This window comes from Eleutherodactylus coqui, chromosome 9 (genome assembly GCF_035609145.1).
Source record: "Eleutherodactylus coqui strain aEleCoq1 chromosome 9, aEleCoq1.hap1, whole genome shotgun sequence".
NCBI classification, from domain to species: Eukaryota; Metazoa; Chordata; class Amphibia; order Anura; family Eleutherodactylidae; genus Eleutherodactylus; species Eleutherodactylus coqui.
In genome coordinates, this window is record NC_089845.1 from 45,763,753 (window position 1) to 45,835,560 (window position 71,808).

Genomic DNA, 71,808 nt, shown 5'->3' on the forward strand with positions numbered 1-71,808 from the left:
GGCAAAAATCGATTGAGAGATCATGAGATGAGAAAACAGGCCTAAGACTCACCCCCCGCAACCCCCTCCCCCAAAGTGGGGGTAAAAGGTTAGTGCATCCCATAAAGTGAACGTGTCGCAGTTCGGACCGGCCGTCAGCTGTGTGAGAAGGATCACACGTCCTTATTACACAGCTGCCAGCCGGGACCTCATACACAGCAGGGGAGTCCGTACTAACAGCTGATTGGTGAGGCAGGGCAGCAGCAGTTCCCTCTGGCACTTAGTAATCAGCTGTTTGTACAGGCGGCTCTCCTCCCCTGTTGTGTGAGGAGGATCGTGAGTCCATGCCATGGCAGCCACCCGTACAAACTGCTGATCTGGGGGAGTTTAAAGTATTTTTTCCTATTTTCCTCCTCTAAGCCATAGGTGCGTCTTATAGAGCGAAAAATACGGTAAATCTTGTAGTGTGCGAAGAATGTAAAATTAAAACTTCCCAGTTGCAGAAATCATGCTAACAGAGACCACGTAAGGAATGACGTCAGTATTATTTACCCCGGATTATTCAGATGGCCACTTTATTGTAGAGGTAAAATTCTCTTCTCTATTGAAGTCTTGCAAAAGCTGGATCTTCTTTGAATTTTTATTTTTATCAATTACTCAATATGGTAAATAAGGGGACTCAAAAATGACTTCTATAATATGTCAAAAAGCTGATTGTGAAAGTCTGGGACCTAAGACCTTTAATGTCCCACTACTGCAAAGTAATGCTGCTCCGAAACAGCAATGGAGGTTGTAATATGGCCACTTCACTGCAGTGAACCTTAGTTGTAAAAACCTTCAAACACTTTCACATTGTTCCAATCTCACACCACCAGTACAGAACAAATGCCATTTTGCGGAACAGAGCAATAAAAAAAAAAAATTAAATAAAAGGAGACCGTGCCCACCCAAACGCCACTGCCTCTTTAACATAGTTGACCGGCAGATGTGCCGGGAGTCGGACCTCCACCGATGGCCTATTCTAAATGGATAAACCCTTTTAAAGTGCACAGAAAATGGCCCCTTCTCCATCCATTATTGCCTTATACGGACCATCGCGGAGGTAACAAAGTCGGAAAAGAAGTGCTGTAAAGGAAATTAAAGTCTATAGGAGAAAAAAAAGGTGCAGCTGTAACTATAGATCACATCAACCTTTATGTAGACCTGCAGTAGAAGAATATCTCTTGTAAAGGATGCTTCATAAATAAGACTCCAAAATTTACCAATAGTAGCCAAAGATATTTTTTAATGACCTCTAATTTCTGTTTGCTTGCTGTACCTCGTTAATTTATTGCTGATTTCAAAAGGTAGAGTAGGAGCTGGATATTGCTCAAGTGCACAGTGCTGCTTCTACAGGACAACATACTTTGCATAGAACAGATCCAATACAAGAAGTGATTGAATGTAACCCCAATCCAGGCAGAAGACGAACGGAGCAAAGCTCCACGATGTCCGCCAAGCATCCGATGTATCTAGGACCTTCCTGCGCTGCCCCTCTTGTTCTAGGCTTTATCCCGGATCTTGATCCTCCGCAGGCACTTGATTATGAGGTAATGAAAGCTTCCCATCCCTTTCTACACCCTAACAGAATGGCAAGCAGGCATCTACGGGTCACGGGGAGATTTTACGATAGGGTCGTTTTTAAAAGGGAGCCATTTTGGAGAGCTCTTTGTCCATCTGGGCGTATTGTTCCTTCAGACGTAACACAGCTTTGTTCTGCTCCTCATCTATGGCCAGACGTTGCTGCTCGTCTTCCTTCATGAACGCCTCCCACTGTGAGCGAAGTTTCTCGAGTCTAACCTTTGGAGATGGGTTACTCTAAAAAAGAAGCAAAAACAAAATATTAGAATGAAAAGCAGCTACATCGACCACAGCGAGACTATAAGGTCTACCGGAAAAGGTTTGCCTTCCTTTTGGATTAATTTACAGCTGAAACCAGAAACGGGAGACAACATTTCATAATGTAGCCTCTGTACATCACAAAGGATCTTAGACAAAGACCTGAAGATGTTACTGAAGTGCTAACTTTCAGCTTTAATTTTACTAAATCTATCAGATAGATAGCAGAAACTTTAGGAGGCGCCAAATCAATAATCTGGTACATTCGTAAAAGGAAGTTATGACCTGGTGAGCTAAGCAAGACCAAAAGGGCCTGGAAGAGAGCAGAAGACAACTAACGAGGACGATACAACCTCTTCACTACATCTAGCCAAGTCACACTTTCATCCAAGTAGGTGAGGAAGGGGATCATTCTCCTTAGGGAGAGCACCTAGAAGGTCTGAGGAGACTTATAAGGTCATCCATGCTCCTCTGAGAAATATGCAAATGGAAGATGGAACAATACTTCTACAGCGCCACCTATTGGAAGGCAGCATTCCTGTAGGTCAATGTGAGAAATAGAAAAAAGGATCAAGCAGGGCAAGACAGATGTAAAAAGGTCTGGAATGAGGAACCTGGAGCGTGATCACATGGATAGGATGGAGAAGTCTTTTTTTTGTATTTTAGGCAGCTGCAGCCCATCCTACGAAATGTTATACCCACATAGTAAACGTAATTGCAGACAAGAAAAAAAAAATTTAACTTTTTTTGGAGAAGTGAATGCGGCACAACCGTCAAAAGATAACCGTAATGTAGGTTTGACAAAAAGATCTTGGTTTAATAATGAGAACCAGCTTGTAAATGCGTTTTGAGGTATGTGAACCTCTTCCTTAGTACTCGCTGCAGATACATGTCCCTGACAGTGTATCTTAGGAAATGTTATTTTGGAGCTGAAAGAAGATACACTGTCAGGAACTGGACTTTGAAAGAGAATATCTCAAAAAGTAGCTCAGTTCTGGAACAAGATTCACTTGCCAGGCGAAACAAACTTTAAATGCTTGTACTGGTATAATGTGGAGAAACCAGTATGAAGGAGGGAAGGCTGGACTCATGGTGGAGGCAGTGTTATAGCATGTATGGCTACATAGTATGCACCCGCCGCGTGAATGGTAGGTGTGGTTATTCATCAGTATTTTGCACTTGGTAGATAAAGTCCCCTGGTGCCACCACCGAGTAATGACTGACTCCTACTAGGGTGACGTCACATCGTGACATTTCCTAGACAGACTGTTTTTGTGGGGTGGTTTGACATTGCCTTCCCCAGTCATCTTTTTACTCCCCAGCAAGCTACTCATTTTGCCGACCTCGGAAGGATGGGAAGCTGAGTCAACCTCGAGTCGGCTACTTGAACCATGTGAAGATCGAACCTGCAACCTTCAGGTCGTGAGGAAGAGCTTAGGACCGCATTTCTGCGCCACATGAGGCTTAGTTTCTTTTTTTACTTGAGGGACCACCATGTAATACTGTGGGCTCGTCTGAATCCTGCCAGGACTGCTGTTTGAATCTAATGAGAGATCAGCAGACTAGCACTCCAATCTATAGGATTCCTTCAAGGAGTTGGCTAAAAGATAATACGCAGTTGGGTAGAAATGTAAAAGGTGGGATTTACCTGGTGTGGAACACCCGTCCAATGACAAGCATCCCCACCATCAGTCCAGAGAGGCTTAATCAAGTATTTAGAAGAGCAGGATCCCTAATCCGTAGAGACAGTGTCTGGGGGAGAGCCTGCAGGTAGAAGGACCTTGGTCAAGAAGACTGTAGACAAAGTAGAAAAGAACCCCGCGCTCCTATGCACCTAGGACAATGTGAACGATACAGGTTTAGTGATGGGTATGAGGAGCCCTACACACATACATGACTCCTCTCAATCCAGGAACGTCCTTAGTAAGCCAGAGGGAGTCCTGGGAGACTTCAAATTTCAACGGGTTTATTTGTAGGAAAACAAACATTTGCAGACACAGGCAACAAAAGAGGAAAAAAACAATGGAGTGCAACGCTTTTCAGAGCAAGGCATGCTCCTTTTAAGCACTAATCTGGTGGTCCAGGTTGCTTGTAATGTGGGCTTAATACAGACGTTCCTGGATTGATTGTAGTCCTGCTTGAGCATAGGGCTCCTCAAATACTAGACCTGTATCGTTCACATTATCATAGGTGCATAGGAGCGCAGCGCTCTTTTCGACTTTGTCTACTGTGTGGTTTGAACCTGTCCTTGTAGTAGTGAGTTTGGCCTTTTTGAGCTTTTAAAGGGAACCCGTCACCAGGTATTAGCACCATAACTTAGTTCCTGGTGCTCATATCTAGTGACAGGTTCCCTTCAAGTAATTTTGATCAAATATTCCTTGGTTTGCAATGTTAGTGTAACGACTAACAAAACAACAAGGACCCTTAAAACACAGCTTCTGGTGTGTGTATTTTGGCCAAGCCATCAGTTAAGAGTTGCAGCCTGGTCTTGAGATGTTCGGGGGTCCAAGGTGTCAGTGTTTGGTTTGGCCAGCCCGTCTGATCTAATAGTATGTGTGTGACCAATTGGCTGTGAACCTGCATAGTGCACTACACACAGCCATGTGACTGGTAGGCTTTGGAACAGATTACAAAAATATGGAAACCCCATACGAAATGTGTGGGATTTAATCATTAGCGCTGAGTTGCCCCTTTGACCCCTGCTTTTCTGAGAGCTTTTCCAACTAATTTATGTTTACGTCACCTCTTGTTCTGACTCCTCTTTAAACCGGTTCCTCTTAAGTGCCACAGCCCATCTAACCCCCACCCTTCCGCCTTGTCCCCGTCCCAGTAAGATGTTCTCCCTATAATGGTTCTCACTGATGCGTTACCGGTCTGTAAATATCAGCCTGCCCGGACCTTTGTGACGTGTAAAGTACTTTCACACATTGCTGAGATTGTCTGTAGAGGGACGTGAAGCGTAACCGTATAATGTCACCTTACATCTCAGGTGCGGCCACTGCCAGCGTCTTCAGGCCACCTGGAATGAACTGGGAGATAAGTACAACGCAATGGAAAATACTCCGGCTTACATCGCCACTGTACCGTGGATACCAAAATCTGTACCTTTTTGACTACTGGTAGACGACAATCTCACAGCTCTTGACTGTCCACCATCTTCTTTAACCCCTTGAGTGGCGGGTTTCCTACCACCCTGTCGTGCCCACCAGGGCAGGTTTTTTAAAATGGTCTAATCATTGAATTTCAACTAATTTTGCAGTTGCGTCTCAAGAGCCATAACGTTTTCATTTTTCCATTGACATGGCCATATGAGGGCTTGTTTTTTGCGGGACAAGTTGTGATTTTTTAAACAGGAGGGAGGAAAAAAAGAAAAGGGGAAAAAAGAAAAAAAGGGGCCATGTCATTAAGGGGTTAAATAATGTATTAACTTCCTTCTCTGGGTCATTACGACGCATGGATACCACATGTGTGATTGTATTTTTGATTTTTTTACAAAGTAAAGGGAGACAAGTGTTTTTATAATTTTTTTTATAATTTTTTAAACTTTTTTTTTTTTTTTAATTTTTTTGTCCCTTTAGGGGACTTCCACAGGGACCCATCAGGACCCCTGATCACATTCCGGGGGTCCGATGGTGACAGCCCTTTACATGCTGCAGTGACAGCCCTTTACATGCTGCAGTCACATAGACTGCAGCATGTAAGGGGTTAACACAGCAGAGATCAGAGGTTTTCTCTGATCTCTGCTGTAAGAACTAGTACCTAGCTGTCCTCTGACAGCCAAACACTAGCTCTCCCTGCCACAGAGACCATCGGCTTGCTTCTGACAAGCCGATGGTCTCTATGGCAACCTGTAAACAAACCAGTGCAGGAGATTGCCGGTGGCAATATCTTCTGCTGGTTTTTCAAAGCCCTTGCACTGCTCTGTGTGGGTCTGTGCAGGCAGAGCACAATGTCACAGCTTGTGGCATTGTGCTCTGCAGCCCCCATAGTGATACATAGCCTGGAAATCTTCCAGGCTATGTTGCCATGAGCAGTGGAGCTCGTCCCGGAAAATTTCCGGGCGTGCCACTCAAAGGGTTAAGGGGCGGCTGTATTAAGTCCCTGCTGGCATCTAAGAGGGCTTCCTGGCTCTGAGACAGCAGTGGTCAGAACTAAAATTGTGGAGGACAGCACTGCTTTCTCAAGTCCCTAGGTGCTTTAGTCAATCCAGGCGGTTAGACTCATCACCCTATTGATGCCCAGTCACGAGGTTGTGGGATGCCGATGGGTTGTTTTTGCACCTGGGACCTAACATACACGGGGTGGACAAAAATATGGAAACACTGTACAAAATGCATGCGATTTTAATCTTTAGCACTGAGCTGCCCTTTTGATCCCTGCTTGGCTGAGAGCTTTCCCCCCAAATTTGTGTTTACTTCACCTCTTGCCCTGCTCTGGGTGGTTTTGGGAGCAGCTGGTAACAGCAGCTGAGTGGCTCAAACCCCTGACCAATGGGACCTTGTTGCCCAGCAGCATCTGTGTCATATAACTTCCATGTAAAATTGGTCTCTACGTGTCTTATTGAAATATGATTTATAATCCCATGTAACTTAAGCCATGCATTTTGTATGGTGTTTCCATATTTTTGTCCACCCCACCTCCCCCGTATGTATGTGTATATTACATATTATAGTAAAAACGGGTTAGCATTTCATCTTTTATTAGATAGATACCAATTAGCATTTAGGAGTAGCAGTATGGGGACAGGTAAATAGTCAGGAGTGGAGGAAAGCTTAGTGACAATCACTAGTAGAGGTCATTTCCTGTTATGATCAGTATACAGGAGAGGAACCTTAAACAGAACAAGGAATTTCTATTATACCTTATTTGAGAAAAAAAAAAGTGTCTTTGCATGGAGGGATACAGGATATAACACTCCCCAAAATATGACCCCATGATAGCTGGCAGCATGCCTATGAACCTGGCAGATACTGAGTATGTAAGGATGTTTGGTGTTTGATTTGGGACATCAGCGCAGGTATTTTTGCTCCCTCTGTCCACATAGTATTTTGAAAGGCGAGTTAGTAAAAGAAGAGCGATGATATTTGGAGCTTATTTATGCGACCTGGAAAGTGCTTAAAAAAGTGGTTGTCTCGTGTTTGTCCACAAACCCCATCCAGGTAATAGATGCATGCAAGTACAAGCTGGGGCACAAATAGGGGAATGTCCTACCAAAAACAGATGTTCTAGAATTACCAAATGCATTAATTATTGGTGTGATAGTAAGAATATAATAAATACTGTGTATAGGGAACATGAGTGAGGATGATGTGACTGAGGAAAAACATCCAGTGGAAGGTTATGCTGTGGACAGAAGGGGTCAGAGGTGGAGACAAGAATCACGCTGACGAACAGGCGTTAGACCACACCCGAGTACAACATGTCCAAATACACAACTCCTTCCACAGCAAAGACAGTCTTGATTAGAGATGAGCGAGCACCCAAATGCTCAGGTCCGCGTTATTCGAGTCCAGCTTTTCGTAAAATTTGGGAGCTGTACTCGAGTAACGAACCCCATTGACTACAATGGGAGACTCGAGCATTTTTGTATGTGGGCCGCCGGGTGCCGAGCCTTTTTTTTTTTTCCCCTAGGTTCGTCTCCCTCTCTCTCTCCCCCTCACCAAACAAAAAATTTGCCAATGACGCGCACTGCGTCACAGCAGGGAGGGGCCAAAACAGGCACGTCACAGCAGGGAGGAGCCAAAAACTGGGGCGGGGTCGAACGCGGATTGATGCTCGTTCGAGTAACGAGCACCATTGAGTATGCTAATACTCGAACGAGCATCAAGCTCGGCAGAGTATGTTCGCTCAACTCTAGTCTTGATCAATTTAGGTGTCATTACACTCTACGGTGAACAGAAAGACGTGAATTGAGTGAGGAAACAATAGCGCAAAAATTGTATCACTGAGCAGCGGAAAAACCTTGTCTGTCAGATGAATCCAGATTTCTGTTGCACAATGCCAATAGGCGGCCAGAATTTGGCGTAAGCAGCATGAATCAATGAACTCTTCCAGTTTGCTGTTCAGCGCATGTCATTACTTCCATCTAGTGTGCAAGAAGCTTCCTGTCCGCAGGGGCCAATAGTCTTGCAGAACGATGCCAGCACCTAGTGGAATCTATGCTGTGACAAACTGCTGTGGTTCTGAAGGCCAAAGAAGGTCCAACGCCCCACTGGATTGGCGTCTCTAATATTCAGTTTATTTGGCACTTATGTCCTTGCTAGATGGAAATGATGACATTCTCCATGTACTGAACAAGCAGGGCAAATACAAACCTTGGGGGATTTGTGCATTTCACCTAAATGAATATTTACAAGAAAAAGTAGGTGAACGCATGGAATTGCCTGGATTTCTACAATCATTACTAGTAAAATGTGATCGGACTGTGACTTGGGAACATCTAATTAAATAAGTAACACAAATCGGTTGTACTGTTCATGTTTTATTGAGCACATTGAGTAAATATCTACAGTGTTGGGAGAAAAAGTGACTTTTTGTGCTTATAACTTCTCCTAGAGCTAATTGGCAAAAGGTGTTTCAATTAAGGAGATGAAATTTGAAATGTGGATTTTACAAATGCTTTGACCACTAAATAAAGGCACACAAAATTTGGTTACTGATAAATCTGTTCTTTAAAAAAAAAAAAAAAAAAAAAAAGATTGGTTGTGTGAAGCATGCCATGATGCAAACAACTTTCAGAAGATGTGTTAAACTGTATTAACACGGCTGAGAATAACACACGGTCTGTGCGATTTCAAAATGCACTGAACTCGTGTGTTGTAATAACCCATTATTATCAATGGGTTAATGAGCACGAGCAATTTTTTGCTTGCTCCGAATGACGCAACAAAAGGAAATGGCTGATGTCCAAAAAAAAAAAGTTGGCCAAGACCTCCTGGATGTTCTACGATGCACAATGTTCTATGGACAATGAGATGAAAATTAAACTTTTTAGTATAAATGCACGGTGCTACATTTTGGGGCGAGGGGGAACCTGCACACCAACATGAAAACGTCATCCCAAATATGAAGCATAGTGGAGGGGGCATCACGGTTTGGGTCTGCTTTGCAATTCATCGAGGAAACAATGAATTCGAAGGTGTATGAAAACATTTTACAGGAGACTTTAAGGACAGTAGACCATAGCTTCTAGCCGAATTGACTGTGAACGATACAACAAGACCCAAAGCACACAATAAATCAACTAAAGAATGGTTGAAAAAGACGAACATATGTCGAGATGCTGTGGCATGAACTGAAGAGGGCTGTGCATGCAAGGCATCCCAGAAATATTGATGAACTGAAACAAAAAATTACCAGGGAGGAATGTTCCAAAATTTCTCCTCCATGTTGTGAAAATCTTATTTGTAACTACAGAAAGTGATTGGTGGAGAGGATTACCGCTAAAGGGTTATTAAAATTCAGGGTTCACAATTTCCCTGCACTGTGGATGTTCACTCAATGTGCTGAATGGAAGAATGATACAACCGCTTGTGTATTAGGACTTTGTTATTTGCGTCAAAAACACAATCTAACTGATCAGACGACCCTTTAGTAATCAGTGCCGTAATCCAGGTAGGGATTCACTTACTTTTCCCTGCAACAGTAAAATACACAAAGCTATTAGCTGCATTTTCCTGCTGACATTTGTGGATCACAGGACAATTTTTCAGCCTTGACGTAGTTGAATCTTCGAAATAACTATCTCAGACGCTTATAAAAGCGGCGCAGGCTTATGGGTTACACAGTCGGCGGCTATTTTTTCCTGTGACCTTTCTAAGCATTTTCTCCTATTTTCCAGTAAACAGAGGGGGCACTGTGCGAACAGGTCCTGTGGGCTTTCACCACTCCAGTCTTGGCCACAGGCTGGAGACCACTGTTGACTCTTAGTGGGAGTGTATAGGTCATAGTGGTTTCCCGCTCTTGATGTTAATACAAACAAGTACGGTTTAATCGTCTTAGTTTAAAGAATTAAAATATCCCCGTCATTTAAGGAAAGCAGTTCTGGCCGCTCTGCAACGACCCTAAAAGGTTACCAAAAACACTTTTTCTGAGCTGAAAAAAAAAAAAAAAAAAACAGCTTTAAAGTAAATGTTGTCTGTCAAGACTTTTCCAAGGAGTCCAGTATCTGTAGTATATGAAGCAGGAGTTGCGTATTCCACGGGCGTATGATCAAATGCACTGAATTATGCAGTTCGGATCACATTAGCGGCTCGGAATCGCGTAATACGCTTGCAGAAAATAAAAGGCAGCATGTTCTATGTTACTGCGGATATCCACAACATAGAGCCCATTGATCTCTATGGTCCCGGATAGACCCCCAGCCCATACGCTATTACATCGGAAGCGCCAGCTAACAGTTTGGCAATTGGGCCAACAGAAAAATGTGGTTGCAAAAGCTCGTTAGGGCAATGTTCACATGGGGCAGATTTGCTGCGGATTGGAAAGCTAAGTGATGACCAAGGCCCCAAGATGTTCAGTACCCGGGAAAGTCGTGGGAACAAGACCTGCAAGCTGTAATCACCACCATAATATATTATACACATATATATTTTAGGGAATTGAGCTTTAAAAGCCACCCTCCATTTTCGGGGCATAAGTCTGTTTCAGGAGGGGCCGGGGGGGGTATTATTACCAGGAGCTATTCTTCTTTGCCGACTCCCCCATCCGCTGGTTTAGGGCTCTGTTTTTGCATTTTTTGCAGCAATTTTCTAACTACCTAATGCTCACTGTTCAGGTGAGAAGCAATGGCCAATCAGAGTGCAGGTACAGAGAAAACAGTCTAATACTACCAATGCACTGCAGGAATTAAGTAGGACCCAAAACCAGAGTATTGGAGGGATGGCAGAGAAGAACCTACCTTTCAAAGCATGCCATTAGCTGCGGATCCTGCAGTAAAAATCTGGTCGTGTGAAGCCAGCCTTAAAGCGGCTCTGCGGGCCTGGACAAACAAAGATGGCTGCACCAGCTTCTCTGACCACCTGAAGTACATTGTGCATAGTATGTATCATTGAGCAGTGCTGACCTGCCCGAGCAGAATGTAGTGCCGCAGACTAACAATGCATACTATTACAGTGTGCATCAGGTGGTCAGGGAAGCAGTGCGGCAATCTTGGTTTCTCCAGGCCCGGAGAGCCGCTTTAAGTGATTCATGTAAAACATAAAAGATCACCGGGAGAAGAAGACAGTATGGTCCATGTGCTCTGTCCTTACATTACTTTCTTTTTATTTGCCTGCTTAGGATAGATACAGCATATATTAACCCTACAACTGCTTAGATTCATTCACGCAGCGTTCCCAACTCCAGTCCTCGGGGACCGCCAACAGGTCATGTTTTCAGGATTTCCCCAGTACTACACAGGTGATGTAATTATTGTCGGCGCCTCAGACTTTGCCACAGGTGTTCTTACTATAGGAGATCCCCAAATCCTGAAGTTTTGGGGGGTTCAGGAGGACTGGAGTTTAGGAAATCCCCATTGACGTGGATGATGACCATGATTGCTGCAGGAGCTTCCCAACCAGCGGTGCAGGAACATTTAGATGGCAAGTACGGGTTATTAAAACACAATCATCTGCTCCCCGCAGAGTTCTTACAAATGTCAGAAAACCCCTTTAAGTAGCGAGCGAGAAAAACAAACAAAAGTGATTACAATGTAAACAAGAACGGGAACATGTGGAAAAATTAAGCCACCAACGAGCAGCAGAGGTTAACGTGGAAAACAAGGCTTTCCAAGCGTGCGTGCTGCGGACCACTAATGCCCCCTGCTGGTAAAGGATCAATGCTTTTCCTGAAAACTATCTAGAACAGATAATTTTTTTAAAATTTTTGTAAAGCAGAACAATTGGGATCCCTATTGTCAGCAATCTAAGGATGAAGCGTTAGTGAGTGAGGAGGTCAGCACAGTTCTGCCATGTAATAGGTGATCTGGTTCCCTAAAACCACACAGGAGCGGTATAGTAGCCTGACAATAGCCGCATACTAATTCACATGGGACTGCAAATTCTTCTGGAGTCTGTACTACTTAAGGCCCATTTAGACAGCGATTATTGCTCAAAATTCGCTTAAAAGCCGTCTTTTGAGCGATGATCGTTGGGTCTAGCTGCACGGACGTCGTGCAGTTTTCGTTAAGCCGTCGCTCATCGTTGTCTTTCAGCGTGCTGAAAGACAACGATCAGCCTTATCAGGTATTCACAGCGGGATACAGCTGATACTATTGTTTCAGCTGTATCCCGCTCCCTGATGACAGACGGGGTATGAAGAACAGAGCGGTCCAGCTGTGTTCTCCATACCCCACTCGCAGCGCTCAGCTGTATAACAGCCGCGCTCTGTGCAGAAAACAGCTGGATGCAGAAGACAAGCGGGGACAACCCGCTTGTCTTCTGCACCCTCTGCTCTGAGCGCTTGGCCGTATAACAGCCGGGCGCTCGGAGCAGGGGAACAGCTGCATGCAGAAGACAAAAGGGGACACACGGCTTGTCTTCTGCACCCTCTGCTCCGAGCACTCGGCTATATAACAGCCGGGCACTTGGAGCGGGGAACAGCTGGATGCAGAAGACAAGTGGGGACACCCCCCTTGTCTTCTGCATCCTCCACTGGCAGCGCAAGGTGATCGCTCATCTTGTGCTGTAAATGACACAATGATGATTGCTCAAGAGTCTCTTGAGCGACATCTTTTGAGCGATAATCATTGTGTCTAAATGGGCCTTCAGTAAGGAGAGTGTTACAATGCAGAAATAATTCCAGTGATTTCCCCCATGGTTTCAAACCCTTTCCCGCTCCTAGACCTTAGTGCAATAATGCTGGTCACTATAGGACTGTATCTTGTTATCATCAGATAATGCAGTGACATTTCTTTAATCCAGCATCTGATAATCCAGAAAGTGTGATAATCCCATGGTTGCTTCCAGAACCAAAGTGCAATATAAAAGGCTAGAAGTGGAAGAATTAGAAAAAGGTTAAAAAACAAGGTTATGGCTAAAAACCTAAAACTAATAATCTAAAGGCCTTATTATATGTGTCTGTAGGGAGGTTTATGGTCACTCACATCCACTATCTGCAGTAAAGGACAGACCGGTCTCACGTCTGCGCTGGAGCTGCTGCTCACAGATCCGGCTGAAGATACCGGATCTCCAAAAGTTGGGCGGAAACCAAAAGGCCCCCAATTATAGTCAGCGGGGTCCATCCTGCGCTGATCCAGAGATGGAACCGTTCGGCCACGGGGAATCCCCTTTCCTTATCGCCAAACGGAGCATGAATGTGGAATCCCCAACGCAGGTGTGAAACCACCTTTACAAAGATACTATTGGGATAAAAACTGGATACACTGTTTGTTAACTGTTACATCCTGATTGTAAACGAGGAGGCCGTGTATTCAGACCACGGTCATGGTAAATGTAAACTGTGATCTACAGTTCCTGTGATATTCTGGTTTGTCTTGTGTAATGACCAGCACTGCTCGTTAGTCACTTTAGGCCGGGCTCAGACGGCCATAATTCGCAGCATGCAGCCCATTGCAATGACATTGTGTACTGGCGGCATGCTGCCCATTGCCATGTACTATCTTGGCATGTAATACGCGCCAAAACAGAACATGTTGCGATTTCTCTTGTGCGCATATTTTGTTCAATATGTGTAAGCCCCAACATGGCCGCCTATGGGAGATTGGTACAGTATATTCCGCTCAGTAATACGCTATACCAACACGGTCATGTGAGCCCGGCCTTATAGTAAGAACACAGAATTTACAAAGGAGTCATGTGCTTCCCTCGATAGTGCCCTCCGCCTATAGCACACATGCAATAAAATAAAACAAGCGGTTTCCTGAATGGGAGTCATGTGACAAGCGGTGCTGCGAGCCGTGCTTACCTTCTCGTTCTCCTGCTCTCGCTGCTGGAGCCTGTCGATGGACTGATTGGCAGTTTGCACTAAAAGAAACAGACATGAATGGGTTAATCAGCTGTCATCATTCTGCAGTAGATTGCAGTAACACACCTTAGCGGTATGTTCAGGACGCCCACGGGTCACCGCACCCCGCTGCTTCAGAGGATCCGAAGCCCATCACTTTATACTGCAGCTCATTGGACAGATGTCAGATGGTTAGCAGATGGACTCCAGTCCTTCCTGTATTTCCGTGTTAGTTCTTTGCACATATGCGGATATGTAGTAACAAGTATGAGGCAACATACCAATTACTAGTAACTTCACACCGGGGATTTCACACTCAGCTTTTGTGGCAGTTTTACAAGAAGTGAAGTAGAGAGATAAGAGAAATAGAACGGAAGGACTTCTTTCTCCTTCCTGCCGGATCCGTTTCTGGTTTTGGCTTAAAAGATCTACATGTAAAACTGCCGCAAAACCCCGTAAGTGTGTGAAGCCTAAGGCCTGCCGTGGATTCTCCATGCAGAATCCGCAGCGGGTCCCTCCTGCCCCGCGGACATGAGGCCTGAAAATAAGAATAAACTCACCTGTCCTGGACGCTGCAGGTCTCCTCTCCGTCGCGGGGCGAATGTTCTTTACTCGGCCCGGCGGATGTGCTCGGCACGCCGGCAGAGTGCGGCGTGCATGCCCTGGGCACATCCGCCGGGCCAAAGAAAGAAGATCCTGCCGCGACGGAAGGGAGACCTGCAGCGTCCAGGACAGGTGAGTTTAATTCTGGTACGGGTCTCCCGCGGATTCGGACGACTTCCATAGGCTTCAATAGAAGCCTGCGGGAGACCCGCACTAAAATGGAGCATTTCACGTTTTTTCCCCGCACGTGGGATCCGCGCCTGAAGGGAAAAAATGACATCCGCAGGTATTTAACTACTTGTGGGTGTCCAATGCAACACTATGGGGCGTGGATCCGCGTGCGGGAGAAACGCTGCGGATTTTAAATTAGAATTATCCCGTGGACATGAGGCCTAAGGCTGGGTTCACACAGGGCGGAATTGCTGCGTTTTGCCGTTGCAGATCCGCAGGGAGGAAAATCGGCCATGTTTGCAGTGCAAGCCCAAGCCAATGTGTTTTGGCAAAAAGCTGTTCTCACAGAACCGAATTTGTCCGCACTGCGAAATTGTTGTTGCGTGGCGGTTTTTGAAGAAGCAGCATGTCAATTCTTTGGACATTCCTGCTGCATTTTTTTGTCTATACGCCTCCATGTAAGCAGCGGAAGCCCCGGCTGAAACCTCTGGAAATACCGTAAAAGCGCTGCGGATTTCAGAACCTGCAAAACTGCGCTGGTCGGCGGTTCTGCTGCATAAACGGAAATTCTGTGGAATTTATGCACATAATTTCCACAGCAAATCCGTCCCGTGTGAAGCCAGCCTAGGGGCATGTTCACAGACGGCAGGTTTGCTGCGGATTTCCAGCAATAGAAGATTCGCCCAAATATGCCAACTGATTATTTTGATGCGCATTTGTTGAGAATTTTAGCCCCTTATCTGACAAGTAAAATCCGCAGAATCAACGGGCATGATGGGATTTAAAATCCGCCGTGCCGGTCAAGTTACGCTGCCATGTGCCCATCAGCAATGCTTGTGCTATAAGTGCTGCAGATTTTCCGTAGCCCTCGCCACGGTAGAAAATCCGCAGCATTCCCGAAGCCTGTGAACATACAGCGGAGATGCCGCTCCATCCGTAAACACGTGGCGAGCCAGATGAGTGAAAAATATACATACCGCCAGCTAAGTGTTAAACTGAGCGCATCTGGATGAGGTGGATGGCCAAGAGGGAGCCGGACCCCGTGTAGCACTAGTCTCACTACTATCTCCTTCTTCCCCATCCTTGATACATGCTTCTTCCTGGCTCTTACTTGTATGTTTCCCTACACGTAACAGTGGCTATCCCACAAATGATCATCAGATATGCAAGAGATAGGTGATGAAGGTCTGATCAGTGGGGGCTCATTGCCGAGACCTCACCCCATCTCGAGATCAGGGGTCCCATGTCCCACCTTCCTTCTCACCACAACCCTTGTAGTGAAAGAGCTTGAATGGAACCACAGCCAAGCATTCTTTCATCTCAATGGGGCTGCGGGGATGGCGCTCCGATATCTCCAACAGTCCTGTAGAGTTTAATAGAGTGGCAGCGCATCGTTGTGCAGAGGAAACAGGTGAAGCGCCGCCTTGGTTCACCATCACTTCAGTACCTTCTATCTGTGATCATGGTTGGAGTCCTCGGCATATGCCATAACTTACTGTTGGAAAATCCCTTTAACCACCCTACAACCCAGCAAGGTTTTCTACTTGGAGTTAAATTTGTAGAATAATCTAAAAACCTGGACAGCCCCAACATCATGTGATAACAGCCGTGTACTAAACTCTTCGCTGCTCCCCAAAGCGGCACTACTAGACGCAGAAGCCCGAATGACAAACCAGCCGTGTAAACAGGCAGTCGTGCACTTATGAATGACTGCCTGTTTACTGTGAATGGAGACGGGCGGGCCAGAAAGATCCCCGCCCCCCTCCAATCACTAGCGATGATCATTCCTACATAAAAAGCACAAGAATGATCATCGCTGGGCTGACTTGTTGGCATCTGGTGCCATGTTAAAGGGCCATATGACCCATGCCATCTACTAACCAGGACAGAGAGACCTGCTGCAAGAAAGCCACATCTCTAAAAGGACTCTGTACAATTCGGTATGACATGGTAACCTGACAATTTCAATGAACCTCATGTAAAAGGACATTTGCTGTGCAGATGAGGGGTAGGCGGGAGGAGCTGCACCATTAATACCAGCTGACCTGTGGGCATTCCAGTCCTGGCGGAGGTGAGGTATTGGCAACGGTGATTGCCCTGATGGGACAAGACATTGTGAAGAGCCACCAATTAGTTACCTCGAAAGAGCTCTTCCCATCTAGTACGCCATAGAAGTCTAATAGACGTGGGTCCCATATTTCTCCGAAACAGCTCCACACCCATCGACCCCCCTCCTGTATGTAGTGACCAGAGTATGGAAAGAGCCAAGTGCACTATGCTACAAAGTTTCCATAACTTCTCGTTAGAAATGAGTAGGACATACAGAACTGGTGCAGCACGGCAAGCTATACTGTTTCCATAACTCGGGGGCTGCCGAAAAAGCACAACACCATTTCTGTAACCCCCATACACTTCTATGGGGATTACAGAAAAGCATAGAACAGCCAACTTGTCCGTTTCTGTAATCCCTGCCCAGTGGCTGTGGCATAAAGAAGAGTGTTCCCAGCCTAGCCATGACTTGCCGAGAACATCCCTCTAATGGTATATTAGAAAACTGATTGAAAAGTACCTGACTGGTGAAGAATGCCAATGCCTGGGCAAGAAAGTATCACTTCTACCTAGAAATGTGATATAATAGGATCATAAGCTCAATACGGCCTATCTGCAGCACCAGAGTAGTGAGTACTGCACTGGTGGCATGGGCACCCTTCATCCCAGCCGGGAGTAGACTGCACCCCACGGCTCTGCCATCCCAGAATCCACAGGTGGATAAACAGGCCCCCTTTTGATGTATAGAAAAAAAAAAGTATTTTTCTGGTTAAGCATCAACACTTTGAAAGCTCTGAAGTTTTCCCAGCTACTTCACGAGTGCGAAAACTTTGCCAGGTGCCAAATCAAAACCCACAACAGGAGCGAATCTTACAGAGCTCAGGGATATTTCGCCGCTCGTGTCACTTTCTTCTTTTCTGGCAAGCGCTAAAGGCACAAGAAAATAAAAAAGAATTAAACATTTTTTTCTTTTAAATCCTTTTCGACACACGCAGTATATTTCTGTTGATCCCAGGAATGTAAGACTATGCAGAAACAATTAATACTTTACAGCATGTTGGAAGGAGAGCGTGTGGTGAGCCGACAGACGGTGCATACTCCGGTCTACTGCGCTACTAGGAGGGTCTCGGTATGATCCTATATCCCCCACATCTACTCGGTCTGCCCTTATATACCCGGCATGCTTACATTGATCCACTGCCAATTTGTCAACCAAATCTGCTGGGATCTGCTAAATGCGGTACAACGCTCCGACTGTTTTCAATGGGGCCGCCCACACGGGCGCAGACAGCCGCTCCATCGCAGCGATTTTCAGCGCCATGATTTTCGAGTTGTGCATGTCCTATTTATCCGCTGCCGCCCGCTCAGGACAACGTCTTATGTTGTATGGACTTACTACATGTAACATCCCGCTGCCGCCCGCTCAGGACAACGTCTTATGTTGTATGGACTTACTACATGTAACAACCAGCTGCAGTCCGCTCAGGACACCCTCTTATGTTGTATGGACTTACTACATGTAACAACCAGCTGCCGCCCGCTTAGCACACCCCCCTTATGTTGTATGGACGTACTACATGTAACAACCCGCTGCCGCCCGCTCAGGACACCCCCTTATGTTGTATGGACGTACTACATGTAACAACCCGCTGCCGCCCGCTCAGGACACCCCCTTATGTTGTATGGACTTACTACATGTAACAACCCGCTGCCGCCCGCTCAGGACACCCCCTTATGTTGTATGGACTTACTACATGTAACAACCCGCTGCCGCCCGCTAAGGACACCCCATTATGTTGTATGGACTTACTACATGTAACAACCAGCTGCCGCCCGCTCAGGATACCCCCTTATGTTGTATGGACTTACTACATATAACCACCCGCTGCCGTCCGCTCAGGACAACGTCTTATGTTGTATGGACTTACTACATGTAACACCCCGCTGCCGTCCGCTCAGGACACCCCCTTATGTTGTATGGACTTACTACATGTAACAACCGGCTGCCGCCCGCTCAGGTCACCCCCTTATGTTGTATGGACTTACTACATGTAATAACCCGCTGCCGCCCGCTCAGGACAACCTCTTATGTTGTATGGACTTACTACATGTAACAACCCGCTGCCGTCCGCTCAGGACACCCCCTTATGTTGTATGGACTTACTACATGTAACAACCCGCTGCCGCCCGCTCAGGACAACGTCTTATGTTGTATGGGCTTACTACATGTAACACCCCGCTGCCGCCCGCTCAGCACACCCCCCTTATGTTGTATGGACTTACTACATGTAACAACCCGCTGCCGTCCGCTCAGGACACCCCCTTATGTTGTATGGACTTACTACATGTAACAACCCGCTGCCGCCCGCTCAGGACACCCCCCTTATGTTGTATGGACTTACTACAAATAACAACCCGCTGCCGCCCGCTCAGGACACCCCCTTATGTTGGATGGACTTACTACATGTAGCAACCCGCTGCCGCCCACTCAGGACACCCCCTTATGTTGTATGGACTTGCTTATAGATTTGTTCTGGCCATTTGTAAGACAGACCAGCCAACGTTACAAGTGGAAACACGAGGCGCATTCCTTCAGGCGCGGGATGCCAATGTAAGAGGAGACTGACAACTGCAGGCAATTAGCTGAAAAAAGGGGAAAACTCGCTTTACCCTTCTCCATGGCAACCAGTGTTGTCAGCGCAACTCTGTGCAGCGCTAAGACTACGAGAAGTTGTTCAAAGAGGACTAAAGAGGGCATGAGTCACAACGCAGGGTGAATGCCAGCCTGAGAAGGTTTTATTAGTCAGGGATTTTCTAGTTCTTCCTTTATTTCATCACATACGTTTTCTTGAATCCCAAATATGTTGCTTTGCCAGAAACGTGCGATTTTATTCTGTGAGGAAAGAGAGGAGTCACTAGCAGCATCTTCAGAAGGACTGGTTACTATGTAACAAGCTGTCACTGATAATGGCCCCCCATTGTCTTTATTGCCCTGCCCCCCCTCTGCCCATGTGTCTGGTGCCCCCGCATACAGCTTTTTCCCTTCTCCGTTTGTATTTCCAGCGCCGTTACTTTGCGCTGATGCACATACCCACATCCCATACCAACGTTTATTGCGTATGGACTTGTGTTGGACGCCTCCGCTGACATCAATGGAGGCCGCCCGCGCCTATTTCGCTGCAAAATAGAGCATGCTGCCATTTTTCTTCCGCTCGCGGAATACGCTGTTCGTACCAGCGAGTGTGAAAGAAAGATCGAGACTTGTTGTTGTTTATTCGATCAGTCGCTTCCGACTCTTCGTGACCTCGTGGACTGGCCCACGCCAGAGCTTCCTGCCGGCTGTCGCCACCCCCAACTCCACCAAGGTTCATCCCGTTACCTGAAGGATATTTTATATCCATCTTGCCCTTAGTCGGCCCCTCCTCTTTTTGCCTTCCACTTTCCCCATCATCAGCATCTTCTCCAAGGTATCCCGTCTTCTCATTATGTGGCCAAGTACTTCAGTCTTGCCTTTCCTCTCCTTCCCTCCAGTGAGCAGTCTGGCTTTATTTCCTGCAGTATGGACTGGTTTGATCTTCTTGCGGTCCAAGACACTCTCAGAATTTTCTTCCAACACCACAGTTCAGAAGCGTCTATTTTCCTTCGCTCAGCCTTCCTTATGGTCCGGCTCTCACATCCATAGGTTACTACAGGGAAGATCGAGACTACAGGCCTCTAAATGCCTGCGCTTTGCAGTGTTAAGTCTGTGTGGATGGCGATAGTGGAGTTTGCAATTAGAATCAGTTGGTACGACACCCCTCTTTGGGTGGCATTGCTTAGGAATCAGCAATTCCCAACCAGAGTGCAGAGGCTGGAAATCACTAAGCTGACATTAAATGGGTTTTCCAGGCAGTGCATGCTGGAATACACCGGGGTTGGAGTGCAAGCACTGTTCCGACCCATGTGTAGTGGCCGGTGCTTGTTACTGCAGCTCTCACGGAAATCAATGCGAGTTGTGCCTGGGCCAATTTCCATTCCATCTCTCTCCTAAACTGCGACACAAAAATCGTATGCCAAAATATTGGCCCAAAGGCTCCTAAAAGTTCTACCCAGTATCATCCACTCCGACCAGGTAGGCTTCACCAAGGGCAAGCTGGCCTCTGATGGTACTAGAAGAGTTCTGAACCCGCTGTCCAATCTGGAAGGATCTTGTACCTCCTCAATCTTACTAGCCCTCAATGCTGAAAAAGCTTTCGATAGGCTACATTGGGGGTTACGCCTTTTCCACGCTGGAAAAATTTGGTTTCCATGGAAATATTTTAAATGCCATCCGGGCCTTATATACTGCCCCTGCAGCTCAAGTGTTAGCGGGTGGAACCCTATTGGCCTCCTTCCCAACCACTAACGGCACCCGCCAGGGATGCCCATCATCACCTATACTATTCACCCTGATAATAGACCCGCTAGCAGAATACATCCGACGAAATTCAGAAATTTGTGGAATTTAAGCTAGACTTAGACAACACAGAATCGGCCTTATTGCGGACAACATCTTATTGACTCTAACTAATCCCCCAACGTCCCGGAGAGCGACCTGTGAAATATTAGCAGGTTGAACATGACCAAATCACAAATACTGGGAATTCATGTAAAAAAAAAAAAAACTTAAAACAAGATATTATTTCAAAATTTCCCATACAATGGTAGAGGGAACTAGAATCTTTCAGCACCCAACACACATGGATAGGCAACTTGGATCGGTCGCATCATCCTTTACAAAATGCTAAGACTTCCCAAAATTCTATACTATTTCCGGTCCGTGCCGATCCCAATTCCCGAACAACTCATGGCTAAACTCCAAACACAGCTCTCTGAATATGTATGGAAGAGCAGCCAACCTAGAATAGCCATTTCAATTCTGGCCTTGCACCGCCAACAAGGAGAGGTAGGTCTACCTAACCTTAGTGCTTACCGTAGGTCTACAGTCCTGAATCAAACTCTGGCCTGGCAACGCTCAACACCGGGAATAGGCTGGCCCATCATAGAGCAGGAGCTCAACAACAACAGACCCCTGAAATCCCCATTATTTGCATTAATGTAGCCCGCCCAATCACCCGCATTGAAACTACTCCTCCCCACCCCTGGTCTTACCCCGACTATGAAGGCTACTATAGAAGCCTGTTGGTAAAGCCGACAATTATAAGGTGGTTGTACCTAAGGAAACTCCTCTCGAAGTTTTGGAGTAGTTTATTCCAGATTTACAAGTAGGCTTGTGGGTAGACCGAGGCATAACATTTATCTGAAACCTTGTAAACCGAGGTAATCTGGAAGCATTCACATTCACATTCCTGTCCTGCCCAAAAGAGATTTATACAAATACTTCCAGATTCGTTCCCTCTGGAACTCAACCCTAATTCACAAAAATTAAGATCCCGGTGCTAGTAGTGACGATTAGAGATGAGCGAGCACGCTCGTTTAAGGCTGCTACTTGATCCAGTAGCAGTATTATCTAGTAACTGCGTAGTCGCCCAAACAGCATGCGGGGGTGGCGGGAGAGTGAGAGAGATCTCTCTCCCCTTCCCGCTGGCCCCCACCGCCTCGCATGCTGCTCGGGCGACTACACAGTTACTTGATAAGACTGCTTCTGGATCGAGTAGCAGCCTTAAACGAGCGTGCTCGCTCATCTCCAGTGATAAACCTAAACAAAACTTATACCCATAATAAATCTATGACCCCCGCATTCTACGATGAATCTTTGGCAATCTGAGACCTACAAAAAAAAGTAATTTACTCAATCGGGAAAGATCTGGGAGAGAGAATTCCCATAGAACAATGGTGAAGGGCTTTCATCTGGGCCAATCGGGCTTCCGTAGGAGCCAACCTGGTGGAGACCCTTCTGAAAGTGGCGACGAGGTGGTATTTTACTCCGTCTCAACTTGCAATAGGAGGGCTGTCCCCTAATGCTGATTGGCGGAGGCACTGTGGACAACCTGGCACCCTGTTACATATCTTCAAGGGCAAAATGTTCGAAAAAGGCAAGAGCAAATTAGCATTCGGTGGGGACAGCAAGACTAACAAGCGCACATCTCCCTGCAAAGCTATTGGCTAGTGGTGTAAGGGCCACAATTGCCCGTTTACACCAGATGCTAATTAATCAACCAGCGACTATTTTTAGGTGAGCCAAAAGAAAGCAACTAGTGAAGGAATTTTTAGTCATCACCCCGTTGGTGGCCTGTGTTTACACAGAAGAACTGTCATTCACATTCGCTCTGTCCGGAGACCATTTGGATGATAGCTGTCCCATGTAAAGCCATGCTGATGAACTTCTGAAAGGGCTGGCTGCACATCAGCAATATTCACTAGCATTACCTCTGCGGTATTGGACAAGCGTGGATATTGATGGATACCGTCTTTCTCCCAAAATAAGACAGGGTCTTATGTTAATCTTTGCCCTAAAAGATGCACCAGGGCTTATTTTCAGGGGATGTCTTATTTTGATGCAGGTCAACCAAGTCATTTACCCAGCAGGCTCGGTCCGGGCCCTTCCCAACAGCGATGGCTGTATTTGGTTCTTTGAGCGTGCCTCAGCCAATCAATGCAGCGCTTGAAGAACCAATCACAGCTATTGCTTCATGCTGGCGAGATTTATGAATTGGCTGAGCCGCGGCTGTGATTGGTTTTTTGAGCGCGGCTCAGTCAATCAACGCAGCACTCGAAGAACCAATCATAGCCATCGCTTTGTGGAAGCGGGATTTATGAATTTCATAACCAGGTAGTGATCCTGTGTGAGCGGCCGAGAACTGCGCCGGGGCTCTGGAGAGCAGCGAGAAGGACCCGGACGGATCCTGCTGGGTAAGTGACTCGGATGACATGTGTGATAAGTGCTGTAAAAATTCAGCAATTGCGTTTTCATGGCCTTTTTCAAACATCAAGTCATTCCTATTGACTTTTTTCCCCATGAACTGTTACTGGGGCTTATTTTCAGTGTAGGGCTTATATTTCAAGCCTCTCTGAAAAATCATGCTGAGGCTTATTTTTGGGACAGGTCTTATTTTGGGGAAAACACTATCTAGTGGAGCAAACCCATTAATAAGGCCCGTTATTAGGCAGCTGCCCGTTTTCATAGTGTCCCTTTAATCTAACTGAGGCTATGCGCTAGCTTTAATGGATGGGCATTCAGAAAAAAAGGGTTTTTTTTGCAATAACTTGACTTGAATGACTTACATGATTTTAGCACCAGACCAAACTGATTTTGCATCACACTTGAACACCTCGGAAGAACTTGATCATTGGTTTCAGATATGCTGATATTCACATTTTCAAGGACTCTAGTTTCTCGATGTCCACGTTTCTCCTTAAAATGAAAAGAAAAAAAAAGTTATATTTAGGACTTTCTGGAATAATCGCACAGGAACACCTACAGGAGACCTTTACATTCTGGGTTGGCCGTTAGAATTATGTATTAATGTCCAGTTTTATGTGAAAACGGCACAAAGACGTTATCTGGCCTGCCCTTAGTATAGGCCATTAGTAAGAGATCATGGGGGTCCGACACCCCCAGTCGGCGGTTTGAAGGTATTGGCACACATTTTAGTAGCGGCTGAAGGATTTGCTGTCTGGGAATGAAAAGATCACAGCCCAAAGGCTGAAGAATCAGAGATCCGGTATTCTGCACACAAGTGTAATTCGCTGCATGCCGCCAGCATGTGATAGTCGTGTGGAATGTAGTAGGTATGCAGTGACATTTGCCATGTACTATCTTGGCGTGTGTGCATGCGTAATACGCAACAAGATAGAACATGCTGCGATCTTTATTGCCCTCGTATTTCGCACGGTACGTGTGATCGGCAGCATGGGAGGCTACGGCAGATTGGTACAGCGGAATGCTCCAGAATATGGTCGTGTGATGGTGTGAGGGTATATGTATATATCGCCATATGTTTTTTATGCTTTTATACCTGTATGCAAGTTCTATGCAATGCTAGAACGCAAAAAACTTAATATGTAGCCTTAAAAATCATATCAGATATGCCAAGGCTTTGCAAGGCGAAGAGAAATGTATCTTGAAAACTGCAAGGAGGAACCGGATACGAAGGCCGCGTGCTTGGCTGTTTTCCCAGAAGCGCCTTATCTAAGATAACGACTGCTTAGGTGAATAACACTGCCTCAGGCGGAACTGCGGACATATATGGTTATGCGGTGGATTTGAGCCAATAAGACACACTTCTAATGACGTGATAAGGGGTATAAAGCCTCATGTAATCTGTAATAAAGTGCGCAGCTACTCCCCGTGTGAGGAACTATACCAGACCTCCGTGTGTGGTGTTTATTCCTTTACCGCCGGCAACGGGGCAAGTGGGGTGGGCCTGATTGGTGCTGTATACAGAATTTCCCTGACAGTGGAGCCCTTTAACCCCTTGAGTGGCACGCCCGGAAAAGTTCCGTGACGAGTTCCACTGCTCATAGTGACATAGCCCGGAAGATTTCCAGGCTATGTATCACTATGGGAGCTGCAGAGCACAATGCCACAAGCTGTGACAGTGTGCTCTGCCTGCACAGTCCCACAGAGAACAAAGCAAGGGCTTTGAAAAACCAGCAGAAGATATTGCCGACATGTCGGCAATGTCCTGCTTTGTTTACAGGTTGCCATAGAGACCATCGGCTTGTCAGAAGCAAGCCGATGATCTCTGTGGCAGGGAGAGCTGGTTGTTAGCTGTCAGAGGACAGCTAGGTACTAGCTCTTACAGCAGAGATCAGAGAAAACCTCCGATCTCTGCTGTGTTAACCCTTTACATGCTGCAGTCTATGTGACTGCAGCATGTAAAGGGCTGTCACTGCAGCATGTAAAGGGCTGTCACCATCGGACCCCTGGAATGTGATCAGGGGTCCTGATGGGTCCCTGTGGAAGTCCCCTAAAGGGACAAAAAAAAATAAAAAAATTTTAAAAAATGTAAAAAAAAAAAAGTAAAAAAATTATAAAAAAAATAAAAAAAAACACTTGTCTTCCTTTACTTTGTAAAAAAATCAAAAATACAATCACACATGTGGTATCCATGTGCGTCGTAATGACCCAGAGAAGGAAGTTAATACATTATTTAACCCCTTTATGACATGGCCCCTTTTTTCTTTTTTCCCCATTTCTTTTTTTCCTCCCCCCTGTTTAAAAAATCACAACTTGTCCCGCAAAAAACAAGCCCTCATATGGCCTAGTCAATGGAAAAATGAAAAAGTTATGGCTCTTGAGACGCAACTGCAAAACTAATTGAAATTCAATGATTAGACCATTTTAAAAAACCTGCCCTGGTTGGCACGACAGGGTGGTAGGAAACCTGCCACTCAAGGGGTTAAAAGGTGGATACAACTGTATTGAATCTGGGAGCAAAACAGACGGAATTCCAGGCCGATACTTTTACAAAGGTGGAGTTCTATAGGCTTGCTGAAAGGGAAATTAAAGGAGTTGCCATAGAGACAAGATCCCAGCCCTAATTTTTCAGGTCCTTTTGAAAATGAAAGAAGCAATCTGATTGGCTGGTTTGGTCAACTTTTCTAATTAGGTTTGCACTCTGTTATCACAAATTTCCCTTATTACATCAAAGGATCCCTTGACGGCTGCCTTAAACCAAAATGCTACAGATTTCGTAAAGGGAATGTATCACCTGCAATTTTTTTCTTACTAATTAACCCAGGGGGGGCGTGGCTTGCAGCCAAGATGGCCGGACGTGTTTGAGGAGAACTCCCCAGGGGACATTCAAAATCCTGTGGATATCCTGAACACCTTGTGGATGGTGAGGCTGGCACCTACATAGTAACTCACCTAAAGTGGTCCGCAGCATCAGGTGAGTGTGAAGCGCGAACAAGAAACCTTCCTCTCTCCTACTGCAGCAGAGCCGCGTGTCGGTACTCCAGGGGCGTCCGCCGCACGGCCCCTGCCACTGACTGCCTGCAAGGCAGTAATAATCAAGCGAAGAGCTCCACTAATAGAGCGGGCAGCAGTTATATCCACCGCCAACCTCACTCACCGGGTTAGTAGCCACAGGGTGAGGACAGGCAGTACTCAGCGGGGAGCACAGAAACAGCAGGGGGTGCTGCACACCAGAAGGCTGATGGAAAGATCTCAGCAGCCCCTGCCAGGCTGAAAGGTACTGGGCATCAAGCTGGCACACCACATGGATGCGCATACTATACTGTAACCACAGCTAGCTATATAGGGGAAGGCTCTGAGGAACACCAGTCTATCCTGAGACTTGTAGTACCCTGCATATTGGACTGCAATACTTCTCTACATTAATATAATGTAGCCTTAGATCACGTCACAAACCGACATTCAACTACTGCGCGCTTGACTCGCTTTATCCACCAACAGGGTCATTCCGTGTCAGTTCAACCAACGCTCCCGGTCGACCATCTCAGATTTCAATGAAACTTTGCACAAAGATAGACCCTGACCCTAAACTAAGATAGCCAGAATATTAGGCTTCAAAGTGCTTTGGTTCACGAGCTACAGGTCTTACTCTAGGGGGTTGTCATGTGATTACAGCCTACAGGTCTTACTCTAGGGGGTTGTCATGTGATTACAGAGCGCAACCTGAAAAAAGTGGCGATTTCAATCCATTGCCAAGCCAGTTCCAATGACACTAGAGCAATGAAACTTCACACACTAGGAGAACTTTTGGTGCTGAATCCAGCTAAGCTACTCAGACTGCCACTCTTATCATCATTCTGCCACCACTGCATGTCAAAGTGGCTGAAAAATTCTATCGCGCAAAATAAAACTCATATTTTAAGCAGTAATAACTCATAATCAATGCAATCCAACTCAGCTCTGAATTTATCAATGTGGACTCCATAGAAATGGTTCTCATTATTCACATTACGGACCCAAAAGGATGCATAGCTCTTAAGATACAATGAGTCAAAAATGGCAAAAAACACTTTTTTGCTAATTTTTCCCTTTTTCAAAGGCGAAAATCGGAATGTACTCCATTTTTATTTTTTTTCATTTTTGTTCTATTTGGAAGAGAATTTTTTGCTCTACAAGATTCGATGTTTTTCATTTTGTTCCCAGACCTTCTAGATGGGAAAATATCAATGCCTGTGAAGGTCCTATGCACTCGCGGAGGTCAAATAATAAAATAAGTGTAAGTTTTGCATGGATGTATAATTAGTTTAGAAATCATGAGAAGGTAAATTATTTTTGGAATGAGACAACTTTTTGTGCTCAAGAAACTTATGTGATCAAAAATTGCCTGGCGAGTTCAGGTGAGCCACAAGCTTTGGCCTAAGATGGTCAGAATATCATTGAGTGTTGCGTAATGATTGTGGTATATTACAGTGATCACTGGGCTTATTTAGCACTCTATCCATATTGGATACTAAGATTACCTAAGGCTAGCATTTGTGTAATAAATAACTAGTTATGTGATCAAAAATTGCATGGCGAGTTCAGAACTAGTTATTTATTACACAAATGCTAGCCTTAGATAATCTTAGTATCCAATATGGATAGAGTGCTAAATAAGCCCAGTGATCACTGTAATATACCACAATCATTATGCAACACTCAATGATATTCTGACCATCTTAGGCCAAAGCTTGTGGCTCACCTGAACTCGCCATGCAATTTTTGATCACATAAGTTTCTTGAGCACAAAAAGTTGTCTCATTCCAAAAATAATTTACCTTCTCATGATTTCTAAACTAATTATACATCCATGCAAAACTTACACTTATTTTATTATTTGACCTCCGCGAGTGCATAGGACCTTCACAGGCATTGATATTTTCCCATCTAGAAGGTCTGGGAACAAAATGAAAAACATCGAATCTTGTAGAGCAAAAAATTCTCTTCCAAATAGAACAAAAATGAAAAAAAATAAAAATGGAGTACATTCCGATTTTCGCCTTTGAAAAAGGGAAAAATTAGCAAAAAAGTGTTTCTTGACATTTTTGACTGATTGTATCTTAAGAGCTATGCATCCTTTTGGGTCCATAATGTGAATAATGAGAAACATTTCTATGGAGTCCACATTGATAAATTCAGAGCTGAGTTGGATTGCATTGATTATGAGTTATTACTGCTTAAAATATGAGTTTTATTTTGCGCAATAGAATTTTTCAGCTACTTTGACATGCAATGGTGGCAGAATGATGATAAGAGTGGCAGTCTGAGGAGCTTAGCTGGATTCAGCACCAAAAGTTCTCCTAGTGTGTGAAGTTTCATTGCTCTAGAGTCATTGGAACTGGCTTGGCAATGGATTGAAATCGCCACTTTTTTCAGGTTGCGCGCTGTAATCACAAGACAACCCCCTAGATTAAGACCTGTAGGCTGTAATCACATGACAACCCCCTAGAGTAAGACCTGTAGCTCGTGAACCAAAGCACTTTGACGCCTAATATTCTGGCTATCTTAGTTTAGGGTCAGGGTCTATCTTTGTGCAAAGTTTCATTGAAATCTGAGATGGTCGACCGGGAGCGTTGGTTGAACTGACACGGAATGACCCAACAGGAACATGCCAACAAAAAGCCCTCCCGCATCGGAAAAGCTTCAAGAACTTGCCGGTACGGACACCGACCATACACCGCACATGGCCATCTGAGGAAACAGAGGCTGGGAGTGTCAGACAGAAAGAAACAACTAACCAAGAGAACACTCAGATCGCGGCAGGGAAGGGGTTAACAGCAGGGGGGGGGGGGGGGCGCATCTCCGTGCCCGCTGTGGGATAGGGCGAGATCTGCTATGATCTCGCGCTATCCCTATGGCGTAAGGGTACGTCATTTTGCAGGAAGTACCACCCTGCCATGACGTACCCTTGCGTCATGGGGTTAATAATTCTTATACTGCAGTATATATTATATATACATACACACACATATACTATAGTATAAAAATTCTTAAATATAATTCTTTTTTATAAACTGGAATTAGTATAGTTCTACCTACTCCGACTCCGCAGCCCCGAGTATAAGAAGCCCCCGATGCACTTGAACCCTACAAAAGGTGGGAGCTGAGAAGACTTGAACCCTACAAAAGGTGGGAGCTGAGAAGACTTGAACCCTACAAAAGGTGGGAGCTGAGAAGACTTGAACCCTACAAAAGGTGGGAGCTGAGAAGACTTGAACCCTACAAAAGGTGGGAGCTGAGAAGACTTGAACCCTACAAAAGGTGGGAGCTGAGAAGACTTGAACCCTACAAAAGGTGGGAGCTGAGAAGACTTGAACCCTACAAAAGGTGGGAGCTGAGAAGACTTGAACCCTACAAAAGGTGGGAGCTGAGAAGACTTGAACCCTACAAAAGGTGGGAGCTGAGAAGACTTGAACCCTACAAAAGGTGGGAGCTGAGAAGACTTGAACCCTACAAAGGTGGGAGCTGAGAAGACTTGAACCCTACAAAGGTGGGAGCTGAGAAGACTTGAACCCTACAAAGGTGGGAGCTGAGAAGACTTGAACCCTACAAAAGGTGGGAGCTGAGAAGACTTGAACCCTACAAAGGTGGGAGCTGAGAAGACTTGAACCCTACAAAGGTGGGAGCTGAGAAGACTTGAACCCTACAAAAGGTGGGAGCTGAGAAGACTACCACTGTAACAGCAGTCAAAAACCATAAAAGCCCGAGTATTAATTCATACACAGCTTTTATTGGTCAGTTCATAGGTCTGTGGGCGGTACGGTGGCTAGGTGGTTGCATTGCGGTCCAAGGTTCAAATCCCAGCAGGGACAACATCTGCATGGAGTTTGTATGTGAGATGTAAAGTGCATGCCATAAATAAAGCTGAAGGTTGGACTAATGACAGATTTAAAAGTGTGCCCTAGACAAGCGCCCCCTGTTTGTACTCCGTCCCCTGCAGTTACCTGTCAGGACCATCTGGGCACGGAGTGATCTCACACCCTGCAGCCCGGAGCAGACGATGAGTTCTGCAGGCCTGGAAAACGCTTCAAAAGAATCTCCACTACAAAGACTAGGAGAGTTTTAATAAACCCTTATGGAATGAAACCCAGAGCCGGCGGAGCTGGAAGATATTAGCTCACGACGGCACCTCGGAGGCCATCTGCTGGGAACATGTGTTGTCCTGTCTGCCCGCCTGACCCGCCTCTCTGAGGTGAAGAGCATTAAAAGCCACATACAGATAATAGTAGCCCTATAAATCTGTCAGCGGCACCATGAACATAAAGGTCTGCTGCCATCTAGTGGTGCAAGTAGGATAGTGCACATTTTCAGAAACCTGTAGTGGGCACAGTTGTTGCTTTATGCAGTCCTACTTCATCAAAAAGACTACAGTTGGTCTAAGCCAACATGGCATGTGTCACTACAGCCCGACGTCTATAATATACGGCCCGACGTCTATAATATACGGGCCGTAATGGTTGACTTTCTGCAGCAGAATTGCAGAGTTTACGGCAGCAACAAAGTGGATGAGGCTTCATGAGGAAAAACGAATGCACGCAAAATCCACAGCGGAGCCGACCGGCTAAGGATTCCCGCCGCACAAGTCGCCCATTTCAATGAGCAGGTTGAATTTTACAGCAAATCTGCACTAAACACGTGGATTTTGTAGCAGATTCATTTCCAATGACATCACAGAACCATGAATTGTCCCGCTGTGTGGCCACACCCCCAAATGTTAGCGGCTCCGACCAGTCACGTGACTGTTTTGAGTTTCAATTCTCAAAAAAAAAGAGCATTTCACATAGGTGCCACCCGATTGGTAAATGTGATGGGTAAAGGGTGCAGCTGCTTACTCTACCAAATTCCTTCTTATATGGAAGACAAACACAAGAAGTCGGTTGGTTGCCACAGGCAACCACAGCTTTTTTTCCCCCTTTGTGCTAGTTTTGGTAATTCTCTTTTACTGCTTGAGACACGTGACAGTCGTACGACAATGCACATGGCATGACGGGTCTGCGTGCCGCCTGAGAGTAGTTAACGGGGTCGGTCATTGACGTTGGTAAGATTTTCTTAATTGTGTTGCCCACAGAACATGAGGACAACGGGCAGCTGCGGACGGGCGCTACATAATAGGTTCCATGAGTTAGGGGAGATACCTAAAAAGTAAAGGACGGGATGAGGTGCACACAGGAGGCTGCTGCAGTTTGGAGAGGTCATAACGGTGATGGCTGGTGATTGCTCCCCACCATGCCGCGTCGGAGGAGTAGCTTCTGGTGTGAGGGAGCTTAGAAGCCATGCAATGAATGCTTTGGGAAATTTAGTCTGACTTTGGTAAGCAACCTGGCATGTATTGGTAAAATTTCCTAGAGGGGCATTGCAAGTCCTCACATGCCTACCTGGCAATCTCCACAAGACCTGTGCCCCTCCTGACCCGCATCACAACCAGAACCCAACCGTGCACCGATGAGGGAAGACCACCTTTCCGTATGGCTTGGCTTATACCCTTAGACTACATTCACACGGGCGAGCACGACGTCACGCTTGCCAAAGTGTTTTTCACGGCGATGCAAGGTGTTTTTCATTCAAAAACGCCTCGCTTCTGTGAACCTGCGACCCCCGGGCGATTGCTTCACGGGCATCAGAGGACTGCAAGCGTCTTCCATTGATTTCACTGGGAAACATGGCACTCACATGCACATCGCATAGCATGCAAGTGCCAGGCGATCTCTTTTAACCCTTTCCAATCCACTGTCTGACGTCTAAAGACATTCTGATTGAAGGCTGTACAGCTCTGATGTCGGAAGACGTCCGGCAGGGTATTCTTACTGTAGATTATTGGCCGCTCTGTTGTCAGGGGCCTCTCCAGCATGTCCTATACTGCAGTACTGGCTCTAGCCAGCAGATGGCGCCATTGTATAATGACAGAAAGAGAAAGCCCCCTAGGAAACCCTGAATCTAAAATTGGATTGCAAAGGGTTAAGGTCCCATGAAAACAATGATAGGCGTGTTCAGGAGAACGCCAAGAGACAGAACAGGCGGTGATTTTTATTCTTGCAGCATCGCTGCGAGGGACAGACAAAAAAAAAAAAAAATTGCTCATGTAAATGAGTTTATTAAAAAGGATAGGGTTCAAATCTTTGCAAATTGCAATGTGGAAGATTCTCGTCCGTGTGAATAAGCCCCTAGTCCTGCTGCAATGCCTGGATAATAGGGAAGCTGGAATGGCCAGAAGAGGGGACTCGGCAGACCGATGACAGATGCCAAGCCAGTAGCACAGCCTGTGACCCAACATGGAAAGGCCCCTTTCACATCTGCACTCGGGCTTCCGTTTGGGGATCAGGAAAGGGGAATCCCTGCGGCCGTACGGTTGTCTCTGGGTGGAACGAAACTGCGCCGGACGGACCCCATTGACTATAATGGGGTCTGCCTGCTCTCTACCTGCATGCAGCACTTTTTCTTGCGGTATTTTCAGCCAGATCTGCGATGGAACCTGCGGCCGGAGGACCCAGCACAGATGTGAAGCCGTCCGCATCTACTACACCCCGCTGTAAAGTCTTCACCCCCCACCCAAGTCCTTCACAACCGGTAATGACTGCGATTTGGACATAAACATTATAGAGAACAACACAGGTCAAACAAATAAAACATGCTTAAACAACCCGGCGGCAGTGTTTTATATACGAGGAGACGTGACGTGAGGCTGTCTCTACTGACCTCGGACCCGGCCGGAGACAGCTGAGACATGCTGTACTGTAACGGGGAGACGCGTTGTCTGGGCCTGCCTATAAAACTAACAGCAACTATGTATCTATAGTAATATTTGTCTGCGCAGGAGACAACACAATTAAATCACTTTTACTGCAGAAGGACCAGTAATTCATGTTTCTGGAATTAATAGCGAGCCGGACAAACTGGGAGTAAACAATAGATTATCAAGGTAAACGTCATATGGCTTGTGGGGGAAGAACAGAGTCTACCGGCCAGACGCAGGATAGTCAGACCACACATGGGATACTGGGGATGGCTTGGGGCACCGGTACCCAGGGAAGACATATCGGAGCTTGAACGGGTAGAAAGGTGGGTAACTAAAGTAATGAATGGGACGGGCGGACTACAAAACCCAGAGAGGCTATAAAAAGTGGAATTATTTAGTTTAGAAAAAAGATGCCTGAGGGCGACCCAATGACTATGTATAATATATCAGGGGGCAATACAGAGATCTCTCCCATCATCTATTATACCCAGGACTGTAACAAGGGGGCGCTCTAATAACTATGTATAAATATATCAGGAGGCAGTACAGAGATCTCTCCCATCATCTATTATACCAGGACTGTGACTGTAACAAGGGGGCGCCCCCTATGTCTAGAGGAAAGAAGGTTTCTACACCAACATAGAAGGGTTCTTTACTGTAAGAGCAGTGAGTCTATGGAACTCTCTGCCTGAGGATGTGGTGATGGTGAACTCACTAAAAGAGTAGAAGAGGGGTCTGGACTAGAGATGAGCGAGCATACTCGCTAAGGGCAATTACTCGAGCGAGCATTGTCCTTAGCGAGTACCTGAGAAAAAATTTGGGTGCCGGCGGGGAGCAGCGGGGAACGGAGGGGAGATCTGTCTCTCTCCCTCTCTCCCCCCTGCTCCTCACCTGTCACCCGTGCCGTCAGCCGAATCTTTTCTTCCGAGCGGGCAGGTACTCGTAAGGACAATACTCGCTCGAGTAATTGCCCTTAGCGAGTATGCTCGCTCATCTCTAGTCTAGACGCTTTCTTGAGTGACACAATATCACATGTTATATCACAGATTACTACAGAAGGGTCGGTGATCGGGGATTATTCTGATTGCCAGATTGGAGTCGGGAAGGAATTTTTTGCCTTAGATGGGAAAAATTGGCTTCTACCACGTTAAGGGTTTTTTGCCTTCTTCTGGATCAACATTAGGGGGTAACAGGCTGAACTGGATGGACATGTCTTTTTTCAGCCTTACACACTATGTTACTTGTCCTGCAGCTTCAGTACGATCACTGAAACGAAGCTGACACATGTCTCTGGGAACAAAATCTCCAAAATTTATGGTCGTGGAGGTGTTACCAAAAAGTCTAACCCCCAAGGTATGGTGAAGCGTGGCAGGAGCGGAACACAGAGCACAGGTAAACTTCCTTGATGTAACAGCTCTCCTATCTGGACAGACAAGAATGGCAGGAATCTCCTGTTTACGATCTGCCCCCCCCCCCCCCCCCCCCCCCATCATTAGCCAGGCAAAGGCAAGTTACAGAGCACCCCTCATTATCGTTTCAGGATCGAAATAGGTGGCCGGCTAACAGGAAAGGGAATGGGGGGAGTTGCCCCTTTTACAAAACTGATGCATCTAGTTTTAATGGAATCCTATCTATTATGGGATGGATGTTCGGTTTTCTATCCGGCCACACGCAGATGTCGGAGCCTGGACTATGTCATCCTCTCCAGGGACTCCGTTCCCTACATCTTGGCTACTCGGTACATATTACTCACCGCATGATATATCTTCAGCATCAATCGTCCTCCGGTTCTCAGAGGACGCACAAAAGCATCGTACTGCATACATCAAATCAATGGGATCATCGAAGTTTAGTGCGGAGAAAGAAGCCGCCTTCCTTTTTTTTTAACCCATTCAGCCCCCGTGACATGAGTGACTGGCTTGCATTAAAGGGGTTGTGCCGTGATTGAATGCTGCCCCCTATCCATAGGATATAAACTTGCTGATCGGTGGGGGTCTAACCATTGGGACTGCCATCAATCCCCAGAATAGGGGTCCGGTGCGTCCAGGAATCTATAGTCGTGCGTGCGCACTGCCGCTCCATTCATTTCAATAGGACCGCTGGGAAGAAGAGTTGACAAGGTCGGCCATCTCCGGCTGCCCGGAGGAAACGAATAGAGCAGCCGTGTATGCGGCCATTACTCTGCCCATTCCTGGACACGTTGGACCCCTCTTCACAAGAGTGGTGGGGGTCCCAGCGGTCAGTAAGTTATCCTGTGGATAGAGGCTAACAACCCCAGTATACAAGATAAGACTACATTTATACGGGCGAGCGCAATATCGGGCCAAGGTGCGTTTGTGATTCCTAGCTGCATTGCATCGCTTCTGTGACACTGCGATTAGAGATGAGCGAGTATACTCGCTAAGGCACATTACTCGAGCGAGTAGTGCCTTAGCCGAGTATCTCCCCTCTCGTCTCTAAAGATTCGGGGGCCGGCGGGGGAGAGCGGGGAGGAACGGAGGGGAGATCTCTCTCTCCCTCTCTTTCCCCTGCTCCCCGCCGCAACTCACCTGTCACCCGCGCCGGCCCCGAATCTTTAGAGACAAACGGGGAGATACTCAGCTAAGGCACTACTCGCTCGGGTAATGTGCCTTAGCGAGTATACTCGCTCATCTCTAACTGCGATCCTCATAAGTGTATTAGAATTTCAAGTGTTTCCCATTTCAACATGGGTTGTGTGACCAAAGATGGCTGTGTACCCTGCGACCTTGCCCACTCAATGAGGTCAATGGGGGGTCGAACTGCGACTTGCAAGCTGCCACAACTAGGACCTTAAAAATCGCAAAAATTAGATTTTTTTTGCAATTTGCAGTTCACCAGCAACATGCAGGCTGTGCTGCAGCCAAAGTCACTGCCTAGCCGTAACATACGTGTTTACGTACATACGTGGTAAAGTAGCCATTACTCTATCCAGTGTTCCATTTGTAATCTTACAAGCTAAGCCGTTCCAGACAATATCCCAAGACGGGGGGAGTATACAGAACTCATGGGGCCCAGAGCAAAACTATATTAATGAAAGCATATCTATAACATGGCGGATATGGATTGCTAGAGCTCAGCTCTGGTGTCTCTCTAAATAATGCAGTCACCATGTAATGGGCAGATACCGATAGTGATTACAGTGCAGTTACCTCCCGTGATCACAGGTGGAGTCCATGTTTATTTCTCCTTTATCTGGGCCCAGATCACTATGAACACCTTTTTCAGCCACGACCTGTCTGTGTACACGCCCCATCCTGCCCGTGTACATGCCCCATTCTGTCCGTGTACATGCCCCATCCTGCCCGTGGCACCTTCACCATACAGTGCCTCCGATCTGCATCTCCTCGGTATGGTACTGCCATGGCAGGCAGCCTCTGCACTGAGACTAGCAGGCATGTAAATTACAGAGAGATTGGCTGGACTTTTGAGACAGGCTCGGAATGTCAGTGGTGGCACAGGGAGAGGGGCCATTCGGCCCCAAGCTCCCCTGTCCAACGGGCCCCATGTGGTCTGCCTAGATTGGTGGCATACCACTGTCTCAAGATATTTGCACAGGGATTCTATCAAACTACTAACAACGACCTATCCGTCCTTGTGTGGGTTTGTGAGTGACTTACATGCTCCGCCCCTGATCACATGAATGTGACGTCATCAAAGGTCCTTCATCCCCAGTGAGGGAGTTACATGCTCTGCCCCTGATCACATGACAGTGACATCATCACAGGTCCTCTAAGCACACAGTTGCTGTCCGGCTAGGTGTTCGTTAGTATTCCATAGCAACTGAGGCCTCAGGGGGTTTTAAGTCCGCCCGTAATCTGCACAAGTATGCAGAACCTTTGATGATATCACCGTCATGTGATCAGGGGCGGAGCATGATGGTGATGTCATCACAGGTCCATCTCCAGTGCTGTGCTGCTTCTGATCTCTGTTATATGGAATGAACAGTGCATGCGGCAGAGCTGTGTGCGCGCCGAGCATGCAGCAGAGCTGTGTGCGCGCCGAGCATGCAGCAGAGCTGTGTAGCGCATCGCGACACCAGAAACACTGGTACTATAATTTCTAATAATCACTAGTATTTCTATATACACCAGTATGTAATCTAAGTGTTAGTGCCCACTGTGCCCAACACAGTCCGATGAGCTGGCTGAAAACTTTTATAAATAAGTTGCACACGGTCAGGCGGCTCATGTTCCCGTTTACCCTGACACAAAAAATGTAAGTGTCAATATGGGACATGCAACAATTTTTCAATTTTACAGCCTTGCTGCAAGAGAGGGACCGCTCATGTAAATAACCACATTATAATCAGTGTTATTACCACGCGTGAGCTCCGTCCATAGCGCCTGCGCATGAAACTTGCCCCCATGTGAATACACCCTAGGAAAACATTTCAAGTAGATACAAGGGCTATTAAGACTTCGTCAGGACTTCTTCACGCAGGCGTTTCTCGGATAGTACATGGGCATATATTCATGTGCCGTCCGATCTGCGCAGACCATGCCCAATATGTGCCCAATTCTAGCCTGTGAAGAAGGAAAACAGCTGAATAGTTCATATCGGGTCCGTGGAATACATGGACAGAACGCAGCTGAAACATCCGACTGTGCGAATGGTCCCTCGCGCGGACAGAACGTGCGCCGATGTGAAAAGTACCACTTTGTACACAGTAGAGCACATACAGTAGAACGCTACTGCCACCTAGTGTGGGACTGAAGGGACAGCAGGAATGATGCCAATAAGCATGGCCAGCAGAGAGAGCAGCCTCACCTCAAACTCCTTGATGAAGTAGCGGGTCTCCCCCTGGATGACCGGCCGGTGGTCCAGCAGTCGGGAATGAATTTCTCCGATATCTGTAAAATAGGATAAAACGCAACATAAACGTAAAGAAGCTTTTCTGCTACTTTATATAAATGCAGCGACAATGTTCTGCGGTGCGGCGGAGAGCAGCAGCGCCTCCCGGACCCGCTGACTAAGGCCGGCAATACGCAGAGAATGGAACCCATCAATTTCAGTGGTTCATTCTAGAGATGAGCGAGCGCGCTTGGTTAAGGCAGACACTTGAGCGAGCGATGCTCTTCTCGGGTAACTGCATACTCGTCCGAGCAGGCTCGGGAGGGGGGGAGAGAGAGATCTCTCTCTCTCCCCTGCATTTGCTTGGACAGGTATGCAGTTACTTGAGAAGAGCGATGCTCGCTTGAGTATCTGCCTTAACCGAGCGTGCTCGCTCATCTCTAGCTCATTCCCATTTCCGTATTTTGCGCTCATTTCAGTCGCACGAGAAGAAAATAGAACATGTTCTATTCTTCTGCATATTTGTGCACCAAAAGGTCCTCACAGAAGTCAACGGGGGCACAAATGTGCGCAATACACGAAGATGCGAAGTGCTGCGGAGGGCCGCGGTCATGTTTGCTAAACACAGAGAATATAACCCCCTGATCTCAGGCTCAGCTCGTTCCCGTAGGCCTGCTTTGCGCACGCATTTCTTGCAGGTGTAAAAGAATAGGACCCGCTCCGCGTCCCTGCATTTTGCGCAGCGGAACTGCCATATATACGTCTATGGCGGCTGAAAAATGACGTGAGGGAGGGTGAAACATGGCGCAAAACGCAGGAAAGGACGACAGCCGGGCCGTATCAGGCTTTGAATAGCCATTAAATTCCACGTAAAGGGTGCGGCCATTTTCCCTGCGACTGCGATACGTTCGGCAAGATAAACACATCGCTGCCAATACGATTCACCTCGCGTAAACATCGCGTTTAATGGAAAAATGCATTAAAAAAACGAAAAAAAAACCCAAAACATCAGAATATGGCATCCGCAGGCGGGTGGGGTGCAATAGTTTTTTCTCCCATAGGTCACATGGGCGAGATCGCCCCGACAAAGATAGAACATTCACAGCGCGTTCAACGAAATATAACCATGGGCGGCCGCCAACGAAATATGACCATGGGCGGCCGCCAACGAAATATAACCATGGGCGGCCGCCAACGAAATATAACCATGGGCGGCCGCCAACGAAATATAACCATGGGCGGCCGCCAACGAAATATAACCGTGGGCGGCCGCCAACGAAATATGACCGTGGGCGGCCGCCAACGAAATATGACCGTGGGCGGCCGCCAACGAAATATGACCGTGGGCGGCCGCCAACGAAATATGACCGTGGGCGGCCGCCAACGAAATATGACCGTGGGCGGCCGCCAACGAAATATGACCGTGGGCGGCCGCCAACGAAATATGACCGTGGGCGGCCGCCAACGAAATATGACCGTGGGCGGCCGCCAACGAAATATGACCGTGGGCGGCCGCCAACGAAATATGACCGTGGGCGGCCGCCAACGAAATATGACCGTGGGCGGCCGCCAACGAAATATGACCGTGGGCGGCCGCCAACGAAATATGACCGTGGGCGGCCGCCAACGAAATATAACCCTGGGCGCCCGCCAACGAAATATAACCATGGGCGCCCGCCAACGAAGTATAACCATGGGCGGCCGCCAACGAAATATAACCATGGGCGGCCGCCAACGAAATATGACCATGGGCGGCCGCCAACGAAATATAACCATGGGCGGCCGCCAACGAAATATAACCATGGGCGGCCGCCAACGAAATATAACCATGGGCGGCCGCCAACGAAATATGACCATGGGCGGCCGCCAACGAAATATGACCATGGGCGGCCGCCAACGAAATATGACCATGGGCGGCCGCCAACGAAATATGACCATGGGCGGCCGCCAACGAAATATGACCATGGGCGGCCGCCAACGAAATATGACCATGGGCGGCCGCCAACGAAATATGACCATGGGCGGCCGCCAACGAAATATGACCATGGGCGGCCGCCAACGAAATATGACCATGGGCGGCCGCCAACGAAATATGACCATGGGCGGCCGCCAACGAAATATAACCATGGGCGGCCGCCAACGAAATATAACCATGGGCGGCCGCCAACGAAATATAACCATGGGCGGCCGCCAACGAAATATAACCATGGGCGGCCGCCAACGAAATATAACCATGGGCGGCCGCCAACGAAATATAACCATGGGCGGCCGCCAACGAAATATAACCATGGGCGGCCGCCAACGAAATATAACCATGGGCGGCCGCCAACGAAATATAACCATGGGCGGCCGCCAACGAAATATGACCATGGGCGGCCGCCAACGAAATATGACCATGGGCGGCCGCCAACGAAATATGACCATGGGCGGCCGCCAACGAAATATGACCATGGGCGGCCGCCAACGAAATATAACCATGGGCGGCCGCCAACGAAATATGACCATGGGCGGCCGCCAACGAAATATGACCATGGGCGGCCGCCAACGAAATATGACCATGGGCGGCCGCCAACGAAATATAACCGTGGGCGGCCGCCAACGAAATATGACCGTGGGCGGCCGCCAACAAAATATGACCGTGGGCGGCCGCCAACGAAATATGACCGTGGGCGGCCGCCAACGAAATATGACCGTGGGCGGCCGCCAACGAAATATGACCGTGGACGGCCGCCAACGAAATATGACCGTGGGCGGCCGCCAACGAAATATGACCGTGGGCGGCCGCCAACGAAATATGACCGTGGGCGGCCGCCAACGAAATATGACCGTGGGCGGCCGCCAACGAAATATGACCGTGGGCGGCCGCCAACGAAATATGACCGTGGGCGGCCGCCAACGAAATATGACCGTGGGCGGCCGCCAACGAAATATAACCGTGGGCGGCCGCCCACGAAATATGACCGTGGGCGGCCGCCAACGAAATATAACCATGGGCGGCCGCCAACGAAATATAACCATGGGCGGCCGCAGTGTAACGCGCGGATCCGCGAGACATCAAACGTTTAGTCAGAAGACCCCGGCAGCGCGAGCGTTGTGCGCTATTAGACATGTCGGCGTCACCATGTTATCCCCACAGGCCTGGAGCGCCGGTTCCCATCCGTGCGTCTTTACTGAAATACCGCGAATTCCATTACACAGCCGATAAGCGGACTGCGCAGAATGAAGGCGACTTCTTGTCACGGTCTTCTAACGCCGGAGACCGAAGCTGCGACTAAAGGGCTTCAGACGGCTCGGGTTTAGTCCCTTTTTTACGTGTTTTTTCTGCGTACGAGGACGGTCGGACCGGACGCTGACACTGTACGGGGAAGCAATGGATCCCCTCGCTGCGTATCACATGCACAAATGCTTCCTGCATTAACTCCCCGTGTGAACAAGCCACAAGGATAGATTTAGTTCACAGCAATTCAAATGGCTGCGCTGTTATACCAGGCACGGCCACCGGCTGCCAGGGGCGCCATTTCTGAAAGCAGACTATTTCCTAATCCCCTCCTCCCATGATGCCCCCGTGCACCGTACCCCTGGCGATGAGCTGGGCCGCCGGCCCCACGCAGTAGCCGCTCTCCCGCTTCGGGCTCGGTATCAGCGGGACGGCGGCTCTGACCGGGGAGATAGCGCTCATGTCCCGGCTGTGGTCAGGAGATAGGTCACATGACCCGGTACATGCCGACGGGCTGCATATTACCACATTCTGCCGCAGTTCTCCGGCGCGGCCGATTCACCCAATCAGCTGGCTGGAATCGGCACCACGTGACTACACAGCGTGCACGCGGATTGCCTGCAGCAGCCGTGCACTACACAGTACAGTTAAGCAGCCATGCGCTACACACTACACTTAAGCAGCACGGGGTTAGGTTTAGGGTTAGTGTTTAGGGTTAGGGTTGGGGTTAGGGTTAAGGTTTAGGGTTAGTGTTTAGGGTTAGGTTTAGGGTTGGGGTTAGGGTTAGGTTTAGTTAACCCTAACCCTAAACCTAACCCCGTGCTGCTTAAGTGTAGTGTGTAGTGCACGGCTGCTGCAGGCAATCCGCGTGCACGCTGTGTAGTCTCGTGGTGCCGATTCCAGCCAGCTGATTGGGTGAATCGGCCGCGCCGGAGAACTGCGGCAGAATGTGTTAATATGCCGACGGGCTCTGCGTCTTCCTGATGCTGGACCTCCGATGACGTCAGGCCCACGTGACCAGGGTGTTGCGTGCGAGCAGCCATGTTGGAGGTGGCAGAACAGTGAAGGGAGAGAAGGGCAACCTGTGGAGTATGGCCCCGTGTTAGGAGGGTGTGAAGAAACTGATGGCGCTGATTATGGCTTTGTGTTTGAGGCATCAGTCTAATTTCACACAGACCCTGCGATATAGGGCAATATTGTGCGCCAACATGCGCTGCCCCCACGGAACCGACAGATGATGGCGGACTCTTTCCCATTGGGTAAACCTTGCACGCCATCCGATGGGACATGCCGCTTGTGTGTGACCCATTCAAAAGAACAGGGCTTCTATTCGTGCACGTACACCCGCGTGGTTTTTCCCTAAAACAGATGAGCGCATGCACAAATACGTTCGCCGCAACAAAGCGTCTTCGCGCATGAAACGGTGATTTTTAAAAAAAAAATTTTTTTGTGCTCAAGTGTAAGGGAAAAAAATAAAAGCAAAAAGATGGCTCCGCCCTGCTTTACCTGCATGCAGAAAAAACGTGCGAGTCCTATCTTTTATCACGTCGTAACAACGCGCGCCAATCCCGTTAGTGAAAACGAAACCACGGAAATCCGTGTTTCGCTGTATCCCATTTGGCAGCCGTGATTTTCTAAGGCTGCAAAACGGGACAAAATCACGGCGGCCTGAAGAAGCGCTGGCGCTGCGTGAGTTAGGTCGGCCCGCTTCCCGGGACTTCTAGCAGGACGCTTACCCATCTCCAGCCCGAGCCCGGTCCCCAGCGCTCTGACCGTATGCCGCACCACACTCTTCTTGCACTGTCCGGCCCGCTGGCGGCCACCTCATCATGTGGGGGGTTGGGCCGCCATCCTCCATACGGGTTCTAGTATCAGAATATATATCATAGATGGGTGAGATGTGACCCATTTAAGGGGGTCTTTATGGTAAAAATCCCATTCCATCTGCCATTTTCGGGTAGATGGGGGATGGATACCACTTGAGTCCTGCTGCCGTTAGCTGGAGTGTAGAGCTGCTGCAGCCGCTTCCACTCTGAATCACTGGTTGGAATCCGCGGCACGTAAGGCCGTGTCCACAAGGGGGAGTCTGACACGGAATCTGCATCACATCCCGCCGTAGTTAATACGTGCAGAGTTTTACTTGTCGCAGAGGGGAAAAAAAAGAGTCGCGAGTCACTTAGGCTAACGTCACACGGGCGAGAGCCGTATCTGGCCGTGAATCAGACGCAAGACGTTTTTAGATCAAAATCGCCTTGAATCACTTCGGGGAGGATCACGGTTTATGCTGCCTCTGGCCCTGTTGACAGCAAAGGGTGATGTGAGGCCACACCCACAGGACGTGCCGTAAGGCCACACCCACAGATAGGACATGCCGTGAGGCCACACCCACAAATAGGACGTGCCGCGAGGCCACACCCACAGATAGGACATGCCATAAGGCCACACCCACAAATAGGACGTGCTGCGAGGCCACACGCACAGACAGGGCGTGCCGCGAGGCCACACGCACAGACAGGGCGTGCCACGAGGCCACACCCACAGACAGGGTGTGCCGCGAGGCCACACCCACAGACAGGGTGTGCCGCGAGGCTACACCCACAGACAGGGCGTGCCGCGAGGCTACACCCACAGACAGGGCGTGCTGCGAGGCTACACCCACAGACAGGGCGTGCTGCGAGGCTACACCCACAGACAGGGCGTGCCGCGAGGCTACACCCACAGATAGGGCGTGCCGCGAGGCCACACACACAGATAGGGCGTGCCGCGAGGCTACACCCACAGATAGGACGTACCGCGAGGCCACACACACAGACAGGACATGCCGCGAGGCCACACCCACAGATAGGGCGTGCCACGAGGCCACACCCACAGATAGGATGTGCCGTGAGGCCACACCCACAGATAGGATGAGCCACGAGGCCACACCCACAGATAGGATGAGCCACGAGGCCACACCCACAGATAGGATGAGCCACGAGGCCACACCCACAGAAAGGATGTGCCACGAGGCCACACCCATAGATAGGATGTGCCACGAGGCCACACCCATAGATAGGATGTGCCCCAAGGCCACACCCACAGATAGGACGTGCCACGAAGAATGAGGTTCATATTCGTGTGAGATTTGTACGTCTTGCAATGCACAAATCTCACCTTCGTGAAGCCTTATTGACGTGACTTCTGTGCAGGATATCCGCTGGTAGGTTCCCCCATTGAGAAGCAATAATCTGCATCTGATAATGACGTAGAGATCCGAGGCTCACCGTCACATCAGCCATGGATGATGCAGCAGGTCTGATCATGCTTTCACCATTCACAACATGTGAATAAACCGGAAGGGTACATTTATACGAGACGTTTTCAATCGCCAGGTCACAACCTAGTACAAATTCCACTTTTTAATCAAACAGTACTCCAGGTTTTATGCGCTTTGCTCATAGTAAATGAAGTTGCAGGAAAACACATTCGTAAGGCTATGCTGGCCACTTACATGATCAATACAGTGCAGTGTCTTTCGCTCATTCCCTAGATTTTACAAGATCACTGAGGCTGACAACCCCCTTTTCCCTGCCACTGTGAAAAAGTGGCTCCTGCCTCACCACTGTGCAAGCAGAGGTATTGTTCCATCTCCCTTATTTGCATATTACCTACAGGAGCATAAATGGCCTTATAAGTCACCTCACTCACTCACCTTCTAGGTGCCCTCCCTAAGGAGAAAAGGGTGCTGGTGCATCTTGTCTCCACCGGAAGTATTGGTGGAGACATAGGTTGGCCGGCCACAGTGACAGGGAACACCTACGTTACGCGTGCCAGTAGGGCTGTGTAGGGTTAGAGTTAGCCGTAGGATTAGGTTTAGGATTATTGTTAGGGTTAGGGTTACTGTTAGTATTCATCCAGACTTACAGCTTTAAAATATCGTGAGGAAGCAGCAGGACTGGCGTTAACGATGTGGATGCCAGCTTACACCTGCCGTGGAACTTGGAGACAGAGATCTGGCCTGCCTAAGTTGACACAGTGACACAGAGTGTGGGGCCAGCTGCAGTGACGCAGCCGCACACAAGCAGATATGTCAGCGCTGATGTGAGGTCGGCACAGCAGAAATCGGACAGCGTTGGAGCAGAGAGGGGAGAAGCCAGACCGCCAGGGACAGTGACAGGTCACAGGAGGGAAGGCTGACAGCGCCAAACATATTTCCACGCTGCTGGGAGGCCGCTGGGAATAATCACTAAGGTAGATGCAGAGCAGGGAGGCGAGAAGTCCAAGCGGCAGCCAGGGACAGCGACAGGAGCAATGAGATGAGGGCCGGGAAAATTACCTGGATATCGGGAGCCAATCCCCACCTGTGGGCGTTGTATATTACTCCAGCAGGACAAAGTCTTGTCTCCACCCACAGTTCCGGTGGAGACAAGATGCACCAGTACTGGAGAAAAGATAGCATTCCTGGCCCACATCACATGCCTCTCGCTAGCCAAGCCAGAAACTTACTACACACTGACGAGGGGCAAACACCTGAAACAGCTGTCTGTGTATGGATTCTGACATGGCTTTCAATTCCCAGTTATTGTTACAAGGGTTGTATAAAGAGTCTAACATTGACTTGCAGGAATGCTGCCTTCCAATAAGGGGCGTTGCAGAGGTATTGTTCCATCTCCCTTATTAGCTAAAGGGCCAACACATGTTAAATAGTTACTACCCATTCAATGGCAGTGTACCTAGGATTTTCACCTTTGCCTGAGTAATAAGCTTCCTTGCTTCCTGCTTCCTGTGAATGTGACTTTAGTTGTTTGCTACATTCAGCATTGATCTGCGGTGTTTATTGATCTCATTTGCTGCTCATTGCCTGCCCGACTTGTATCTGCATATTTGCCTTATAATTCGGTCTCTCACATCTGGAGACCATTTGCAAGTCACAAGCAGTTGCTTTCAGAGATTATCTGGAGAAGTGACTAGTTGATTGCCCTGTGCCACCGTCCATACCCCTATGAGAGGCATTATAACAAAAAGATGCAAATCCCTTAAACTCCGCCCCTCAGTTTAGGCTGCCCTTAGACGAGCCGATTCTTGTCTGAACGAGCAATTAACGTCACCGCCAACTCATCCGCTCTCGTTCAGCCTGTTTAGACAGGCAGATACATTGTTGGCTCATATAAACTAGCGCAATAGAGCGCTACAGGTATATTCTTGTGTTAGGTCGGATTCCGACTGCGAAATCTTGCAGCTGAATCAGACCCGGCGCCCTTCACTCACCTGTCCCGATCCACCGCAAGCATCTCGCCTGGTGCGCATGCGCAGTGCATGACGCGCTGGTGCTGGGGTGTGACGTGGATTCTTGTGGTACTTCCAAAGTACCCACTGCGCAATATATTGCGGGACGGACGGCTTCCATTGACTGCAGTGGAAGCCGTCCGTGTGATTTTCTGCACAGAATCGCAGTTGATTTCCGCTTGTGGGCAGGGGAGAATCATTTACCATTGCATGTCTATGGACGGTCATTGCTGCGGAATTCGTCTCGGAGTCTGACCGTGAATTCTCACCTAGCAGTCGGCGTTCAGGCCCCATGCACTACGTTGCGGCGCTGCTGCAGGCTTCCGTGTCCTCCTGCACGCCCACAGAGCAGTTCTTCCTGGTAGTGGGGCTTGAATACCCCGCTTCCAGCAAGCTAATGCTCGAGCGCCGCGTCAGCCAATGAAGGCCAGTGCTCGATTAACCAATCACAGCTATTCAATGATGCCATTCAATGAATGGCTGTGATTGGTTAATCAAGCGTCGGCTCTCTAATTTTATTTTATTCTGTAATTTTTTAAAACTTTTTTTGTAACAGTTTTTATATTGGCATCATATAAGACCTTTGGGGGGGGGGGGGACAGTCACACAGTATTTTTTTTTTTAACTTTACACTTTTCCACTGTAACTGGAACAGCATCCTTAGGAGCCCCAGTTACAGGGGAAAGCATCCCCTTAGTGTGACAGTAGTCACTGGCAGAGCTAGTCAGGGGTCTGCTGTGGCCCTCCACAGCTCCGACATGCAGGGAATGGCTGGTGATCACTTGATCGCAGGGCCCCATGCAGGTAACGGTAGTGCCGTTTCCTGTGTTCTCTACATACTGCTATGTAGCTTGTAAAGGAGAAAGCAGAAGCATTTAAGATAGGGCCCATTGTGTTAGAGGGCTATGTCCAAGATATATTTTTTAGTTAAAAACGGGTCACCCAGGCAGAAAATAAGTTATACTCGCTTTTCCTGGCTTCCCACCTGTCCCATACCGATAGCTCCGGATCTCCTCTCTGACGCCAAGTTTACAGGCTGCAGCAGCTTGTGTATGAGATATCACAGGCTACTGCAGCCAATCATAGAGCTCAGCGATCAATTGCTCAGCTCTGTGATCGGCTGCTGCAGCCTGTGACATCCCATACAAAAGCTGCTGCAGCCTGTGAACAGTACGTCACAGTGGAGACTCACGGGACATGCCAGGGAGTTAGGCCAGGTGAGTATAGGCTCATTTATTACTTTTTAGTTACTTTTTATTACCTGTTTTTAACCTAAAATGTGATCTCAGACAACCCCTTAAAGCGTTATTAACCTATAGTAACAGCAGACAACCCCTTTAAGGGATTACAGTCTTGATTAATCTTGTAGGAAGTGATGGAAAGCACTTTTCCATGCTGCAACTAGAATACGAACATCCATAATATGCGGTGAGCTTATTATATTTATAAAGTAAGGAAATGAAATGCCTATTAAAGGAGTTTTATGTCATTGTCCTCCCTGGAAAGCTAGAACATTTTGAGATGCATGGAAAGAATTTCTATTTAGGGAACCTATGGGAGATATAAAAGGAAAGACAGATTTTCTGAACCCAGAGGCTAGATTTGTATGAACTGCAGTATATCCTAATTACTTACGCACTGTGGCAGATATAAGGCCTTGCATTGGAACATCTGCGGAACTCTGAGGAAATCATATAGAATCATTTGAATTAGCAATAAGGAATGTAACAGCCATGAAATACACAGGTGTTCCTACATAGAGCTGATCGGACTGATTTAAAGGGGACTTTAGCCTAAATGTATCATTTCTATGGAATGTATTATTGGCCTTGAATGTCCTTCAACCATATTACCACCTAGAAGTCTACAAAAATATTCACTGTCTTACCTCTGACACTTTTGGAATACCCCACTCTGGGCTCCACCTGTGGCAGACATAGACAAGAGTGGGCCCCATAGCAAAGAGCAAAATGAGCCTATTAGGCCTCATGTCCACGGGCTTAAAATCCGCACCGTTTCTCCCGCACGCGGATCCGCGCCCCATAGGGATGCATTGGACACCCGCAGGTAGTTAAATACCTGCGGATGTCATTTTTCCCGTCAGGCGCGGATCCGCGTGCGGGAAAAAAAAGCACATGCTCCATTTTTGTGCAGGGAGACCCGTACCAGAATTAAACTCACCTGCTCCAGACAATGCGGTTCTTCCCTTCTTCGTGGACGGATCTTCTTTCCTCGGCCCAGCGGATGTGCCCGGCGCGTGCGCGGCACGTCGCCGGGCCGAAGAAAGAAGATCCGTCCGCGAAGGAAGGAAGATCCGCATCGTCCGGAGCAGGTGAGTTTATTCTTATTTTCAGCGCTCATGTCCACGGGGCAGGAGGGACCCGCTACGGATTCTAAATGGAGAATCCGCGGCGGGCCTGATTTTCCCCGTGGAGATGAGGCCTTAAGGTGCTGGACTTTGACACCCCGGACAGAAGAGCCTTGTGTTTGTTTTCTCTTCCACTCCCTTTCTTTTCTTAACAAAGGTCTCATACGGACGGATTCTAATTGTGGAATCCGCGAGCGCCATCTGTGCGGAGGATCTGCCGCAAAATGTAGGCATCGAACGGCATAAATGTTTGCTCTTTTCTTCACACTTGCAGATACAAATTGCGTATTCCGCAAGTGAAAAAAAAATCGCAGCATGTTCTATTTTGCTGCAGAAGGTCCCATTGCTTAGTGACTGAACGGGAAATCCAAATATGGGAAAAAAAACAACTACTGTGCATGACCGACAGTAAGCTGCCACAGTCAAGCGCAATACAGCTAAATCAGGTACGCAGGGTGACCGCTGAGCTCACAGACGGAATTCGCTGTTGGCCATCCGCAATCGGAATCCGACCCGTTTGGGTGAGCCCGGTCTAAGACAATTTCTGACCCCCTTGTTTTTCAGCAATCCTGTTCTTCTCGACAAGGGAGTCCTGCACTCATCACAGGAGGGCACAGGAGGGCACAGCTGAGGCAGCAGTGGTCTCTTGTCTGACTGTTGACATGGAGTGCAGACCACAGAGATGAAAGGAGTGCCAGCGCTGCCTATGTACTCAATGAATGCAGTAACTCTCCTAGCAAATGCTTTCCACCAAAGCTGTATGGAGGGATTTGCCTCCATTCCTCGAGAGCTTCAGAAAGCGATGCAGAGGATGATAGGCATGTTGGATATGACGTTCCAGTTAGACCCAAAGATGCGAGATGGGATTGAGATCTGGACTTTGGGCCGGCCAATGAAGTTTACAGACATTCTGCTTCTCAAGCCAAGCCTCAACACTGATGCTGTGTGACACGGTGCTCGGTCATGTTGGTAGAGACACGGAGCTGTACAAACATATTGCGAGAGGGCAGATAATGCCACGTTGTCTGGAATGTCTCTGCACCCATTGGCATTGAGGGTGGACTTCACTATAACCAATGGTCCTGGTCCTTTCCAGCAGAAACACCCCCACACCATAACAGAACCTCCTCAAACTTCACAGTTGGGACGATGCAGATGTGTAGAAACCGCTCTCCCAACAACCACCACACCCAAGTGCCGCCATCCGATCGGAAGATATGGACAGCTGAATCACAGTGCATCAACACTTGCTTCCACTCATTTCCAATTCAAGACTGACACTCCGAGCACCATTGCAGGCGCCTCTGTGCATTCACTGCTTTGATGTTGGGTTTGTGTGCTCATCCATGGTAACCCTTTGCATGCCGTTCCCTATAAATGGTCCCGGTGCTAATGGGTGTTTCAATGGTCTTTGAGGCCTGAGTAAGTGTTTCGGCTGCGACAGACAATGTGCGTGATGCCTTCACAGCTCATAGAAGGCTACATTGTCCACGTTCTGTCAGTTTACGATGTCCCCCTGAACGTGGCGGCACCGCACACACCAGATGGTTTCCATTTCCAACAAGGGACTTTGGAAGGTCCAAAAAGCTCTGCAATGTCCTGTACTGATTACTTGCTCAGATGACATCCCACCATAATATACTGTTGGAAGTCTGTCAACTCTACACCTTGTGGCATTCTGATGGCTTTTGTAGTGGGATATGCCTGCGTGATACTCTACTTTATACCTAATGCTCACACATTCAATTTGCATATCCCCTTCCCATGACAGCACAAGATCAGTGGGGGACCTAATGCGTATTTCAACATAATGTAGTAGCTGTTATTCTATTCAGTGTGTCAGTGCACTGGAGGTTCCAGCATCCTCTTCATCTCCTACGGTAGTATGATACAGCCTGTGCAATTGCACAGATCGCATATAGCTAAGGCTGGTACTGGCTGTGAGCAATTCTCTGGGGGAAGCGCATTCCAGAGGACTGGTGCAGCTCAAGAGAAGCATTGCATCACATCCTGCATTTGTAATTTTTCTGTGTTTGAAAACAATGATCTGCTGGCACCCCTGAATAGCTTTTCATGGAAGGGCTTTACATATAAGCCCTTCCCTGAAAAACAATAATTTTTGGGTTAAAAAAAAAAGAAACTTACCTCTTCGCCAACATGCTATTTTGCCATATTTTGGATTTCGAAGGAAACCTCGCATCGCATTCACGTGCACCTAGCACGTGGTGTGATGCTGCCGCCGATCCCAATGAAAACAGTGGGCGATGCGATGCGAGGGCTCGCCCAAAGATAGCACATGTCGCACTTTTTTTGAATGGGGTTCACATTTATGCGAGATTTGTGCGTCTCGCAACGCACAAATCTCATGTGAGATTCTCGGCCGTGTGAAACCGGCCTAAAAGAGATGAAATAGAGGTGGCAAATGATACACTGAATGAGTGATCAGAGAGGTCAGAGGAAAATCAGAAGGAAGTGGTGAACGGAAGGCCACTAGAGCAGAGCTTCTTGAGGAGGAGTCGGTGATGTACGGTGCTGAACGCTGCAGGGAGATCGCTAGTCGCTATCCGATTTAGCCATCGGGAGATCGTTTACACTTCAGTAAGGACCGTTTCTGTAGAATGTATGAAAAAAAGCTTGCAAGCGGTCAAGAAGAGAGTCATCAGAGAGAATGGCTTATTAGTCGAGACTTGGTAAACCGGCGTCCCTAGAGTTTGGAAATAAAGATAAGATTAGAGATGGCAGTTGGCAGCACAGGATCGGTCATGAGACTTGTGTTTAGCAATGAGGATATCACTGAATGCATAAAAGGGGACATAAGGATACCAGAAGAAAGAGGTTACAAATTGTTACGAGGTGACTAATGACAGCCGGGGAGAGAAACTGGATGTGGTCTGCGGGAAGAGGGTCACTCAGTTTACTTGAGTGGCTTATATAGCATACCTGTCTTCTCCTCTTAATATATTATTAACTACACAGAAATGTACGCCAGCTAGAATCTGGAGTGTATTTTGGTAAAGTATACACCCAGGGGCGTAACTAAAGGATCAGGGGCCCTGATGCAAAATGTGAGCTGGGGCCCCCCTTCTATCTTTTTCTGTACCCGTACCCATACCTAAACCATGCTGCACAGAGACATAACTTGAAGCTTCTGGGCCCTAATGCAAAACCTGTAACAGGGCCCCCAACTATAATGCTTCATTCATAGTACTGGGCTCCCTATATGGCGAAGAGAGGCCTTATGGGACCCCTAAGGCTCCTGGGCCCGGGTGCAACTGCATCCCCTGCACCCTCTATAGTTACGCCCCTGTATACACCACTTCCTGGCATAAATTATATATAAATGTGTCCATCTGGACAGCCAGGTCCCCTCCTCATATGTCCTCCTCCTTTGTGGGAAAGCGGCATGCAGCAGTGCAGCTGACAAAACTTCCACAGATCTTTGCAAAAGCTAGCCTTGCGCAAAAATGTTCAACTTTTTTTTTAACCAAATTTCACTTAAAGGGGTTGTCCCGCGCCGAAACGGGTTTTTTTTTTTTTCAACCCCCCCCCCCGTTCGGCGCGAGACAACCCCGATGCAGGGATGTAAAGAAAGCTTACCGGAGCGCTTACCTTAATCCCCGCGCTCCGGTGACTTCTATACTTACCGGTGAAGATGGCCGCCGGGATCCTCTTCCTCCGTGGACCGCAGCTCTTCTGTGCGGTCCATTGCCGATTCCAGCCTCCTGATTGGCTGGAATCGGCACGTGACGGGGCGGAGCTACACGGAGCCGGCATCCTGCACGAGAGGCTCCATAGAAGAAAGCAGAAGACCCGGACTGCGCAAGCGCGGCTAATTTGGCCATCGGAGGCCGAAAATTAGTCGGCACCATGGAGACGAGGACGCCAGCAACGGAGCAGGTAAGTATAAAACTTTTGATAACTTCTGTATGGCTCATAATTAATGCACAATGTACATTACAAAGTGCATTATTATGGCCATACAGAAGTGTATAGACCCACTTGCTGCCGCGGGACAACCCCTTTAATAAAGCTCCCCCAACTTGCTTAAATATGGGGTTATTTTAACTAGGTAACCCTTTCATGACCAAGGGCCATTAATGCTGCTGTGTTTAGGTCACATTCTGCAGTTCTAGCAAACCCACTTTCAAAAAAACATAACTTTTTTTATTTTTCCATCAGTAGGTTTGTGCGAGGCTCGTTTTTTTTTGTAGGGCAACCAGTTTTTATTGGTACAATTTTGAGGTTCCTATGACTATTTTATTGCTTTTCTTTCAATTTTTTTCTTGGAGATAGGGTGATAAAGAAAAAATTTTGATTCTGGCATTGCATATTTTTTCTTCTGGCGCCTTTCACTGTGTGGGATTAAGGACTTATTCACAAGTCTGTATATCGGCCGGGTTTTCACGCCCGGTCTATATATGCTGTCCCTTTCTGCACTGAGCTCCCGCCCCCTCTCCGCCCCTCACCACTGTTTGCAATGGGACAAGCAGGATGGGGAGGAGCTAATTTGCGGCCCCACCTCCTCCCATTGCAAATAGTGGCGAGGGGCAGAGAGGGGGCGGGAGCTCAGTGCAATACTTCCACCCGCCTCCTCCCCTTGTAGATAGAGACAGCGTATATCGGCCAGGCGTGAAAACCCGACCGATATACGCACGTCGGAATAAGCCCTTAAGGTAGAAAACAGTCTGGTCCTTAAGGGGTTAAATGCTGCTGTCAGAATTGACAGCAGCATTTCAAGAGTAACAGCCGTGATTTGGGTTATATCCGACTGTGGCTGTTGGCTGTCAAAGACAGCCAATACCCATTGTGTATGGGGTGGGCTCGCCTTCTGAGCCCGCTACATTCACAGCACGTGCTGTAGACATCTATATGCATCCTAATTGCACAGGGTACGTGAAGTTAGGATGTATGTAGCCATATGTGTGAGAGGAAGGGGTTGAGCAATTAATCAGCTAAACATAACAGTTGAGGTAGAAATGGTAAGCAAAGAAAAAAAAATCTCATAAAATCTAATCAGGATCAAAAAGTTTACAAAAGTTGCCAATAGCATCAGAAAAAAAAGAATGAAGAAAGAGACACAGCATGTACAATGAATTAACTTTGCAGCGGTTATTATGAAGGCTCAGCATAGAAATGGTTAATGCAGGAGCATTTGTGTGACTGAAGTGCACAATATATAAAAGGGGTGGTCAAAAATATGGAAACACTGGGATTTTAGACATTAGTACTATCCTACCTTGCTTGGCTGAGAACTTTGCGGACAAATTTGTGTTTACTTCACCTCTTGCCCTGCTCTGGTTGGTTTTGTGAGCCAGCTCTGTGTTATATTACCTCCACTTAAAATCGGTCTCTACATGTCCTATTGAAATATGATTTATAATCCCATGCAATTTAAGGCATGCATTTCATACGGCGTGTCCATATTTTTGTCCACTCCCTATATATATATATATAATGCACACGTTATTACTAAAATATGGAAAACCTATTGCTAGATTATTAGAAAGTCCCAACGTCCTAAAACATATAAGTGCTTATCCTCGAACACTACCCTATGCCTCTATTGTGCATTTTTGCTTTGACGGCCTACTTATCGTCACTTTTGTCTTGCCGGCGCCTTCCACTCCTAAGATAACGACGCCACGTGCAATTAGCTTTCACTATGTTCCGCACGGCAGTACATTCAGACTACCGAACCATGTCATTTTTCCACAGGCTGCTTCCCAATGGTAATCCACTGCTTCATTCAACTGGCGCAAATCCAAGTGAAACACTGGCAATAGGCAGGGAGACCCAAACCTGTTGAGGCATTCTCTTCCCGGCGAAGGGAGATTAGGCTGACAGTGGGGGGGGGGGGGGGGGGGGGGAGCGCAATGCAACTTGTGTGAGCGGAATACGTCCATAGGCTGCATCTCTGATGGAAGATCTGGGCTGCCGCAGTCATGATAGCTAGAAGTTGTTGGGATGTTATGCTGATCTTGGTCAAAGCAAGCCCCGGGCGGCTTAGTTTGGAATGGTGCCGTTTCCGATTATCCGTATGGCTACTGTGTTTGATGCTCAAACTGGACAGACAGGCCTGGCAGGCAGAAACTGCGCAGGCAGATGATGTCAGGGGAGACAAAAATTATTTAGTGCAAGTCTAAGAAGACAGATGACACCCAGCAGGAACAGCAAGCAAAATCTGTAGAATCCACAATACAGCTGGCTCGCCCCAGGGGGGATGCCTTTTTGGAGTGGAAGAGACATCACCAATGAGCTGTCAAATTAGCTCATAAGGCCGGAAAGTCTGCAGAGATTGAGTTCCTCCAATGGAGAAGTAGTTTAATAGATAAAGAGTTGACTAAATAGCAACAGGAAGAACAAGCGTGAAATATCCAGCATTCTATAGACTATTTTTTTTATCAACTGTTTTTCTGTTTTTTAAGCTTTTTTTTTAAGCTTTTTTTTAAGACCCAGAAACAAGATAAGTCTGTAGGACAGCGAGCAACAAGTAATACTTTCATAGACGTCTTTAATCTAATCTGCTAGCAGATTCGCTCTAACCCTAGAGCTTGACTTTAATTGCAACGGGTTGGTGTAATAAATCCAAGTTCTAAGACCGGAATTAGAAGGTACCTGTCTATCCAAAGGCTCAGCGCAACCCTCAGATATATGGTCACACATTCGCCTCATCCTTCTGCTATAAAACTCACCTTCCGCCTGAAGAAAACTATAATTCAGTTTTAATAAATCAAGAATAACATTAGGCACGGACAATATAGCCGAATGTTCCCAGGTAAAATTTATAGAATTTTCGAGTTTTGTAATAAAGAGCAGTCAGAAGGTCTAATAACAAAAACAGAGCGAAATATTGGGCACTGGGGGGGAAATAAAAGTTGGGTTGCAAACTTGTACAAACTTGTACATGTAAATAGATTATTGGGTTTGCATTTTGGTTTCGCCTGTTCCATTATGATGTATAATGGGTGGATAAAGGTACGTGGACCCCTTTAAGGGCCCATTGATATAGGTGTGTTTTTTGTCCGTATTTTTTACAGACAGCATATGACACCATTGGTTGGCATTGGTTTATTCCGATGAGTGTTTTTTTTTCGTGGACCGATCGTTCGTATAAAAATAACCGCATCGTGTCCTGTTTTTACGGACCATAATCGTCCAGTAAAGTCTATAGGATCACTTAAAAATACAGCCAACATGCAGTTACGTGCGTATCGATTGCGTTTTTTTACACAGAGACGATGGGAAAAAAATTATATCAACTGGGCTTTCTTGGCTTTTTTTGCTGCACGTGTCAAAAACGTGGTGAATGCATGCGCATTAAGGCTCTTTCACACGTGCGTATGCGTTTTTGCGGTCACCCGCACGCGCCATTAAATCGTGTGAATGAAGCAATGACGCGATCAAGTTCTGAGCTTAATTAGCGTTTTTTCGGCCATTCACACGGCCGGGTACGACGTATTAGCGAAAAAATACGATGGGAATCCCATGCTCAGTAGAGATGAGCGAACGTACTCGTTTAGGGCGATTTCGCAATCGAGCACCATTTTTTTCGAGTAATCGACTACTCGGGCGAAAAGATACGGGGGGGGCGCCGGGGGTGAGCAGTGGGTTGCAGAGGGGAGTGGGGGGGAGGGGGAGAGAGAGCTCCCCCCTGTTCCCCACTCTTACCTCCCACTCCACCATGGCGCCCCCCGAATCTTTTCGCCCGAGGAGTCAGTTACTTGAAAAAAGCGGTGCTCGAGTGCGAAATCGCCCTAAACGAGTACGTTCGCTCATCTCTAGTGCTCAGCATAAATCCTCGGAATGACTTCCAATGCCTATATAGAGGCACCTGTAAGCTGTTCGCTGCGCTGGATGCTGCTAAATTGCCTCCCCCTCCCTTTTTTTCCCAGCTCCCGTGCATCAAGCCTGACAGGCATTCTATTCATCCCACCTGCAAGTCCATTGTGGCGGTGGCAGTGCAGTCTGTGCCCGTTGACCTCCCCCCCCACCCATGGCACCTGTGTGCACCATCCTGTATGCAGTAAAGATGCTAAAGGCCCTTTTGCACGCAACGATTATCGCTCAAAATTCGTTCAAATGGCTGAAAGTGAGCGATAACTGTTATGTGTAAACCCGAGGAGTCATGCACGATTCGTTCCCTTGTTGTTAGCTGCATAAAAACCATCCCTTGGCATTCAAAAGTAATTTTATCAATGTACTCATTGTGTTTGCTTTGCATACATAATGAGTACACTGTTAACTCATGCCAGGAGAACACAATGGAATTTTCCCGGACAGATAACCCTCACATAAACACATGCCCAGCTGAGCAAACAACTCGACTGGGCGTGTGAGGGAAATATAGGGATGATTGGGTGCGAGTAATTTTATGCAGAAATGTCAGCAATTTGTTCAATCGGTATGCCATTTAAGCGATAATCGTAGCGTATATAAGGGCTTTAAGGCAAGAGGTCAGTGGTCACAGGCAGGGTGAGTGGGAAGCCTGTAGGGATGCTGCCTGGCCAATAGGAGGGGGTCACTACTACAAATGGCACTACTGTGGGGGACACTATTACTACTGTGGCCATTATGGGGGTTAGCATAGCTACTTGTGCCACTAAGGGTTTCAGTATTATTACTGGGGCCACTATGGGGGTCACTATTACTACTGCGCCCACTGTGGGAGTTACTATCAGGGCTCGTACTCACGGGTGTAAGCATATTTAGGTTGTGCAAATATGCTGCGTTTTTGCATGTACAAAAATCGCTTCTGCTCGAGTGTTTTTAGCCACGCATGCCAGAATCGGACATGCAATGGCCGCGGGTATCGGACAGTACATGAATGGGTGTCCGTGTGCTGTTTGATGCGCATCGCGCCCAACAATCTCAGGCGCATCTTGCCTACACTCATGTGAACGGGCTGTTAGGGTGTTACAAAGCGAACGTTTCTCCCCTACAACACGCAGGTAAAGCTACGCTGATTGCGACCGACACCTGGACTCGTCAGTTCCATCCGTATGACGAGCCCAAGTGTCCGCCACAATCACTGTGTCTCTGTCTGTGTTTTGTAGGAGAGAAACGCTGCAATGTAACAGCACCCTTAACCCCTTCAGTGGCAGGATTATTATTACCATGTCATTATTACCAAATCTCTGGGCTTGCTGCACTGAGTATGCAGTAAAAACCCTGGAAGATTTCAGATGACAGCTCAGTACATTTCAGCACTAGAGCAGGGCACTGATCAGTGCAGCAAGCCCTCGAGATTTTCTGGGCGTGCCACTAAAGGGGTTTTTTCATTTTATCATACTCACCAGACCCCAGAAGCGAAGCTGAGCGGCTCAAATTTGCCCCCGCGCCAGCTTTCGGGTAGATGGCTAATCAGAGGCTGCAGTATCATGTCCCCAAACTCCTGGCATCATAGCGCCCAGAATATGAGCGCTGATGCCAGGAGCACCAAAGGTGACACTGCGGCCTCTGATTGGCTGCAGCGGTCATGTGCTTCCACCAGCTGTTTACACAGAAGCCGGGGTAGTATGAGCTGCTCAACTACACTTTGGTCAGTCCAAGATAAAATATACCGAAACTTCCTAAGAGCTTGATAACCTTGGAAAGCAAGAATGTGCTGACATAGGCAAGGTAGAAGTGCTGGTAACCCACGCTAAGTATACAGCTGCATATACAGCGCCGTATCAACAGCCATAATGTATTCCTGGAGGCATTTGCAGGATCTCCCTCAAATGATACCTCAGCTTTGTGGGGGGTGATTTGTTAACCCTTTCCAATCCATTTCCCCTGCCACCCGCACGCTCCCTGGCTCTTAATTATTTTTGGGGCAGAAAAGTGCATTGTGGATTCCTTGGAATTGCTCAACAGACACATAAAAATGATGTCATGAGGATTTTATTAGCAATTTTTTGAAAATTAAATGTGCGTTCTGAGTGTTTCACATCGGGAAGATCATTTGTAATAATCCTGTAAATGTATATTGATATTACACACATTTATATATAAGACTCCATTTCTAATCTCTCTAATGATGTCTGTCTGTAATACAGTGCCATACAGAGGCATCCTATAGCTGCATACAATGTGTATAGCACTATGCAGAAGAGAGCTCCGTAATATACCTATAGTGTTAGAAACTTGTCGGACCTTACCCCAACATGGCAGGTATGCAGGGAAATCCCAATGTGGGACGAGGTTCGACAGTGGATTGAAAAGGGTTAAAGGGAACCTATCACCAGGTTCATGCTGCCCAAACAACGGACAGCGCGAATCCGAACAGGTACGTATTGTCTGCCCATGTGTGTCTTATTGTGTAACGCTGTAGCATTTCAGAAGGAAGTGTGATTGTTTCCAACAAGAGAAACCAAGTAATCTTGTAGATATGATAGCTTTTAATGGCTAACAAAAATACATGATGTTTGTGAGAGCTTTCCAACCTATACAAATCTCTTATGTTTGTGTATAGGGAGAGAGCTGTCACTCTAGACCAATGTTTCCCAACTCCAGTTCTCAAGGCACCCAACAGGTCATGGTTTCAGGATATCCTGTAGTCATGCCAGATGAATCTAATTTCCTTCTGACAGAATCACTGACTGGGCTGATGAGGGAAATGCGGTGGATATAGTAAATCTTGACTTTAGTAAAGCATTTGATAAGGTATCTCATACCATACTTATTGAAAAAAATGACCAAATGTGGGATTGACAAGACAACTGTTAGGTGGATTCACTACTGGCTGAGTGATCGTACTCAAAGAGTGGTCATAAATGGCTGCACATCCAAGTGGAAGAATGTATCAAGTGGGGAACCACATGGCTCTGTCCTAGGCCCAGTGCTGTCCAACATTTTTATAAATGATCTGTAGGAGGGAAGTGATGGGAAACTGATCAAATTTGCCGACGACACAAAGCTAGGAGGAATAGCTAACACTAGAGAAGAGAGAGAGAGTATTCAAAAAGATCTAGAAAAGCTTGCACAGTGGGCGGCGACTAACAGAATGGTATTTAACAAGGAGAAATGTAAAGTCTCACATCTGGGCAAGAAAAATGAAAAAACCACATACAGAATGGGAGGAATTGGGCTAAGCAGCCGCACATGTGAAAAAGACTTGGGTATACTAACAGATCATAGACTGAACATGAGTCAACAATGTGATGCAGCAGCCAAAAAGGCAAACACAATTCTGGGATTTATTAAGAAAAGCATAGAGTCTAGATCCCGTGAGGTCATTATCCCTCTCTACTCTTCCTTAGTCAGACCTCATCTGGCATACTGTGTTGAGCCCTTTTTTCATATAAACGTGCAGTGCATTGCGCATCCCCATAGACGTCTATATGGACCTTTGGTGCACAAATGCGCAAAAATAGAGCAACTATTTTTTTTTCTGCACACAAGAAATTCACGCAAAATTGTGAACTAAGAACAGAGCCATTGAAATCAATGGTTTTTTTTCCTAGAGTATTGCGTGCGTTCATTTTATGCGCACAAATATACCCATGATGTGTAGCTCGGCCCTAATGACATCATTTGGGATACAATTATATATATTTTTTTACACTCTACACTATTTTATTCTCTAAATGTGTGAAAAATGGATGCGAACCACATGTGAAAATTACACAACCAAAAATAAATCAGACTTTTTTTTTTTTTTTTTTTTTTACAGATTGCAATTGCCTGTGTGACTACAGTGTAATTCTGGTGCAGAAGATAAAGATTAAGGGCTTATTCAGACGACTGTATAGCGGCCGTGTTTTCATGCCCGGCTGATATACGGTGTCTCTCTCTGCAGGACGAAGAGGCTGGAAGAGCCTGGAACAGTGCCCTGAGCTCCTGGCCCCTCACCACTATTTGCAATGGGAGGGGGCGGAGCTAAGTTCCAGAACTTAGCTCCACCCTCATCCCCTCCCATTGCAAATAGTGGCGAGGAGCGGATAGGGGATAAGAGCTCAGTGCACTGCCCCCGGCTTTTCTAGTCTCCTCCCCCTGCAGAGAGGGACGCCGTATATCAGCTGCACGTGAAAACCCAGCCGATATATGGTCGTCTGAATAAGCCCTTAGGCTGGATTCACACGGGCGTTGGCGTTTTTCCCTTCACCCCACAGCGGCGTAAAAACACGTAAACGGGCGCACAAATCTAACATCCGTGCACCCGTTCAGACGTCCCGGGTCTGACACATATACGCCGAGGCTGCAATGCCGTTGGGCGGGAGGAGACAGTTTAGCTCTGCTGTCTCCCCCAGTGCTCGTGTGAATAAGCCCCAGGAGCACCTGACCTTTACAGCGATTGTAAGGAATCACTAGAGAAAACACATCTCCAGTAATGGACCAAGATCTGGCTTCATGTGAAGAACAATAAGCATGAACAGCTAACGAACCGGGTGATGAGGACCGGCCCTTAAGCTGAGACAAACGTTAACCCTTTCCCATCCACTGTCAGACGTCTTCCAATACAATCACTGAAGCCCGTACAGCTCCGATGTCAGAAGACGTCAGACAGTGTATACTTAGACGTGTCCCATCCTGTAGTTACTGGCTTCAGCCAGCAGATGGCGATGTTGTATAACGGCAGAAACAGCAAGCCCCCCAGGAAACCCTCAATCCATAAATGGATTGCAAAAAGTTAAGTCTCTGTAATGGACCTTTCAAGGGTTTTTTTTTGTATTTTTATTATTATACAAGTTTGGCAGAAAATGTCCAATCGGAGTAAGGGAGAACATACAGGCCGATACTTACCTGAGTTGTGAAGCAAACGCTCCATTCACAGAAAGTAGCCTTATTACCTTGTAGAACGCCGTATTCCATGTTCATCCCAAGTCAGACCATTTCCTTACAAGGTCTCTGGTCTCCCCAACATATAACCTGCCAGAAGTCAGGCTCACAAGTTGCACGCGATATAACTATATGAGTCAGAAGTTCCTCAGCCACAAAAATATCTCTCAGCAATATGAAGAATGCCGTCTGACTACAAATTCAGATCACAGGGATGTTATAAAATACGCACAAGAGATATACAGTCCCATTTACTAACCATTCCTGGTACTTTGGGAAAGAACTGGCGTGATTCTGTGGCAGAAGACCAAGGAAATTGTCGCTCAACCAGGGAACTCATCTGGATGTGAAGCTACCTAAAGAAATTTAGAGGTGAAGTCCCACCCCAACTAGGACCTCACATAGGCCCCTCCCCCCCAACTAGGACCTCACATAGGCCCCTCCCCCCAACTAGGACCTCACATAGGCCCCTCCCCCCAACTAGGACCTCACATAGGCCCCTCCCCCCAACTAGGACCTCACATAGGCCCCTCCCCCCAACTAGGACCTCACATAGGCCCCTCCCCCCAACTAGGACCTCAGCTAAAAAAGTGAGTACATGCACAGTAATGCTTTCAAGGAGGTGTGTCTCAGACTACCACGGACTCCCTGTAGTCACCAATCAGAGTTGACAATGAAATAGAGCTAAAAGCAGCCAGGTGTGGATAAAAAAAAAAAAATAGCCGTGAAGCACACCTGTAGGCACCAGCTCCCAAGTGGACAACAGCTTTAGGCTCTTTGGCAAAAGCACTTTTTTTTCCTTTTTAATAGAAGAACAAAAATCACAAACAAAAGCAGCAGCAGCAGCCATCCTTGCCGTTCTTTATTGGCACAGCGTTTTATAAAAACAGACAAAAACTGCAACAATAAAAGGAAATAGAAAACCGAAGTGTAACATAATACAATAACGAAGTCTAGTTCTGCGCTCCAGGAGGTAAGCTGCTTACAATAAATAAGAGATGGAGAGTTGGTAGACGCTTCGTAAATGCTTCTTATATGCAAATGAGGTCTGGATATAAACGAGGGGGCGAACAGCAAACGTATCTGTGCCTGCAGCGGGGAGCGGGCCACCTAGTGGACATTACTATAGATTCTGTTCTTAATGAAGACAACGCTGGGGAGATGCTGCCGCACGCCGGGGGAGTGCTGGATGTGACTGAACCACCGAGACACATTCATGTAATTCTCTTTTTCCTGGATTGAAAGGTCGGCCTGGAGGAATACAAGAATCACAAAAAGATCAGAATTTAGCCCAGAAAGCTGTGAACATGAAAACCCGACTCAACGTGTAACCCCATGTCTCTAAAGTCTGTTCATAGCAGCACCATGTCGGCAATGACAAATCCGTGTTCAAAACCACCTTAACAAACCCCGATGATCTGACTGACTTATAATGGGGTCCATCAGGTGCCAACGAGGTCAACAAAAATAATTAGACCGCTGACGAAGCTGTAAGCGAAGCCCAAGTACAAAGTGCTGCTCTACGTTTACTGCTCAGATCCACTTTTTGTGAGTTCTATCACCTCCTCCACAGACATTAGCTTCTTGTATAGTGCCCAGGCGGGCAGCTGTTTCAGGGGTTTTGCCCCCCATCAGTGTGCAGTAGGTTTCTGGCTTGGCTAGTGAGAGGCCTGTGATGTGGGTCAGGAAGGGTATTGTTTATCCTTAAGGAGAGCAGCAGAAACCTACTGGACACTGATGAGGGGCAATCACCCCGAAACAGTTGTCTGTGTATGGTTATTCGGGATTGGCTTACAATTCCCAGTCATTGTTATAAAACTTGTTTAAAAAGTCTCACATTAACTTGCAGGAATACTGCCTTCCAATAGGTGGCGCTGCAGAGGTATTCTATTTTTGGATTTGTATATTTCCCAGAGGAGCATGGATGGCATTATTAGTCTCCTCACTCACCTTCTAGGGGCTCTCCTTAAAGGAGATGTCTCGAGGAAGCAGTTAATTTTTTTTTTTGCCCAGTCCCCCCCCATTAAACATACATTACAAAGCCCCCCTGTAAATGACATTTCTAGCTGGTTCGTACTTACCGTTCCAGCGTTTCAGCAACTTATAAAAGTTTCCTCAAGATGGCCGCCGGCTCTTTCCCCGTCGCTCGCTGCAGCCCGACGTGCGCGCTCCCGAGACGCCGCCAGCTGTGTCTCCATGGCAACCGGACGCATCGCAGCCGCCGACCAGACGCCCCGCAGCCGCCGACCAGACAGCAGGTAACCGGCGCTAGCCCCCGGCTCCCCAGCGCTAGACCCTCAGCCCAGGTGAAGGCCCCGGAGCCCAGCGCTAGGTTCCGGAGCCCAGCGCTAGTTCCCCCGGCCTAGCGGCAGCCCCCCCCGGCCTAGCGACAGCCCCCCCGGCGCAGCCCGGCGCAGCGGCAGCCCCCCCCGGCCTAGCGACAGCCCCCCCATCACAGCGGCAGCCCCCCCCCGGCCTAGCGACAGCCCCCCCGGCCTAGCGACAGCCCCCCCGGCGCAGCCCGGCGCAGCGGCAGCCCCCCCCGGCCTAGCGACAGCCCCCCCATCACAGCGGCAGCCTCCCCCGGCCTAGCGACAGCCCCCCCCGGCGCAGCGACAGCCCCCCCCCCGGCGCAGCGACAGCCCCCCCCCGGCGCAGCGACAGCCCCCCCCCCGGCGCAGCGACAGCCCCCCCGGCGCAGCCCGGCGCAGCGGCAGCCCCCCGACCCATCACTTACCTGGGAGGCTTCTCGGGGCTGCTGGGCTGGGCTGGGCTTCTCCGCTGGGCAGCTCCAGTTTCTGCACCTTCCTCTAACAGAGGAAGGTGCAGAATGGCCGCTGCAGCGCGCTCCCGAGCAGTGACAGCTCGTCTGCGCATGCGCAGAAGAGCTGTAGCGGGGAGCACACTGAAGCGGCTCGTGCTGAATGGAGAAGACCGGACTGCGCAAGCGCGTCTAAAAAAGCAAGCTGCCAGCGAATTTAGACGGAACCATGGAGACGAGGACGCTAGCAACGGAGCAGGTAAGTGGAATAACTTCTGTATGGCTCATATTTAATGCACAATGTACATTACAAAGTGCATTAATATGGCCATACGGAAGTGTATACCCCCACTTGGTTTCGCGAGACCACCCCTTTAAGGAGAAACAATACCCATCCTGACCCGCCTAAGTAAGAGAGACATTTTTTGCCACCAAGTTGGCTAATCGGAATGCAGCTATGTTCCTGACAGTGATGCTCCCATGGGCCTTTAAATGGTGCTGCCATACTGGGAGTAAATACTGTGGAACATCTGCAGTAGCAGTAAAGTGGATGACAATTAATTAAAAAAAAAAAAAATCTATATAGAATTGACCCGTATGGACTTGTTGTGAGTTCATTGCAGATTTTACAGTGGAAATTTTGCACCTGTGGCCGTCCCACAATACTAGAGGAGGCCACGGCTCGGTAGCTTCGCTGTAGGTTTGTAGCAAGGAGGATTTTTAATGCAGCAGAAGTTAAACACGCTACTGCAGCTCCATTAGAGGTCTCCGACACTGACAGAGGGCCAAGTACTCCATCCAGTACTGCATGTGACAAACCCGGGAGAGTCTCTAGGGACCAGGCTATTTTATACCTTAAGGACCAGACACTTTTTAGGCATTTTACCCATGTGGTGGTTTTACTGCCCTAAATCTTTTCCTTTAGCTACCAAAATTATTTTTGCTGCGTTTTTTTTCCCCGTGACATATAGGGCGATTTTTTGACTTTTTTTCTGTTTTTAAGTTTTATTGGGGGTAAAAAAGTGTTTTCTTTTTAAATTAGAATATTTACGTGAAAATAACATCTTGATATATATTATGTATGGTTTCGGATTACAGGGCGCATACGGTGACGGTTTTGGGTCATTTTCTTTATTATGTATATATTTTTTTTTTTTCTGTAATTTTTAACTTATTTTTGTAACTTTTTTTTACCATCTATGTCCCCCATGATGTCATATAAGACCTCTGGGGGACAGTCACATGTTTTTGGTGTTTTTTTATTTCACACTTTTCCACTGTAGTTGGGGCATCCATAGGAGCCCCAGTTACAGGGAAAAACATCCCCTGTAGTGACAATAGTCACTGGCAGAGCTGATCAGGGTCTACTAGGACCCTTCAGCTCTGCTGTAACAGGGAGACCCAGTAGTCCCGTGATCGCCGGCTTGGGTAGCGGAAGAAACACTCCCACTTCTTAGTACATAGCACTCATTGAGCGCTGTGTACTCAGGAAAGGAGAAGGCAGAAGGGGTTAAAAACAGCTTCTTCCCGCTCCTCCAGGTTCTCAGCTGTGACTAACAGCTGACAACCCGACCTGCTCCTCTGCTTGATTGCAACAGCAGAGGCTTAAACCGCTCTGTATTTCTACTATTGGGTGGGATTAAAGCCCAGGACCAAGTGCCGTATGTTTACAGCGCTTGGTCCTTAAGGGGTTAAGAAAACTTTTTAACACCCCCCCTCCTAAAAAAAAACAAAAAAAAACTGTCATATTAGGCCTGTAAGGCCAGCTTCACATGGGCATAAATACATTTACACTGTTTTTGTGCTCGCGTGTTTTGCTGTATTTTTTTGCACAGGCATGTCATGCATATTTAGTTTTCACATATTTGGGTTTGTGTGAATAAGCCTTAAAGGATTTTAAAGTGGTTTCCAGGCAAATACTACGGATGACCCATCTTCAGTTGGTCGGTCGGGGTCCCGAGTGGTGGACCACAGCGGACCAATTAGTGATGACCTATAAGGAGCAGAGGACCGCTCATCAGCAGTGTTTGCCCAGGAAACCCCTTTAAGGTATATTAGATTTACAAAATATATAGAATGACTTTCTTGCAGACGACTTACTATGATGGGATGGAGTCCGTAATACGTCAGGATGTCGGCCAGGGTGATTTTATTTCCTGCCATGTAGACTTTATCCTCCAAATAACAATTTAAGTCCTAGGGATGAAAAAAAACCAAAACACAACACATCCGTAAGTAACGAGAACCTAACCTCACGTTGTTCCATTGCCAGATATCGCACTCCATCACGCACACATTTGCGCATTGATTTCTATGGGGACCTTTGGTGTGTTAATGCGCAGTAAAATAGAGCCCGCTGCGAAACACAGAAATGTGAACAAACTCATTGAAATCAATTGTTTCTATTCTCTGCGTATCGCGTGCGTACATTATTCATGCACAAATCCGCCCGTGTGAAGGAGCCCGATCTCTACCATGTGTAATCATATCCTTTACTTGATAATGTCGCGACGGCCACTTGACACCGGGGCAACTTCAGGAAGCAGTCTGGTGGTTCAGTGACCACCAAAGTGCCACCAGGTTCCCTTCTTGTACGTAAGAACGGGGTTCCATCGTGAAGGTAACGGTTCAGTCTACTGATACTACCCCAGACACATAAGTACCGTCAGCGACCACCCCCTGCCCCCGCAGTACCGCCGGCGGCCCCTCCCCTCCCCCCGCAGTACCGCCGGCGGCCCCTCCCCCCCCGCAGTACCGCCGGCGGCCCCTCCCCCCCCCGCAGTACCGTCTGCGCCCCGCTCCCCCCGCAGTACCGTCTGCGCCCCGCCCCCCCCCGCAGTACCGTCTGCGCCCCGCCCCCCCCGCAGTACCGTCTGCGCCCCGCCCCCCCCCCCGCAGTACCGTCTGCGCCCCGCCCCCCCCCCCCCGCAGTACCGTCTGCGCCCCGCCCCCCCCCCCCGCAGTACCGTCTGCGCCCCGCCCCCCCCCCCCGCAGTACCGTCTGCGCCCCGCCCCCCCCCCGCAGTACCGTCTGCGCCCCGCCCCCCCCCCCGCAGTACCGTCTGCGCCCCGCCCCCCCCCCCCGCAGTACCGTCTGCGCCCCGCCCCCCCCCCGCAGTACCGTCTGCGCCCCGCCTCCCCCCCCCCCCCGCAGTACCGTCTGCACCCTCGTCACCTGCCGGTTCTCATGGCTGACCTTCAGGGTAGTTCGGACATCTTCCTTGGAGGTTAGTCTGTCTATGCGGGTTGTGCGATATTCGAGCCATTGCTGCACCACTGCCTTCTCTTCCAGTGAGACGCCCAGCAGCTCTTCCTTCTTGGCTTGTGTGACTAGATGGGATGCGATGGTGGCCAGACCCGCGAGGCTGGGGCCGCTGTTGGTCTGCAGCACGGGGACCTGCCAGAGTGGAGAGGGAAGACATGCACTTTATTCAGGCAATAGATCCTCAGCAGAGTGTGGCGGACGCCCGTCAGCCCGCAGCGGTGGACCCCGAGCAGAGGCGGCCGCCCGTCAGCCCGCAGCGGTGGACCCCGAGCAGTGGCGGACCCAGACCAAGCAGGGAGAGGGGAATCTATGACTATTTAGGCTCTTGCAGGGGGAACATGCAGTAAGCCTTCGCCACGTGCGCCCGTCAGCTCTGGTCAACATTGGACCCCCGGCAGGTATGGAACAGGTTAATCTGCGCTACATACCACTGCGACCGCCTGTCATACGTTTACGGTGGGTGGTCCTTCACAGGTTAATAGATTGCGTTACCAGTTGGCGGCGCCCCTGCATATTCTTTAAGGCCATTTACACGGGACGATTATTGCGCAAAATTTCTTCAAACAGAAATAAACCGTGCGATAATCGTGGCGCCCAAACGCACAGCCGGCACTCGCTCGCCGCTTACACTTCGTCGGGCGCTCACTTTCAAGCAGCATAAATATCACCGCTGGTTCGCCGACTTCTCGCTGCGTGTAAACGCTCCCCGCATCACGAGAATGTGAGCGCCGGGCGAGCAGTCAGCGGATCCCAGCAACGCCCTTCTTACGAATAGAATACGCGGAGGATAAAACCCGTTAACCCAAAGGCCGTCATTCACACGTGCGGATTTTTCCAAGTCAACGGGGAAACGCAAAACGTATATAAAATGCGCAAGGCGATGCGTAAAACGCTGCGGAATCACGCAGGCAAAAAGGACACATCTGGAACTTGTCAGCCATTTTAATCGCTGCGTCTTTCTTTGTTTATCCGTGTCTAGGAGGCATAGCGGATCAGACGCCACACAGTCACGTCTAGGGAGGGGGCCACTCCCTCCAGAGCCCCCTGATGACAGCAGGCCGTGCACCAACCTCTCTGCACACAGGCTGCTGCCATCACAGGGAGGTCTACAAGTGCAGCTTCCACTGAACACAACTCCTAGACAAGCCCGGGGCCCCACAGCGCCTCACCTGGCTGCTCCCCTGCGCACGGCGGCTGTACTTTCCTGCCTTCAGCCCCAGACATTTCTCCAACGCGGTCAGCTCCTCCACCGCCATCTTGGTTGGCAAGTTACAAAGCCGGCACACGCTGCCAACCACACAGCGGAAGTCCACCCTCCCACTTCCGGAAAGGGCTCTACCTCATTGGTCAGGATAGAGGCAGTGGCTCCGTCCCAGGGACGTTGCTTACGATAATTGGTGGACGTCATCGAAAGGGCGTTCCCTGTAGAACCAGTGAGGCGGAGAAGCATGAGCGTCCGCGACAGGCTATCCTGCTCCTGGCTGACTGTGGTCTGGCGAGTCCTCCAGAGTGGGCGGGGCTTCGTGCTCACTCGCCTCGTTACGGCTTGTCGTGATTGGCCGTAGTGTGAGCGGTACTGGTGTCGTGTTTGATTCTTCAGTGCCCCGGATTACGTTTACCGGTCTCCTCTGTATCGGAGTGGCTGTGGTTTTTATTAGTCACATTTATGGAATATTAATTATATATATATATATATATTTTAATGTTTTTCCACTTTTTTTTTTTTTTGCAATGAAGCAACCTTTTTTGGAATTTTTTTTTTTTCATCACTGTACTAGAGACCCAAAACTTTTTGCTTCTCCCGCGGACGGGGCAGTGTCAGGGCCGGGGTGCTTGTGGGGCGAGTTTTAGTATTTATTGGTACCATTTCGGACTACATAATGCATATCTTTAATTGATTTTCTCACTTCTTTCCGTCCGGCGCGCATGCGCAGTACTGATGATGCAGGCGATGACGCCGATCCCACGGCTTTTCCGCAATGATGATTGTAATAGGGCTGCGGGTCGGAGGGCTTCCATTGACTTCAATGGAAGCCGTCCACACGAAATCCGTTTTAAAATATGGCATGCTGCGATTTTTTCCCCCCGCGAGTGGAAAATCGCAATTGATTTCTGCTCGTGGGCATGGAAACCTGCTTTTCCATATGATGCTATGGCCGGTATTTGCTGTGGAGTCCGGGAGCGGACGCCCACTTTGGATTCTGCAACGCAAGTCTGTCCGTGTACATTGGGCCTAAGGGTGCTTTTACACGGGACGACTTGTCGGGCACAGAAGTCTGACCCCTCGTCCTGGCAGGACTGGTTCTTGTGCTTTTCCACAGGAACGAGCATCACTGACTAAATGCAGGCGCAGTGGGCTGGGTATCGTCCGGGCAGCCCACCTCCGTTCACAGTAAGCAGGCCGTCGCTCATAGTGGAGCGAGAATCCCGCGATCAGTCTGTCAGTGGAAAAGCTCTGCGCGAGCGCCGACGACCTTAGTGGTGAAGTCAGCGCTTGTGCAGACATTTACCTGACTGTCGGCCCGTGTAGAAGGACCATTACGGGTTAAATAGTCATTGTTGTTTCAACCAACTTTGCATAAACGATTAGTTCAAGGAAAGATAAGAAACTTTGTAGAGTATCTCATCAGGGTAAAACCTCTTTCTCTGCTCCATTTCTTCTTCTCCCCCTCAGAGGTCATTCACTCTCAATTCACTGATAAAATCTGTCTTGAGGAAGGCAGAGATGAGGCGGGTTATCAACTCACTGAGACATCAGGTTACAGTGTAAGGAGGTCTATGGAGAGGGGAGGAGGAAGCAGTTGCAGAAAAAGAGACACAGTTTGGCCGCCTGCAGACGAGCGGGTCGGATCCGGCGGCGAGAATTCTCGCCGCGGGACCCGACCCGAGAGCCTGCAGAGACGAGCGCGTACTCACCCGCGCCTGGCGGCCCCGGCTCTTTCATGTGCCGGCTGCCGCGCAGCCGGCGCATGCGCAGACCGGAGCCGGCGGCCGGGTGAGTGCGAGCCCCGCACAAAAATAGGACATGCCGCGGCTTGTTTGCCGCGCGAGATTTCGCGCGGCCAAACCGCGGCCGTCTGCATAGGAGTGCGTATTGTAATGCACTCCTATGCAAACTTTCAGTGGCGGAAATCCCGCGGGAAATACCGCTGCGGGATTTCCGCCCGTGTGCAGGCGGCCTTTAACAGAGATGCTACTGAAGGCTCTAGCATGTGAGCTCTCACCCCGGTGCTGCAGTCACTGCCACACTGCTCAGTCTGCTGTACAATGTCCTCCATGCTGCTGCTTCTATGTGTCTGACAGAGATAGGGCAGCAGCGTCTCTTCTTCTCCATGCATTCATCATAGCAGCTAGTCTCCAGCAGCTTGTGAACTCACCTCAGGAAAACTGGTGATAGATGCAAGAGACTACACATCTAATGGCAAGATTTAGCGTTATTCCTCATCTATACACACTGCAGCTTATTCAGCAGGTCCACCGGAAATGGCAGGTATACTGTACGGGCCTAGGGTGGCCTCCGTGGATCAGGCTTGTTTTTCCAGCACATCCCACACACGCTCGATCAGACCAAGATCTGGGAATTCGGAGACCAAGCCGTCATTTAGATCTCTGTCATGTTCCTCCTGAACAATGTTTGCAGGGTGCCACATCCTGATGAAGAGCCCACTGCCAGTAGGGAACACCGCTGCCAGGAAGGGTTCTACTTGTTCTGCAACCATGTTTAAGTAGGTGGTACGTGTCAAAGGAACATCCACATGAATGCGAGGACCCAAGGCTTTCCAGCAGATCATTGCCCAAAGCATTACACTGCCTCCGCTGACTTGCCTTCTTCTTAGGGCGACTTCACCCAGGCAGAGAATATAACCCACTGATATCAATGTGTTCATACATATTCTCCATTTTTTTGTACGCGCAAAAAATAGGACCTGATCTATTTTGTGTGCATTTGTACATCAACTGTCCCTATAGAAGTCTATGGGAAGTGTTGAAATGTGCAATTCTGTGAAAAATACACATCTGGACCTCATTAGGCTAAATAGGCATTTAACCCTTTTCAATCCATTTATTTTTTCTCATCCATTCTTCCCAGCTCCAAATAAATTGGAGCTGGGGAGAATGGATGAG

The 71,808-nt window shown here is 48.2% G+C and overlaps 2 protein-coding genes across 4 annotated transcripts; both read right to left on the minus strand.

The window, feature by feature from the left end:
* Positions 1 to 1,236: 1,236 nt before the first annotated feature.
* Positions 1,237 to 42,239, minus strand: BLOC1S5 (biogenesis of lysosomal organelles complex 1 subunit 5). 2 transcript variants are annotated; one of them, XM_066579337.1, is made up of 6 exons: positions 42,223 to 42,239; positions 41,625 to 41,768; positions 38,025 to 38,107; positions 23,827 to 23,956; positions 13,762 to 13,820; positions 1,237 to 1,836 (listed from the first exon to the last, which is right to left on the minus strand). In XM_066579337.1, exons 2-6 carry the CDS (start codon positions 41,725 to 41,727, stop codon positions 1,660 to 1,662), a joined length of 552 nt encoding a protein of 183 aa, XP_066435434.1. In that variant the 5' UTR covers positions 41,728 to 41,768; positions 42,223 to 42,239; the 3' UTR covers positions 1,237 to 1,659. The 2 variants fall into 2 exon arrangements, with proteins under 2 accessions (XP_066435434.1, XP_066435432.1); XM_066579335.1 differs by lacking the exon at positions 42,223 to 42,239 and having other exon boundaries at positions 41,625 to 41,787.
* Positions 42,240 to 62,497: 20,258 nt separating this feature from the next.
* EEF1E1 (eukaryotic translation elongation factor 1 epsilon 1) lies at positions 62,498 to 68,983 on the minus strand. Of its 2 annotated transcripts, none has more exons than XM_066579339.1 (4): positions 68,853 to 68,983; positions 67,615 to 67,815; positions 66,519 to 66,614; positions 62,498 to 62,908 (listed from the first exon to the last, which is right to left on the minus strand). In XM_066579339.1, exons 1-4 carry the CDS (start codon positions 68,937 to 68,939, stop codon positions 62,768 to 62,770), a joined length of 525 nt encoding a protein of 174 aa, XP_066435436.1. In that variant the 5' UTR covers positions 68,940 to 68,983; the 3' UTR covers positions 62,498 to 62,767. The 2 variants fall into 2 exon arrangements, with proteins under 2 accessions (XP_066435436.1, XP_066435435.1); XM_066579338.1 differs by having other exon boundaries at positions 67,594 to 67,815.
* Between the last annotated feature and the right edge of the window lie 2,825 nt (positions 68,984 to 71,808).

Excerpts from the sequence above, each read along its gene's own strand:
- BLOC1S5 (XM_066579337.1), bottom strand. The coding sequence starts at position 41,727 with ATGAGCGCTATCTCCCCGGTCAGAGCCGCCGTCCCGCTGATACCGAGC. Across the intron at positions 38,108-41,624 it reads GGCCCAGCTCATCGCCAGGG|ATATCGGAGAAATTCATTCC; the intron begins GTACGGTGCACG and ends CCTATTTTACAG. Across the intron at positions 23,957-38,024 it reads ACTTCATCAAGGAGTTTGAG|GAGAAACGTGGACATCGAGA; the intron begins GTGAGGCTGCTC and ends TTTCATTTTAAG.
- EEF1E1 (XM_066579338.1), bottom strand. The coding sequence starts at position 68,939 with ATGGCGGTGGAGGAGCTGACCGCGTTGGAGAAATGTCTGGGGCTGAAG. Across the intron at positions 67,816-68,852 it reads GTGCGCAGGGGAGCAGCCAG|GTCCCCGTGCTGCAGACCAA; the intron begins GTGAGGCGCTGT and ends CCACTCTGGCAG. Across the intron at positions 62,909-66,518 it reads ACGGACTCCATCCCATCATA|GCCGACCTTTCAATCCAGGA; the intron begins GTAAGTCGTCTG and ends GTATTCCTCCAG.